We start from the raw sequence: 71,513 nt of genomic DNA, 5'->3' as shown, positions 1-71,513 counted from the left end.
CCCCATTTCGTTGACACCCCATCTCCGATCCAACCCAGCAACTACCGAGATTACCTTCATCGATTCCGGCAATTTTGCCGGAATCCGACCGTTTCCTCTCCTCTGATCTTGGATCTTTCATCATCGTCATCGCTGGTCTTGCATTCAACCCAAGAGAGGTTCTGTACATGCATTGCGTCCTCGCGGCGCGGGGTTCGTCTCCGGATCGGCAACTTTGTGCGGCACCGGCAATGGAAAATTAAAGAGTAACTAGCCCAACTCAGGTAATTTCTCATCCTCTTAGGCATTTTGGTCTGAATTCGAAGTAGGGATTAGTTGTCTGGTTACGTTTTGAAGTTTATTATGATCTCTGGAAATTCTTTTGGCTTATTTCTTGAAATTCAGTTCTCAGGTTTTCTCTTTGTCACATCTATTCTCAGTGCTTTATGATCCAATGCACCTTGATTCATAAGCTTGAGCTTATAGTAGTCATCTTCAGATGGTGATTTTCTTTATTTTAGTTGGAAATCTATCAAATGGCTCATCTCAGGGCATTCCTTTTCTCTGCATTCCTGATGATCAACCTTTATCTTCATGTTTCCTATCTAATGAATTTCAGCATTTTAGTAGTCTTCGCGACTCAGTTGAATATTTTGATTAAGCCCAAACAGGTTCTGTTCGTGGTTCAGATCGCACATTAACAAAGGTCTCAATTGAATTGTTATGTTTTGTTTTATTGCAAAAGAGAAAATTCCTTGTACAGTGGCAGCATGAATCAGTCTTTTTCGGGGGTTTTAGAACTCTTCGCCTCAGGGAATTTGTCTTTTTCGGGCGCAGGCTATGACGGAATGTATCTTGAGCCAACCCTTTCCCTTCCTGCCTTAGAGTCTTCGCAGGTTAAGGGATTTCTTCCTCTTTAGAGTCAGTCCTAGAGAGTTTAGGAGTCAGTTTTACCACCCTAGGGTTTAGGTGTCTGTCCTACCCCTGTAGAGTTTAGGATTCTGTCCTATCCCTTCATAAAATTTAGGATTCCGTCCTTCCATCTTTCAGAGTCAGTCTTCAGCATAGGAGTCAGTCCTTCAGTCTTTCAGGGGTCTGTCCTATCATCATAGGGGTTAGGATTCTGTCCACCCTCTCATCAAGTCGTGCATTTTTTCTATCCACTCCTGCAAGGTATAGGATGCTGTCCAACCCTTGCAGAGTTGTTATTCTGTTCATTCCGTGTTTTTTCTATCCACTCCTGCAAGGTATAGGATGCTGTCCAACCCTTGCAGAGTCGTGATTCTGTTCATTCCCCCCGCAAAGCATAGGATGCTGTCCAACCTTTGCGGGATATCAGGAGTCTGTCCTCCCCTTGTGATGATAGGATTCTGTCCTCTTGTGTCGAAAAAATCAAAAACATCTGAAAAATAAAAAATCTCAAAAATCTCGAGTCATTAGAGTGTAGTTAGGAAAATCTGGTCCGAACTACGGATGGCTTGATCCTTAGCTGAGGGGTACGTAGGCAGCTCAGGCGTGCTGCTGGCATCCTGAGTGCAGTCATCATTTTTGTAAATATTTCTCACCTTTCCGTCCGAACTACGGATGGCTTGATCCCTAGCTGAGGGGTACGTAGGCAGCTCAGGCGTGCTGCTGGCATCCTGAGTCCAGTCACCCTTTCTTTTTACACTATTTTCACACACCATTTTGCAAATATTTCCCACAACTTCATAACTTTCACAACTTCAAAACCTTCCAAAACTACAAAAATTCTTCAAAATAACTTTACCAACAATTTTCAAAAGATCCTCCCATAGAGTTAGGAGTCAGTCCTAGGCGTTTGGGGGTGTCGTAGAGTGGGGAGTCTGTCCTGATTGTGTTGCTTTGTCATGTCCGGTCGTATGAGTGTCCCTAGAGTTAGGAGGCCTCATGTCGTGGTCGGTTAGACACTTAGTCGAGCCGATGGCTAGACTAGAACGCGCTTAGATAGCCCACGGTTTTCCTTAGGACACACAGCCTAGTCACACCTAGGGTGTAGGGTTCACTGGCATTAGTTAGGGCATACAGGGAGTCCTAAAAATCACCATTCACTTGAACTTAAGTAATGTCGCAAGAAGCTTTAAAAACTAGTCGTGTCTAGTTAATCGAGTCTAGGATAGCGGTTCTAGACTCGATTCTTCCCGAGGCCGGGATACGTAGTGCAGCTAAGATGGATGGCCATCTTGGTCCGAGTCAATTATCGCATTAGAGTCTAGGGTTTGTCATATTGTATGTTTTTGCTGTGTTTTCTTACTTTCCTGTACAGATCCTATACCTTTAGCTGTAGCATGCATGCGTTTGCCCATCAGAACATAGACACCAATTAGGCATGACACTCATAACCTAGCTATTCTTAGGTGTCATATCTTTCATTTCTTTTTGTGTGTGCTTCTTATTCATCTCCGAGATATGCATGATTAGCTAGACGTTATCTCGGGGATATTCGTTCCCATTTCACATGATTTTCGCCCAAAACTCTTCAAAGTTAATAATAAATGGCATAAGAGACCAGGTGCTCGCACTTGGGCGAATCGGGGGCGCCTAATCCCTTCCCCATTCGTCATCAGGCACGGACCTTTTATATCTCTGGTTATCTGTTGCGACAGAGCACAGCATGGGATCCAGGGCCCACTTCCTTGGATGGCGACTCTTTCTTTGTTTAAGGTGCGTCTCGAATCCGGGCTAGTCCCCGAATCGAGAGGTATCTCACTTCGCATCGCCGCTCATGCTGTGAGGGGCACTCTTTCGAGAGTTCCTTGGCGGAGCTCTCCTTCACGTGGATGATCCTGAGACTCGCGTGGGGGCACGTCCCCCCGCCCCTCTCGGATAGGGTTCCACACCGTTCAGTAACCCCTGTGTCATTATAAAGCTGTTTCTCTTGAACATAAAGTCGACTTTATGTACTAGTTTATTTCTGTCAGCTGCAAACAGAACAACTAATCAAACCAACGAATGAAGAAGTTTGTTTTGATTTTTATATTTGGTTCAAGTTTCTATACTAACTCTTTCCCTTTCCCATGAACCAATATGTCAAGCATAAGCTAATGAAAATGAATAGGTTACCTGAGACAACTCCTACAACAAAGTCAGCTTATTTATTCTTTTATTTTTTTGAAAATTAAAAAAATAAATTATTTGTTTATGATCCTTTTGAAAATAGAATCGAGATTTGACTCCTAAGCAGATTTCAAATGACCAATTGAAAGCCTACTGCATCACCTAAAAAACAGAATAACTAGTTTTGTAACCACCAAAACCATGGCGAAACAAACTTCTCTACACTAATATAGGGGAGGAAGCCTCTCAATTATTAATTAGGACTCTATGACCTGATATGTACCCAGATACTTATAATAGGATAGATCTGTCCTTAATAACATCAAAAGGTCAAATACAAAGACAATCTATTTTTGAAATAAACTGTAAAGTAGCACAATTTCTTGTTCTGCTGTCCTATTGTTTACCACTGCATAAAAAACATCTGTAAGAAATCTAAATATCTACCAATATTCGAGGATTGTTGGGTGATTGAGAGTTTGAGATGTTCCGCTGATGAGAACAACTCCAAATAGTGGATGGTTGTGACAAAGCTTATTTAAAACTGTTATAGCAGATTTTATGCAAAGCTTCACTCAGGTCAAACAAAGATGTTACAAGGACCGATCAAAAAAAAAAAAAAAAGATGTTACAAGGCATGACAAAGACCTAACATAGTTCAGTGAGTTCAGCCCATAGCATATGGTTTCAGCATTTATTCAAACATGTTGTGCTATCTATGCATGTTATTAGCAACATCAAAAAATGACATTTTTTATGTGAATTTACGAAAATAAGTGACAGAACAGATCTATCGCTGTCCGTGCTTTGTTCTTTGGCAATTGCATTTTCTTTATGAGTTGTCTGCATGGTTCAATGAAAGTGATTTTTGTCATTAACCGAGTTGACTTTTTTCATAGGAGAATCTCGTGTGGCAAAGCATGTTCAAAGAAGCTCATCTCAGAACCTAAGCAGTAGCAGTGACAACCTTCTACCACAGTAACTGTTGACTCTAAAATCTGGAAACTGATATTGAGATAAGTTGAGCAGAATTAGGCTCTTTCTCCCCAATAGTCGAGCACCTAAATGATTCGCTTATAGCTGATCCTTGAGTAGAGCAACTTTGAAGGCATTTACTAGATTTGGGTAGTGATTGTTAAACCAAAGGGATTTGGGGGTAAATGTCATGAAGAATTGTCGACTTTAAGAGGTATCATTACATCCTAGAATGTGTTTGGTTCCCAACATTTATCGAATCCAACATTGAGTTATTTTTTAAACCAATGAGTGTTTTCCAAACCTAAGAGTTGATTGTGTTTCTTATTTTAATTTAGGGAAAAATACACTTAGACCCCCTGTGGTTTCATTGGGTTTTTTTTTAACTAGACGGAGCTGATGGCGTGAGGGAGAATACCAAAAGGCCCTCGTCTTCCCCAACTGAAAAATTAGGGTTTTCATACTTGAAAACTAAAAATCGGGGTTTGATTCAAACCCTTGTTGATTTATCAACATAAACCCTCCATTTAGGAGTTTTATTTGTCTTCATTCACATCATTATAATGATTTGCACAAAAACCCTAATGTTTTAGGGCTTTATTTTTTTGTTTTTATCAAAGTTTTTTTTTCTTGAAATGTGGGTTTGATGTAGCCATGGGGTGGGGTTCGATTGTCTGTAGTGGAAGTGACGGCGGTTGCCGGAGATGGCGACGGTGGCCGAAGGTGGCGACGAAGGCGGTGGGAAATGGTGTAACCCTAATCCCTCTGCAAATGAAGGTATTTATGTCCTCAAAATATTAATCACGGTTAGTTTTAGTCTTTCCGTCAGGTTAAACTGATGGACAGTTGACGGATAGGGTGTACTTGTCACGTTTTGAAACCACAGGAGGTCTACTTGTAACTTTTTAAACTTTTGGGGTTAAGTTGAATGTGTCAGAAACCACAGGGGGGTCTAAGTGTATTTTTCCCTTTAATCTATGCTTTGGATTATACATGTCTTCTTTGTCTTTTAAGATATTTTAGGCCCTTGTCCTTTGGATTTATCTAATAAAAGCATTGGGTCCTAGCCGGAGCCTCAGTACAAAATTCCGGTGCAAAAAAGGTTATAATTAACAACAATACCATTTGCATATACACTATGGAAGTCAAATAAACGGGGTTACTAATACCGATAGAAATCAAATAAATGGGAAAAGTTGGGTTTGTGCCCAGTTGGGTTTTTTAGCATTTTATTATGAATGATTACAGTTTTAATTGTCTCTGGATTGTTGATTAGTGCTGTTTAAGTGGCTGTTAGGTTATAGATATTGTTAATGTGCCCAAGAGATTTATATGAGAATAAGGTTTATTCATCCCAGAGACATGAATCATAAACAATCAAACATCAGAACAGTTTCTAAATCATCTTTTCACTCTGTCTACAACTTCTTTAAAAGTTTTTTTCTAGAGAAACCTCCAATTTATAATGATATTCCACTTAGTAAGTCATAAGCATTAAAGGGAAAAAAAATTAAAACAAAATAAACTGCACATAGAACAAACATAAACAAACAGATGAAAAACGAAAAAAAAAAAAAAAAAAACCTTCTTCTTCTTCTTCTAAATGGGTATCAACATCACATTCCAATACAAGAAACAAAAATAAAATCCATCAACAAGGCTCATAGAAAGAAGAACCATATATATTACGGTATCCAGATTGATTAAATCCTTCAAAACCTTAACCATCCCCGTGATTTTCATCTCACATGGAGGCTCTGCGAGGCGAAGGGGACCTGCAGATATTCTAGGGTTTGCCCTGGGTTGAAACTTGGGTCGGGTTTTACCCGAACCGGATCGAGCAGGCCCGAAAATAACCCGGGTTGGGTTTAGAAATCATGGGTCAGGGGTTGAGTAGGGTTTGAGGTTGAAAACAACCTGGGTTGGGTACAGAAATCATGGGTCTTGGGTTGGGTAGGGTTTTAGGTTGAAAACAACCCGGGTTGGGTATAGAGCAAAAAGAAACCCAAAACCGAAAACCAACCCAACTCTTACAGGTCTACCAATTTAGGGGTGCAACTTGGGCGGGTCGGGTTCGGGTTGAGGCCAACCCGAGCACCATTTACTCAACCTGAACCCGACCCGACCTGAGTTCTAACCCAATGAGGTTGAACCCGACCCAGCCCAAGTAGCCCTTTTTGCCAACCTGAACTCAAGTTCAACTCGACCCAACCTGAGATTTTAAGCTTAAAAACTAAAAAAATTATTAAAAATTTTGGGTTGAACTCAAGTCGGATTACCCAAGCCCTCAACCCGACCCAGACTCAACCCGGATTGAGAAAACCCAACCTGAACCCGAATCCGACTTGAACTCAACCCAACCCAAGTTTTTTCTGGGTTGAACTCGTCGGGTTCAGGTTGAGCCCGCCCGAGTTGCACCCCTATGTACCATGACTCTGAAATATCTCTTGAATAACATGGCAAATTATTTTCTAGGGAATTGCTAGCGTCCATCGCACAAGGGTTTTCACGACTGGTTGTCGCACATTAGACCAGCCACCTCGTTAATGAAGACAACAACTTTTGTCTCCATTCACGACGTGGCTGGTCTAACGTGTAACAGACCAGCCGCGAAAAGCCTTTTGCGATGGAGCTTAGTAAATCCCTATTTTCTAATATATTAAAATAATTGTTTTTAAAGAAAAGTGTTCCTGCGCAGCTGCTCAGATAGGTTATCTGAGCAGCTGCTTCAAAAACTCATGTGGCCCCACATTTTTGGGGCGATCCAAAGCATTCAATTGGAAAGCCCTTCCATAGATAGGGTGTGTACAAAAAATCAGCCCTTTAGGATCATCCTACCTGCCATTTGTGGAGGGAAAAAAAGGTCAGAAACAGTGTCTGTCCATTTTCCACTCCACCTTTGATTGGGTTAGGATGATCCTATAGGGCTGATTTTTTGTACACACCCTATCCATGGAAGGGCCTTTCAAATGAATGCTTTGGATCACCTCAAAAATGTGGGCCACATGAGTTTTTGAAGCAGTTGCTCAGATAAGCTATCTGAGCAGCTGCTTATCTGAGCAGCTGCGCAGGAATACTATTCTCTTGTTTTTATTGGGTTAATCATGTTTGTGATGTGAAAAAAGTAGTTTCTTTCTTAAATTTGCACGCTTGATGATATAAACAGAGAGATTTTTTGCGTGAAAAACTGTCGCGTTCTACAATCTTTAAAATTGGCCACTATCCTATGTTAAATAATAAAAACCCGACTCGACTTGAACCAACCCAAGAAATTATCTTGGGTAGGGTCGGGTTTATGAATCTAGGGTTTTCAAAAAGAAAACCCTACCCAACCCGACCTGAGTTGCAACCCTAGTTTGCATGATATTTAGTGGGAAGTGAGAAGTCACGGTAAAACAAGAAATAGGCACGGTAATGGGGGGGCTTGGCGGTTGTTGATATGGTGAGAGAAATTTTTGTTTTTAAACCGATCTTAGCCGAGGGCAAAATAAAGGTGCGAAATTTAAAGTGTGTTCAGTTGTTTTTTGCTTTTGGGTGGCGACCCGATAAAAAACATGGAGACATGTAAGCCGGGAAAAAAATGTTTTTCTCGTAGTGCTAAGACGATGTGAATATGATCCTCTTACTTGCTAAAATTCGTCCCTCTCAAATTCTCAATTTCAAGTTAGTAGTTAGAGACATAACTCAGACTCAATGCTGTATAACAAGATAGACAGTTACAATTTTGCTCATTATCTAAGGAATCATTTAAACCCACAAAAAGGAGTTTATTTAGTTCAATCCACAATTGAAACCAACCCAATCTTTGTGCACTCTTTCCCTTATCTTTTCATTTCTTCTGTGCATTTGATTTATCTTCATTGTACATATTGCTTGTCTTTGATTCTAATTCATGGATCAATATCTAAAAAGAGCAACAGTTTTCAAAAACCCAATTCACCCCCCTCCCCCGCCCCCAAACCCCCACCTCGGGTTGCCTAATCGGAATTTCATTCACATTACTAAATCAATTTTGGATTTTAAACCGTGCTACTTTATTTTGAAACATGACATAATTTTGGTAGATTAAGCCCTAAAATATCAGTTTTTATAGAAAAATAATATGAGGATAAAAAATCAAGTCATTAGTTGCCTAATTTCCACAATCAAAATGATGTTTGAAATCTACAAAGAAACCTATAATAACCCACCGAGGCATTGGCTCTTCGGCATAAAGTCATGGGTTTGCTCCCTGTTGACGAGTGTTCGAATCCCGCCCCCGACTTACCTGATACACGTGGTGAGTGGGTCGTTGCGTGTATCCGTAGGGACTAGTCCTACTCCCGAAGGGGACGTCATAAAAAAAAAGAAAAAAGAAAAAAAGAAACCTATAATCATGGTTGTATTTCAACGTATAAAAACCTTTGATCGAGGTTGTGTTTCAGCCTTACTTAATAGCTTCGAAACATGATAGTCACTATTAATAAATCAATATATAGCAACAATTTTTTTTTTTGGGAAATGTCACAAGCACTACTGTATTTTGATGATCACACTCCTCACTTTATTAAAAGTACGTTATGGCCTGCACCATAGGATGTTCCAAACCGTCCATTAGATGGGCCAAAGCCTAAATAGGTTGTGCCCCAAAAATCATTTCTCTCAACAGATCTTACAAAATAGAGGCCGGAAAATGGGAAAAAATATAAAATATAAAGAAGCCCTCACATCAAATCTTACTAGGGGTGGCAACGGGGCGGGTCGGGGCCGGATGTTGGGGTCCCCTTCCCCTTCCCCTCTGCGGGGAATTTTCCCCCTCCCCTTCCCCTTCCCCTCTACGGGGATGGTGGGGAATCCCCCTCCCCTCCCCGCGGGGAATATCTAATCCCCTTCCCCTTCCCCTTCCCCTCCCCGCATCTTTCGGGGACAAAATCCCCGCCCCCTCTTTGGAACCCAATCAAACCAGCAAACAGAGCTTCTTTCTTCTACGTCCATTACAGACAATATTGTGATGAATGCTATGATTCTATTCATGTGATCAACAAACAGATGGACAAAATCAGAAATGCATGGATGAGACAACAAACATAAATAACAACAGGACCTCATCTTTCAGCAATTTTCTGCATAAATTATGGAATGATAAATAGGAAATGAGCACCAGGATTACCTTCATTAACAGACAGCCAATGTGCAAAAAGTAACTATTTCAGTAGTCACAATGAACTTTAAAAGTCCATAAGTGGGCGCTCACACACGCAAAATAATGTTCATTAGTTCATTCTGTATAGCATGTTAACCCCCAGATGAGCATGAGAAATGAGAATGGAGAAGAGAACAAAATCAACAAATGACTTATTTCTTTAACTGCAATTCAGTCTAGTGCTGACATGAAACAAATTTCTAGTAGCTAAATTTTTCTTATTGAAAATTAAAACCTGCAATCCAACCCTAAAATTTTGTTGGCACTACGATTTTTTGATAATTGCATACACTCAGCGTCTCAGGCTCTCAGCTTGTCTTTATTATTTCAACATCTGTGAAAAGGTTATTATAGTTCCCAAAATGCTCTCAGAAGCTAATTAAAAGGAAAAGACAAGCTAAGTTTATGTTTGGGGGAATCTTGTAGCCGATCCACAGAGTTTCTAGTAGTTTTCCTTAAAAAAAACACTTAAAAATTTACAAAAAAATGGCATTGATTAGCGGGGCGTAGCGGGGCGGGGCGGGGACAACTCCATCCCCTTCCCCTTCCCCTTTCAAATCGGGGAATCCCCTCCCCAAACGGGGCGGGGCGGGGCGGGGCGGATCCCCGCTTTTTCGGGTGAAATTGCCAGCCCTAAATCTTACAGAAAATGCAAAAAATCTATAAGAAACCCTAACATCAGAGCTTACAAAATGGAGGCCTGGAAAGATTGCCAGAAGATGGAGGCCGGAAAATGGAGACTGAACAAGGTCGCCGGAAGATGGGTTACATGAAAATGGGAAAGCAAAAGGGGGTAGGGAAAACAAAAGCTGGAAGGGGAGAATACGACTTCACAGGTTTGAGGCGCTATAAAATGTTTTGACGGGTCTACTTTTCGACGCCTTAGCAAATATTTGCACCAGCCCTCGTTAAAATGAACGCCGGTAATTTATCATATTTAAGGGCGTTTTAACTGAATGCCGATAAAAATATGCCGGTAAAAATGAACTTTCTTGTGGTGTTTTTTGACTTCTTATTGGATAAAAATCAAGGGTGGGGTTCTCTCTCTCCACTCTTGTTTCTACACGGTCGGCCACCATATAATTTCTTATATACCACTACTCTACGAAGAGAGTAATTCACTACTATTACATATGTTGACTACTTCCCTTCTAATTCACTTCTACTCTACAAGGCTGCAAAGTAGAAACATAAATCTCAGCCCATGCTTGTTTTTTATTAACGTAATTTTGGGTCCAATAATTAGTTTTGAACTCTCAAATTGGTTCTAAAAATCCAAAACAAACTGGGGTTCTACCAAGAACAATTCAACCAGATTGGTTTTTGTAATCCTTCAATCATCGTACCCATGGGATGTCCAAATGAGACCAAGACCATGTGGGTCGTCTCATGATTTCCTACAAGATCAATAGTTTCACATGCATGTCCTCTTGTAGGACCCCAATATGCCTATTACCATTGATCGTGAGAGTGACTGTGTGTCTGCCTACTCGTTCTCTTTCAGATAATTCCAACAAGTCATGGGGCCCAGATGTGCGCGCACGCGCATGTGTGTCTGTGTGTGTGTGTGTGTGTGTGTGAGAGAGAGAGAGAGAGAGAGAGAGAGGCAATATCATTTCCCATACTAGAAATTTTGAGTAGAGCAAGAGGTAGATTCTGAAGAGACATCAAAATCTAAGATGCTTATGTCCAACTTCTTGAATGAAATATCAGATTAGAAATTAACCTTCTCCTTTTTCTTGTTTGTGACAATATGTAGTAAAATAAAAAAAAGAAGAAAGAGGAAAGACTAATTTTGGTAATTTGGTCAGTGTCTGGAGAGATTTCATGAGGTGGTGAGCTACATGTGGGAGGGGTGCTTCAGAGGATTATTTCTATGTCTCTGCAACCCACTAAGCAAAATATAAAATACTTTTACCTTTAATGGCATCTGGGTTTTCAAGTTTTGAATCATCTCTCCCATTTTTAGAAATTGGCTTGCTTTCTTTTTCCTTTCCTTCATGTGCCTCCAACTCCAAGAAAATCTATGAATGGTGGTGCATTAAAACTGTTGTTTACTCTGTTCTCTGCAACTGTTGATGATTCGGAGACTGAAACTTGAGATGTTGATGCCATGGAGTCTGAGAAATAACATGGAATGTTTAACTGTCCCATTGTCATTATCAAAGGCGGGTGGTAATAACCTGGGATGTTATCATCTATTGGCCTATCCCAATTCTTACTGTTGTTGAAAAAGCTTCTCTGCTCAACATTTTTAGAACCTGCGAACAATTCTCAGCAAATATGCAGATATGAGAAGAAAAGGTAGACCTGTTTAAGCTACATTTTAAACTTAAAACAACTGGCTTTGTGGGTTTTCTTTCTTTTTTCATATACACAACTAACACAAGTATGGTTTCTTAAAATATCCATCTCTGGGTTTCCTCTTGGGGGGGGTTGAAATGATAAACTTGTTGTATGAACTGGCTTCTGGGTTTGAAGTAATCAGGGGTCTATAAAGGAAGGAAGTGAACAAAGCACATTTTGCAAGTACTTGAAGAGATAAAATAGAAATGCTATTTCAAATGATTTTAGTACAATTGTGCATATTAAGGACAAGGCATAAATGCATAAATCTTTACGATGATCAAAAGCAAGAACAGCAACACACAGACCATGAAGAGTAAAAGAAATTGGTAGACCCCAAAGAAGGAAACCAATGAGAAGTAAGCACAGAAACCCAAGTTCAAAACTACAAAAGAGATTAGGATCAAAGGACTCACCAGAAAAGAGATCAAAAGGTGTCTCCTCTGCACAAGACCCACTGTAAGAGAGTTTGTTGCTTGCTGAACCAAGCAAGAGTTCCCTATAGCTTGAAATTGAATTTTCTACACCATTTTCTTTATGGGAAAAACCATTTGAGCCATCAATGGAACCAGAGAATGGAAAGGGAGATGGGTTTCTAAAATTAGAGAGGTCAAGGCAGATGGGTTCTGTTCTTTTTGTTGTATCTTTGTAGCCATAGTTTGCAGCCTCTTCCAACCTTTTTTGAACAACTTGGCATAGTTTCCTCCTCCTACAAGCACTGGACTGCTCTCTGTATTTCCTTGCCATGATAACATGCCAATGGTTTTTTACTGCATTATCAGTTCTACCAGGGAAAAGCCTAGCAATCATAGCCCATTTATTACCATATAATCTATGGGCAGCCATTAGCCTCTCTTCTTCTTCTTCACTAAAAGCTCTTCTATTGATCCTTGGGTCTAATTGGTTAAACCATCTCAACCTGCAGCTCTTACCTTCAAACCCACCAACCCAAAAACAAAGTAAATAAATAAATGGAGAAACATGAAAAAAAAAGTTTTTTTTCAAACTCAACAAGAATATGTAGAAAAACAAGAAAAAGATTTCTAGAGTTTTTCTTTTACCTGATCTTCCCTCAAGCTTTTCTGCTATAAGATTCCAATTCTGAGGGCCATAGAGAGCAACAAGTTCCTTGAGTTTGGTATCCTCTACAGGCCTCCAATGGCCTCTAGCACAAAGCTTTGACTGTCCACCATCTGGTTCCTTCCCTCCTACAGAATTATCATTTGGGTTTTCTTCATTTGGGTTGTTCTCATTCATGGAATTATTTTCTCCAAACCCATCACTAGAATCAGACACTTTGTCATCAGCCACCTCATTGTCATGTCCCATTAAAGGAAATGCCAAAGAAACTCTATCATCCTTCTCAGAGCTCTTACAATAATAGCTCTCTACTGAAGAGGCTGATGAAGAACCATACCTTGGACTGATGGATAGTGAAGCAATATCTGAAAAAATCCCCATTGGAGAGTTAGTTTTAAGGGCATGGGAATTATATGGGTGATAAATATATTTGCTGGTCATGCTGTCATTGTCCTGGTGACTTAAGGTGGGAGTGTTGAACTGTTGGAAAGTCATCTTCAGTGGCAGAGAAATGAAGGAAAATTTTAAGAGGAGATTGACAAAGATTGAGGGGAAGGTGATGGGGTCTGAGAAGTTGCAGAAATATACAAACACAGACAAGAGGCTTAAAAAATAAACGACTTGAAACAGCAAAAGTGTTTTAACAGAAACCCACACGGCTTTTCTTCTCCTTTAACAAACACCCATCACTCACACGTGTGGATGTCAACTCAGCACACGTGTGAGAGGTGAAAGTGAAGACTTTTAGCTCTCTCACTCTCTCTCTTCTCTTCATTTGTCTGTCTCTCCCTCCCATGACAAAAACCTCTTCTGTGCTGTCTGCTACCTTGAGGATGCACAGGCCTACATAGCTTTCTTTTCAGGGCAGGAAAATGAAGTATTGACACAACACTTTGTGTAAATTAAGAGTAAATTAATAACCCATCTCCTCATCTTCATCTGTCCTTTTTTTCAACTCCAGAGTTAACCTGGGTTTCATTTAACACACCTGAAGGAGACCCTACACCAAAGCCATAACGAGAATGACATTAAGACACTAAAGAAAACAATCCAAATGGGCATTCAATTCATAGCAGTTAACCTCACCCACATCAACTTTTGTTCCTTTCTTTTTTTGAGGCTTTTCACTAACACCAACTTCCCAAAACCCCTACTTACTCCACTAAAATAGATGGTTTTTTTGCCTCTTTAGGCTTCTCAACCACAAGCTCTCGAACCCAACAAAAGCCTTTGTTCCTGCCTCTAAGCCTAACCCAACAAGGAGTCAAAAAGCTTAAGTCATTGAGAAAAATAAGAAAGCTAACTCCAAATGCAAGCCAGACCCAATAAGCCTATTAAAGGGAAGAAATTGTATGTTTCCACATGTTCATTTCCTGAAACTCCAACCATGTAAAAAATAAAGTTTTAATAATTTTTCACCCTGGAAAACCTAGTGGCAGACGTTTCAATTAATAATGACAGCAACAGGAGTGTACTATCATGACAGAGAAGAAACTGGGTTGTTTCAGTCAAAAACTTTGAAAAAGACTAGTTATAGAAAACAACCTAACTAAACGGCTCAACAAATAAGAAAAATTATGGCAGGGAAACCACAAGGGACCGGACTAACTTACCTTCAAAGTCCAAGAGCTATACTTAGACAATAATAAGGCCCACCCAAAATGTAGCATGAGGTTTCTGATCAAAACCTACTCTTTGAAGAATTTCATTGACAACTCTCTTGTTGCAGATCATGGTTGCACGGATGCATGTCTCCACATGATCATGGCAATCTTTGGGTGTACATGGAAAATATGGCATGGACTCATCTCTTTCCAAATCACAAAGGATATGCATGGACCCATCCTTCCCTCTATAATATTAATTCTTTGGCATTCAAAAAAAAAATAATGATACTCCAAGGGCATGTTTGGCAACTATGAAAAATTATTCCATGGAATATTAGAGGGGCCAGTTGTGAGAGATGGACAGACAGAGAGAGGGTTGAGAGGGTGGGTTGAGCTGAGCATGAAAAGCCCCTAAAAAACAAGGAAAAAAAACCCAATTTAAAGTAGTGTATTTATTCACTGTTTCTTAGGGATTTGTCATGCTCTCTCCACGCATGCCTTCTCCACCCATGCCCTCTAAAGCCTCTCCCCATCTCTCCTTGCTCCTATTTTACAGTGGGCCCATGAATATTCCATGAAATAATTTTTCATGATTGCCAAACATGCCCTTGGAGAAATATTTTTACAACTTACTCCTTAACAAACCCATAAGATCTAGGTAAAAACACACACACACACAGTAATGTAGATATGTTCCGTGGATTGAAAAAAGTTGTGAAGGACTTCCATAAAATCTTCATGTAAATCTGGTAAATGCAGAAGACTAACTCAGTTTTTTCTAGTATAGACTATAGACATGCCTAGCTAAAAAAAACTAAATACCTTGATATATAAAATTAAGAAAAGTATTTAATACTTAACTTCTCTGTTTTTTATTGGTGAAGGAAAATGGGTGTATCTTTGTTAAGCTCAATAAATTTATATTTTGATTGATAGAATTCTTCAACTAATTCTTGCATTGCTCATCATAACATAGTATTGAAGAATGTGTGTCAAATAGTCGATGTCATTGGTTATTTTTTCATCTTTTTTTATGGGTAGGTAAGCTGGCTTGTACCCAAAATTTCATGCTAGAAAGAGAAAGCACCTTCCAACTAAGACATGAGCCTAATCGACATGGTCAGTAAGAAAAGATCAATTGCTTGGTAAGGTTATTAATTGGTCACTATTATTCTCCTTTTTGACATATCTTTGAAGCCTTGAGCCATCAAAAGGATACTAGATGTGGGTTTTTAGTTTTGAGAGGGTTAGGGTTTTTTTTTTTTTTTTTCAATGGAACACAAAAAAAGATGATGTGGATTAGTTATGCTATTGTAGGGAATAGAGTGGGAGGTGAAAGAGAGGCCTCCAACGACCCCAGCGTTTTTCCAGACAAAGACAAGAGATGGTTCAGTCTCCAACTTTTCAGACCACCCAAAGAAAGGAATGGGTGGAGATTGTGTGTTGACAGGCAATTGAAAAGGAGAATATCTTGCTTTCATCATAAAATCTCCACCTCAGGCCAAATCAAGGAAGTTTGTTTTGCTCTCTCTCTCTCTCTCTCTCTCTCTCTCTCACCCCCTACTCCCCATCACTGGCACGTGGGGCTAGCAGTTGCAACTGGTTGCTGCAAGGCCCTCATGGGTTGATTGGTTCAAACCTTCTCCTCTTTGTCATGATGTTCAGTCTCCATTAAATGCAAACACCCTCCCCACATAACAGTTTCACACGTGTGGAAAGTGAATCTGAAAAGACCTGATTTTTTCATGGATGCATTTTCACTTGTAACAAAAAATAGCTACTGAAATACCAACATTTTTTTCTCCAGCATGGTCATGTGAATCACAAATCTGATATGAGTTTGGGGCATAACCACTTCATTCCTAGTTTCCTACAAAGTCTTATAAATAATAATTATAAAGACATAGATGCTCATATATGAAAAGGAAATAGATGCTTATCCAGGCTAAAAAAATTCAGCTACTCCTAATGGATTTGAATAATGAAAAAAACATTTCCAGATTATGTGGATATACATGTATTAATGTATACATGCATTATTTGTGAGCATAACCACCTCATTCCTACTAAAGCTCAATAGCTCATAATGAAGAGGAAGTATATGCCTTAGGCTAAAAAAGAATTCAGCTACAGCCAATGGATTTGGATAATGAAAAAACATTTCTAAAAAATTTCAGCTACTCCTAATGGATTTGAATAGTTAAAAACCATGTCCAGATGATATGCACATACATGTATGAATGTATTATTTGTACATAAGCAGATATGTATTTAAGATGGTTTTCTGTCTATACTCTTATAAAAAACAAGAGACATGGGCAGTTTGAGGGAAACTTGTCATCTGATGTGATAACTGTTGAAATGATATTGTTTTTTGTTTTACCAGACCAAACAAGAATATTGGTGAGAAAGAGACTGGGAAATGGGGTTAATGGAAATGGTGTGAGAGGTTCCTGGTTGAAAAAGACATCCCAAACTTGTGTGTACTAGGGGTCAAATTAAAAATGGATGAAGAAACATGCCTTTGGGGTGACCTAGTAAGAAAGAGAGAGGAGGATCTTGAGGCAATCAAATTATATGAAAGCCACATATGCAATGTAATAAAAGGTAGGAAAAGATAAAATAAAAAAGTGTCAAAATCTGAGACATGGCCCACAATATAAAGAGAAGGGTTGTTCCATAAGATTCTGTTGGGTTTGTCCCCTTGGAATTACATGAAAACTATGGTGGTGCACCATCAAAGTAGATTACTCCCTGACTTTACTGCTGGTATTGGGAACCCAGACTACCAATAAAAGACAAACTCCCACCTCAGAAATGGGGTTGGAAGGCAAAATCAGAAACTTTTAGAGGGGAAGGATAATTGGAAACACCTACTGTGTTCAGATATAAACGTTAAAAATCAATTGCTTTGGCCCTTCAATCTAATCTATACATGTGACACTTCATTTTTTTATTTTTATTTTTCTGAAAATTAGCCTTTTATTTTTATCTTTATTTTGTGAAAAACCGAAAGGCTGAAAAACAAGCAATGGAGGCCCTTGATCTATCGAACCTCATTCCACCACGAAAAGCTAAACCATTGATTTTTGTGGTCCTTTTTCTTACGGATGAGATGCCCATTCATAATGGGACCAAGACCATGTGGGTTACCTCATGATTTTCTACAAAATCGTTGGCTTTTATTTTACATGCATCTCCCTTTATAAGACTCCGAAATTGTCTTTTACCATTAAGGCTCTGCTTTCTTCTTTTTTTTCCTTTAGACATGGTAATGCTTTCTTAATGAGAAAAAACTCTCACAACCGAGGAGGTTGAGAGCGCAAGGAGAACATAAAGGAATTAAATAAAAAAAGAACAACCAAAGTCATGGAAGCAAGAAGTCGAATGTGTCCAACGCTTGGTTATCGATCTAGAACAAGCCTATCCGCTTCCCTATTGGCCGCCTTAGGGTGTGCTGAAACCGAACAAAGTCACCCTTCACAGTATCCAATTATGTTAAGAGAGTCTCCTCTAGCCAAAACTTTGATGCCTTAGAGAGCATACCTCACTTCCGCTTTGTTGGAGTCCAAGAAACCAATAGGCCTAGAGAAGGCCCACTTGGTATCACCATTGTCGTCTCTAACAAGGCCCCCAATATCGGTCGGGCCCGGATTGCCCAAGCTAGAGCTAGTCATTTTAATTTAGCACCCAACCAGAATCAGGACTCCTTTTGGGAGCTACCACCACCTCTTGATCCCTACTAAAAAATATAGGGCAAATTATGAAAAAAAATGCAAAGTTTACGTTATATTGTGAATGAAGGGTTGGGTTCAAATTCATGAGAAAAGGGCTGGCAGGTACGGTAGGGAATGGAAAATGACTAAAATACCCTCCCATCACTTTAACCAGTTGTTTTACCCTTTCTCCCCTTTTTACCTTTTTCACTCGTTTTCTCTGTTTTTTCACTCGTTCTTCCCCTTTTACCTCGCCGACGGTGACTATTCTTGCCGGAAAGCTTCGGTCGGCGTCGGAAAGCTTCGGTCCTCGCCGGAAAGTGTAGTCACTCGTTCTCCCCCTTTTACCTCGCCGACGGTGACTATTCTTGCCGGAAAGCTTCAGTCGGCGTCGGAAAGCTTCGCTCCTCGCCGGAAAGTGTAGCTCCTCTTGCAAAAACCACTACTTCAACTCTCCCAAGGTTATTTTTAAACCATTTAATCCCACTACTTCAACTCTCCCAAGGTTATTTTTAAACCATTTAATCCCACTACTTCAACTCTCCCAAGGTTATTTTTAAACCATTTAATCCCACTACCTCAACTCTCCCAAGGTTATTTTTAAACCATTTAATCTAGGGTTCATTTTTTGGGTTTTCTTGTTGGGGGGTTGGATATGAAATAGTTGGAACCATTATTGAAATTGTATAAAGCTATAATTAGTTCATGTGTTAGGGTTTCAAAGGGTTTCAGTTGATTTGTAGGTTATCAATGGTTTGAAATGGTTTGGAAAGTGTTTGATTTTGTTGATTTTTATTTTTTAAGGGTTTGGATGGAATGAAAGAAATATATTTTAGAAACCAAAAATTTTCTTAGTTTTCATGTATTTGACTATGGTTTCGAAGGATTTAATTTAGGGTTTCTATGTTTTCAAGGGTTTCATTTAGGGTTCCATTTGTTATGAAAGGTGTAATTGTGGTTTGTTAGGATTTCATTCAGGATTTTTAGGTTTTTAAGGGTTTCATTTTTGTGGCCAAGGGTTTTATTTTTGTTTTCAAATTGTGTCATTTGATTTTGTTGGCAGAAGGACCGTTATCGATTTTGTTTTGCACTCTTTTGACAGAAGGGAAAGAGGCAGAACCATTATTTTTGGGATTTTTGAAACTTTAGAACCCTTGAAACCAGTCAGTATGGTTCCAAGGATCCTTGTAAGCAGTGATTTTGATTCCAACTGTCTAATACTGTGTTTGAAGTGGTTCGAAGTCTGAAAAAGTGGTTCCTGTTGTTCCTTCTGTGGAAATAATTATCTCAATTGTCAATTTTGGTTCAATTGTGGTTCTAACTATGTAACTTCTGGTTCGAACCCTCATATTTGTGGTTCGAAGGATTGTTACGTTCTTTCTCTTAGATTTTCCTATGGTGAAAAATGGCTACTTCGAGGGAGCCAACCTCCAGGAAAGAGTATATTTTTTCGGAGAAGAAAGTTGTATGTCTTTCATTCATGAGAAAAGAGTTTAAGTACAATTCAATTCTCCAAATGACAACTACCAAAACTGACTCCACGTACTAGTAACAGGACTCCATAACTGACACCACAATGAGTCAAAACCAACTCCATTACATACATGGGACTGACCCTACAGACACATAACTGAAAAGAAAATAACTAAATAACTGCTATAGATTGTGCACGTAACACTCCCCTCCACTTCAAGCAACCTTGTCCTCAAGGTTTGAATCTGGAAACCTCTTCAATAGATCATGGTAGCGCTCCCAGGTTGCATCTTCAACTTCAGCTCCTTGCCATTTCAGTAGCACTTCAGTCATGGTTCGATTCCTACGCTTCAGAACTCGACGATCTAAGATGATTTCAGGTTGAGGTTGGATTAATCCCTCATCAGTAACTGGTGGCAGCGAGGTCTGGGTTGGAATGCTCTCTCCCAACTTCTTCTTGAGCAAAGAGACATGAAAAGAAAATACTGGGTTGACTGAAGAAGGCCAATGACCTCCCTTCTTGCATGAGGACACCACCGACCCCTTTTCTTGAGGCATCACACTCAATGGTGAAAGGTTTGGAAAAGTTGGATAGAGCCAACACTGGGGGTTCAGCCATTGCCTTTTTGAGGTCTTCAAAAGCTTCCCTTGCTACATCGGACCATTTGAAAGAATCCTTCTTTAGCATAGCCGTCAAAGGTGCTGCGATTTTACCATAATCCCTTATAAATTTCCGATAATACCCGCTTAACCCCAAAAACCCGCGTAATGCTTTAGTTGAAGTAGGTAAAGGCCAACTAAGTATGCAAGAAATCTTGCTTGGGTCAGCAGGTACTCCTTCTCTTGATATTACATGACCAAGGTACTCCACTTTCTCACAACCGAACCTACATTTAGACTCCTTTGCATAGAGCTTGTGAGATCTTAATAACTCCAAGGTAAAAGGTGTGCATCCCATGATTAGCTTTACACAAGTATGTCGTCAAAGAAAACGAGAATAAACTTGCGTAGGTAGGGTTTGAATACCTCGTTCATCAAACCTTGAAAAGTTGATGGTGCATTGGTGAGCCCAAAGGGCATTACAAGGAACTCGTAGTGGCCTTCATGAGTCCTGAAGGCTGTCTTAGAAATGTCGTTCGGATGCACTCGAATCTGATAGTAGCCTGAACGAAGGTCAAGCTTGGAGAAGATTGTGGCACCATGCAACTCATCCAACAATTCTTCGACTACAGGGATTGGGAACTTGTCTTTGACAGTAGCCTGATTGAGAGAATGATAATCCACGCACATACGCTAGCTTCCGTCACTTTTTCTCACTAGCAAGACAGGTGAGGAAAAGGGGCTTTCGCTTAGTCGAACTATACCATGCTGTATCATCTCTCTTACTAACTTCTCAATTTCTAATTTCTGACGATGAGGGTAGATATCTATATGGCCTAACACTGATTGGCTGAGTTCCATTATGCAAAGAAAATCTGTGGTCATTTGGCGTTGAGGTGGTAGTCCTTTTGGTTCTCCAAAGACATCTTGGAATTCAGCCAGCAATGTCTTGAGATATGAGTTGGGATTTACTTGCGGCAGACTCCCCTCCACACTAAATAATTGGAGAAGTACTGCTCTTGTTTCAGTTTTAGAAGCCTTCTTGATGCCATCCCCACTGGTGACAGTTAGCTCTTTTGTCACCTCACCCTTAAATTGGTGACTCTTCCCATCAATTGTAAATTGCATAGAGAGATTAGCAAAATCCCACAAGATTGGACCAAGGGTCCTCAACCAATGGGCTCCAAGAATCATATGACAACCTCGTAATTGTAATAAATAAAAATCAGTGGTTATGGGAAAACCTTGTATGATTATAGTAACTCCCAAACAACAGCCTTCACTTGCAAGCTTTTCTCCATTCACCACCATCACCCTGAACTGGCCACTCAAACTAATTAGTAGTCCCACCTTACGAGCAATACTCGGATCAAGAAAGTTATGTGTACTGCTGGAGTCAATCAAAACCACCATTTGATGTTGACCAATAACACCCTTCAGTCTCATAGTTTGAGGCGTTGGTGCACCCGCAATGGCATGTAGTAAAATTTCGGGGGTGGGATCTCCTTCAACATTTGCTGCATCAATGGCTTCGAAATTGGCATCTCCTTCCACTTCTTCCAGTAAAGGTTCCTCCGGATCAGCACCATCAAGTAGAAAAAGTTTTTGAGTTTTACATCGATGTCCGGGTGAGTTTTTCTAATCACAATTATAGCAAAGTCCCCAATCACGTCGATCCTTCAGCTCAGCTTGGGTAAGCCGTTTAATTGGTGGCGAAGAAGGTTTAAGGAGCAATGCACCGGTTGACAAAGAGCCTCTGCTTCCTTCAATTTGGGCTCGCAGGCGACGGGCTATCATCTTTTCTTCTTGTAATCGAGCCAATCCAAAGGCAGCTGAGAGGGAGAGTGGTCGAAACATCTGGACGTCCAAGCGAATTTCATCCTTAAGGCCACCAATGAAGTAACTTATCATAAATGACTCGTTCAAACCTTTGGTGCGGTTCGCGAGCGCTTCAAATTCTGTTTCGTACTCAGATACGCTTGTGGTCTGAAGCAATTTAGCAAGCGCTGTTGTAGGATCTTCATACTCTATCGGCCCAAATCGAACCTCAAGAGCTTTGGAGAAAGAGTCCCAATCTGTAAGAGCTCCAATTTTTTCCATCCATCGGAAGCATTGTAGCCCCTTTCCTTCTAAATGGAAAGAAGCTAGTTGCAACTTTTGATTGGGGGGTGTTTGATTATAACAGAAGAATTGTTCCGCATGATAAACCCACCCTGATGGATCCGCGCCTTCGAACCGAGGAAAGTCCAGCCTGGTAGACCGCGTTTGGATCCCCCCACTCCCATCAGTTGGTGAACTCGTGGTTTGCCTATTCACGGATTGGCGGTTTGAATCCTCCGCTCTATCTTGAAAAGGCTCTCATGTAAGTTGTTCGTACTTGGAGTCTAGTGTAGAAAATCTTTGAAGGAAATCATTCATCAGTTGAAGCTGTAGAGTCGCCCTGTATTTTCATAGTGGTATCCTTCAATTGTGTGACTGGCTCATCCAATTTCGTTAAGCGGGTTCCGTCCACCATACCAGAACCGTTTAGCTCTGATACCAAATCTATTACGTTCTTTCTGTTGGATTTTCCTATCGTGAAAAATGGCTACTTCGAGGGAGCCAACCTGCAGGAAAGAGTATACTTTTTAGGAGAAGAAAGTTGTCTGCCTTTCATTCATGTCAAAAGAGTTTAAGTACAATACAATTCTCCAAATGACAACTACCACAACTCCACAACTGACTCCACGTACTAGTAACAGGACTCTATAACTGACACCACAATGACTCAAAACCAACTCCATTACATACATGGGACTGACCCTACATACACTTAACAGAAAAGAAAATAACTAAATAACTGCTACAGATTCTGCACGTAACAAGGATCCTCTATTTCGGCATTTTTCAATGGGTTCATCTTTGGTTTCCTTTTTGTATATAGTTGGAACCATTTTTGGTTCCAAAGGATTTCAATAGTTTAATTTTTGGTTTCAAAGGGTTTCAATGGTTTAGGGTCGCATTTATGGTTTCAATGGTTTGGCTGGTTTCATTTAAGGTTTTAATGGTTGCATTTAGGTTTTCAATGGTTTGAAGGGTTTCATTTGGGGTTTCCATGGTTTTCAATGCTTTTCAATTGTTGCAATGTTTTGAATGTGTTTGAAGGGTTTCAATTAGGGGTTTGAAAGTTAGAACCGTTATTCCATGGAAGTTGGATCCAAGAAACCACATATTCTGCCCAAGTTGGAACCAGTATTCCATGGACCCTGTATCCAGTAATACTGGTTGAAACTGTCTATTTTGTGGTTCCGTAGTTCCTCTATCCAGTTATTGTGGTTTGAACTTTCTAATATGTGGTTCCAATTATCGTATTTGTGAACTTTCTAATATGTGGTTCCGTAGTTCCTCTATCCTAACATTGGTTTGAAGTGGTTCGAAGTCTTTAAATAGTGGGTTTTGTACAAACTATGTGAAACATGGTTTTCTTCGAAGTATCTTTATTTTCAACTTTTCAACTATCTTCTACTTGAAGTATCTTTCCCTCCAAGTTTATTCTCCTGCTTTCTGCAGATAAGGACCGGAAGCATGTCCCTTTTTACTTTGTGAGCCCCACTAAGCACCTAAGCCAAAACCCCTATAGTCATGCGGCGCGCGAAGCAAAGAAAGAAGAATGTGAATGTAGAAGAAGGGTCTTCCACCCGCAAACGGCGTGGGAAGGCTATCCGTGAGCCCTCCCCTAGTCCTCCTGCCTTTGAAGAGGAAATGGGCAATGAGGATGAAGATGTAGAGGTCGGGTCCCTCGGTCGTATAGAAACGAAGGGCATACTCCGAGGTAGGAAAGTCATTTTTAAAGATGTCAAAGTTTTTAATGTAAAACCCTTATTTCTGGCCTTTGGATGGGTCAATTTTCTCGAAATTCACTGTGACTCGTACCCGACTCTCGTGAAGCAATTCTATGCCAATTACAGATTCGACAGAGATTTGAAGGTGTTCCAATCCAGAGTAAACAATAAAACCATCCATATGACATTTGAAAAGTTTTGTGAAGTTGTCTCTCTTCCCACCACAGGCGACGAAATCTACTTTTGGCCTGGTAATATGGATGACATTAGTGCCTGTATACATGATCTGGTCGCCGCCTATGGGGAGCTTGGTTGCGAAGGCCCACCTACTGACGAGTCAACCAACGTATCGTACAATTCCCTCAGCCCTATGTGCAAAGTCCTACACAAGATTCTGACGAGCAATATCACGCCTCGCGGAGGCAATGCTGACATCGTCAGTACCTTGACGGGCAGTTTACCGCGGTTCATCAGCTTCTAGAATCCCATCATCAGGAGCAATTGGCGACTCAGCAAGCTTTGACTGGGCTACGCATCGAGGTCTCCACCCTCCGCCAGGACTACGCCACAGCAGTGACCTCCCTCCGCCAGGACTACGGCACAGCGGTCACCTCAGTCACGGAGCAGGTTTCTTCACTCACCAACTTGGTCCGCCGTCTGTTGCCCCCAGATCATTAGACCGTTGCTGTGCAATTTTGTTTTATTTTTACTGTTTTTGGCATGTATATGGATCATATGTTATTATGGTTGTTGTGGTTGATATTATGGATTGATGGATGTTATGTTATATATGGGTTTCATATGTTATTATGGATGGATGGATGATATGTTAGTATGGTTCTATTTCTGTGTCTTGCTTGCATGGATGCATTTTCACTTGTAACAAAAAATAGCTACTGAAATACCAACATTTTTTTCTCCAGCATGGTCATGTGAATCACAAATCTGATATGAGTTTGGGGCATAACCACTTCATTCCTAGTTTCCTACAAAGTCTTATAAATAATAATTATAAAGACATAGATGCTTATCCAGGCTAAAAAAATTCAGCTACTCCTAATGGATTTGAATAATGAAAAAAACATTTCCAGATTATGTGGATATACATGTATTAATGTATACATGCATTATTTGTGAGCATAACCACCTCATTCCTACTAAAGCTCAATAGCTCATAATGAAGAGGAAGTATATGCCTTAGGCTAAAAAAGAATTCAGCTACAGCCAATGGATTTGGATAATGAAAAAACATTTCTAAAAAACTTCAGCTACTCCTAATGGATTTGAATAGTGAAAAACCATGTCCAGATGATATGCACATACATGTATGAATGTATTATTTGTATATAATCAGATATGTATTTAAGATGGTTTTCTGTCTATGCTCTTATAAAAAACAAGAGACATGGGCAGTTTGAGGGAAACTTGTCATATGATGTGCTAAGTGTTGAAATGATATTGTTTTTTGTTTTACCAGACCAAACAACAATATTGGTGAGAAAGAGACTGGGAAATGAGGTTAATGGAAATGGTGTGAGAGGTTCCTTATGAAAAGAAAAGAATGGTTGAAAAAGACATCCCAAACTTGTGTGTACTAGGGGTCAAATTAAAAATGGATGAAGAAACATGCCTTTGGGGTGACCTAGTAAGAAAGAGAGAGGAGGATCTTGAGGCAATCAAATTATATGAAAGCCACATATGCAATGTAATAAAAGGTAGGAAAAGATAAAATAAAAAAGTGTCAAAATCTGAGACATGGCCCACAATATAAAGAGAAGGGTTGTTCCATAAGATTCTGTTGGGTTTGTCCCCTTGGAATTACATGAAAACTATGGTGGTGCACCATCAAAGTAGATTACTCCCTGACTTTACTGCTGGTATTGGGAACCCAGACTACCAATAAAAGACAAACTCCCACCTCAGAAATGGGGTTGGAAGGCAAAATCAGAAACTTTAGTATAATTGGAAACACCTACTGTGTTCAGATATAAACGTTAAAAATCAATTGCTTTGGCCCTTCAATCTAATCTATACATGTGACACTTATATTTTTTATTTTATTTTTTGTGAAAATTAGCCTTTTATTTTTATTTTTATTTCGTGAAAAACCGAAAGGCTGAAAAAAAACAAAACAAAACAAAACAAACGTTTTGGAGATATTGACCTCAGTCCCTCACAAAAAAGCGAAAGGCTGAATTTTGGGCAGTGCAATTAGTAATGCAGCTAGTCGCAAGAGGTGAAACAACCTTTGAAGTATACAGTCCCTTGATTAACTAGTGATTATTGGAACAGGAAAGCAATGGAGGCCCTTGATCTATCGAACCTCATTCCACCACGCAAAAGCTAAACCATTGATTTTTGTAGTCCTTTTTCTCACGGATGAGATGCCCATTCATAATGGGCCCAAGACCATGTGGGTTACCTCATGATTTTCTACAAAATCGTTGGCTTTTATTTTACATGCATCTCCCTTTATAAGACTCAGAAATGGTCTTTTACCATTAAGGCTCTGCTTTCTTAATGAGAAAAAACGCTCACAACCGAGGAGGTTGAGAGCGCAAGGAGAACATAAAGGAAGCAAATAAAAAAAGAACAACCAAAGTCATGGAAGCAAGAAGTCGAATGTGTCCAACGCTTGGTGATCGATCTAGAACAAGCCTATCCGCTTCCCTATTGGCCGCCTCAGGGTGTGCTGAAACCGAACAAAGTCACCCTTCACAGCATCCAATTATGTTAAGAGAGTCTCCTTCCACAATAATATTATCAAAACTTTGATGCCTTAGAGAGCATACCTCACTTCCGCTTTGTTGGAGTCCAAGAAACTAATAGGCCTAGAGAAGGCCCACTTGGTATCACCATTCTCGTCTCTAACAAGGCCCCCAATATCGGTCGGGCCCGGATTGCCCAAGCTAGAGCTAGCCATTTTAATTTAGCACCCAACCAGAATCAGGACTCCGTTTGGGAGCTACCACCACCTCTTGATCCCTACTAAAAAAATATATCCTTCCAAACAACGCCTAATAAAACAAGGGAAATGACATCGACACCCAAACGTTTTAATAACGTTGTCATGATATTACAGTTTTCAAAAAGCTCTTCCAAGCCCTTTAAATACTAAAAGACAAGAGAGTTGAGCGCATGTTATTAAAACATTTGGGTGTTGATATCATTTTTCAGTTAAAAAATGGGCGTAAAAATTGTTTTGGGCTCATTCTACATCAAAAAAACAAAGCCCAAGTGTAACTTTTCCTCAATCTTTATCCTTACGTGTGTCCATGTTTGAATACTTGACCTAGGATGAGAACTTGGCTTAGGTAGAAACTAGTGGCTCTATTGAAACATTCAACATTTTTCTAACTCGGATGAATCAAATAGGGGTGTTCGTTCGGTTATAACCGAACCGAATAGACCGAAATTTGATAACCGAAATAATTTCGGTTATCAAATATCGATAACTGAAACCGAACCGATTAAAAATTATAACCGAATACTGGGAGAAAAAGAGGGAAAAGCAAAATCTTGGTTTGGATCGGAGGGCTAGGATCATCCTATCGAAATGATTTTTTGAGCACAACCTAATTAAGTTGTGATCAATCAAATGGACGGTTTTGATCATCCTACGGAGTGCCCATATGACACCTTTTTTTTTGGAAAAATAATATTTTTTATCATAAATTCGGTTATTCGGTTAACCGGTTTTTTTTTTTAGATAACCGAATAACCGAATTTCCAAAAAAAATTAACCGAAACCGAACCGAAAAGGAAAAAATCCGAACCGAACCGTTATAACCGAATAATGAACACCCCTAGAATCAGAGGAGACTCCTTTCGATGGAATGCTAGATTCACAGGCGCCCCCATTGGTCAATTGCAATCATAACCGTCTTCAACGGTTTTTGACCAATAGGGGCGCCCTTTGCCCCTTATTTTGCAAGGGTGCCTATGAATCTAGCATTCCTCTTTTTTTTAATTTATTAATGTAGTAAGACAAAAGTCGAACTAGAGTGATAATTTGGAAGGTAGATGATTCACTCGGAGTTATTAAACGGTGATATATACATAGACTACACTTATGTGCGTATAGATAGATGGTAGAATGGGATTTGCTAGGCAATTTTGTGAAAAGCAATTTGAGCGAACAACCACCTCATATGAAGTAAATGAATAAGACAAAATCTGCTAAAATGTCAACCCTTGTGGCTGTTGTCTCGTGCAAAAGTGAGCTGCGTAATGGCATTCCGCAAAATTGCCTATCAAATATGATTTATAGATATTTTTCAGTTGAAAGAAATTTTCACCTTGTGCAAAAGTTAAAAAAATCAATCTCTCCAAACTTGTCACTTGACACTTGTGGAGTGGGGTCCTATAGCACTCAACTACTCATGCCTCACCACGACATTCACAACAACCTAAGACCCACAACTTTGTTAACGGATTCCTCTTGTAAGTTTTCAATGTTCCCTCCAATTGTCCAATGATATTTGTAGATTTTGTCTTCGAATTGCTAAAAACCCCAACACCCAACCTCACTCCCTATTTATGATCATGCACATTTATGATATCACCACCACCTCCCAACCACCTATTAAAAAATAGTGGGAAGATGTTGATAAATTTGCTCTTTCTTTATATGGTGATCTAGGTCACTGATGTCTGTAGTTCATTTATGTTTATATAATGTGTTTTATGTATGGTAGTGATTGTAGGATACACATCACATGTGCCTTCTCTTCATGCATTCTAGAGTAAGATTGAGCAAGAACTAAAGTACAAAACTATGAAGGTCCAAACACAACAAAGAGAAAGGGATGAATTTATTGAGTTTTAATGCTGGACGTAGGGAAGTGATATTGCCATCCTTTTTCCAGCATTTCCACCCAATGTGTTTGTCTTTTCCTTAAAATGACTTCATTTTAGGTGAAGACGAACAAAAGGAGTGGAAATACTGGGAAAGTTGTGGAAATTATATGATATTTCCTCCACTCTTTTTTTGTGGTGGGTTTTCACTGTTTTTACGAGTTGCCCGTACATATGATGCACATGACATATAGCTAAGATCCCATATAAAGGGAGCTGAATTCATTTATTTTAATTCTACATATAGAAATACAGGTGGGTTTCTGCTCTTTTCCTTACAAACGATGTAAACAACACCTCACAGAAAAATAAAGAAGAAAAAAACAAAAGGGAAGACAAAAGGACTTAGCCCTCTCTCTCTCTCTCTCTCTCTCTCTCTCTCTCTCTCACTCACTCACACACACACACACACACACAAAACACACGCAAGCACTGTTTCTCATGTAAATAAGAGAAGGAATAAACCCAAGAAGGATTTTTCTACAAGAATATGAGGAAAACCCAAAAAGGAAAAAGACTCGAGTCTTCAAACACCCATCTTCTCTCATTGATGTAAACCACACGAAACAAAAAAAGCTAAAACAGGAAAGCATAAAGAAAGTGATTTTGAGTATAATGATTTTTTACACAAATTCAAGATATACAGATGGGTGGGAAGAGACTAAGAGAGGGTAAATGGAAGAAAAAGAACAGTTTTTTATTTTGTTGAGATTTCCCTGCATTGATAGAGGAAGAGACAAGAGCCTTGCTAACACAGAGGGAATTTGTCTGCATTCCAATTTTTTCTCTTTGTATGATATACATGTCCACGTGTGTGACCCCACTCATTAGCCTTTGTCATGTTTGGAACAAACAAAGCTTGCTCAACGGTTCACGACTTTGAAAAATACAGTACATGGATTACGCAGAAGGCCCTCTTTTCTTTCCCAAAGCCAAACGAATCCTATGTATTTTGATGATGCAATTGCACGTAATATGTATAAGGACTTAGTGGGCAATTTTGCATAAATCCATTTCTCCCTGATGAATTAAACCAATACGACAAAATCTGCTAGGAGGTTGATGTTCTATTGTTCTCTCATGCTTTATGGGAAATTGCCTAGCAAATCCCATCATGGGCACTGACCCACTGACAAATTCGCTCCCTACATGTCCTCAGTCGCCCCTCTTTTAGCTTTTTACCCCTTGTACCTTTTTACAAAGGTGCACTCACTACCTTCTCTCTCTCCTCTATCTATGAACATAAACTCTTTGTAGGTCCCAATAACTTAATGGTTTAGATCTTTAGGCAAGGTAGGTGCCAATGTATTTTAAAAAGGAAAATGATATGGAGACCGAGAGTACCACCCAGCAAGGGACATGCAATGAGAATGTGCCATGTGTGCACAAAAAAATCTGTTTTTTTTTTCCTAAATAAAGGCTGGCACACGTAACTTATTATATTGTGGCGAAAACCCATTTGTTCCTGTCCCCTTTCGGTGGTACTCTAGGTTTCCCTAGCATTACTCGGCAGCCCCCTATAGTGTATTAATTATGACTACTCTGTTACACTAAAGGGGGCTGTCCTGAGTAATAAAAAGGGGGGAATATATAATTTCCCTTTCTAAAAACATCACTTGGGCCTACCTTGTTCATTATAAATTACAGGTCTTACAAATAAAATTTGAAATCTCGTGGTTCAAGTTGACTCCTTTTTTTTATTCTATAATCAAACAGCGGAAAATCATGAAAATTTGAAAAAAAAAGTTCTTTTCTAAAAGGTTCCTGCAACCCGAACACGACTATACTAATTAGTTATCATGTACTCATGTTACACCATTTAAACAACATATCTCTCTATACATACGACTCTAGATAACCCACCTGACATGGAAATTAAACTGATAAATTGGAGGGATATCATTATAAACTAGAGATCCTGCAAATAAAATTTGAACTCTGGTGATTCAAGCTACTTTTGTGTGTGTGTGTGTGTGTGTTATCAAACAATGAAAAATCATGAAATTTTGAAAAAAAAAAATCTTTTCAGAAAAATTCATGTCGTGTTACTGTTAGTTACCATGTTACACCTTTTAAACAAGAGATCTCTCCATACACAGAGCTCTAGACAACCCACATGACATGGCATCCCATGCATTCCAAAATAAACACGAGTACCAAACATATCTGATTTACTGAAATGAGTGGTGAAAAGAATATAATTTTTCTGATTTCTTCTCCATCACCTGCTGCTGATTTTTTGTTTGTTTGTTCATTCACCAAACAACAAGAGGACAGTATACAGAAGCAAACGTGACTTGTTTGTCCAATCAATACCCTTTTAATAGATTCAAGTAATCCCCCATTGGCCATTTCCAAGATAACTCACTACTATCATTTAATTTTCTTTTACTTGTATATGATATCTGCACCCATATTTAATTCTGAAGTCATTGATATTTAAATGAGGTAGTCCTCACTATGTCAGATTTAGGGTGACTTACAATCCACCACGACAGACAGATTCATTTCACCTTCCGCAACTGGTTCTTGAGCACCCATTTCCCCATACCATCAAATCTTATGTCAGTATGTTTCTCATTTGATGCATATCTCCTGAGAAATTTAAAAGGAAGGTGGCTGTTATTCTCACCCTTAAAATTGTGGGCTTCCACCTATGTCAGTTTGTCCATTCTGATATATTTCTACTTCTTTCAGATATTGAACAAACTTAGATAAGTGACAAAAATTATGGGGTGTTAATACCAGCTCCTATTTTAAAATTGTCTATTCAAGTGTAGGAAAAGTTAGAGAGGTAAGCCGGGGTAGGTAACAAGGGTAAGCTCTTTTAGGGTAAATCGCTTTAAAGGGTATTATTCACCCTACTGTAGTTGACCCTCAATATGATTTTCATAGGTTCAAAGTGTAGGGTAAACTAAGGAGGGTCAATATAGAGCGTTCGGGTGATCATATGCTATAGAGGGTAAATGTATTACTTTTTGAACTGCAACAGATAGCTTATCTATATATATATATATATATATATATATATAGAGAGAGAGAGAGAGAAAAAAAACGGCTCCTACACATATGTGTAGATAAGTTATCTACACACTAGCTTAAAATACAGTGGGGGCCACATTATTTGGGTGATCCAAACCATTCATTTTTAAGGCCCTCACATAGATAGGGTGTCCACAAAAAATCAGATCCATAGGATTATCCTAACCATTCGAATTGTGGAGGCAAAAAATGGACTAATTTGTGAAGGTTTAAAGACATCCATTTTACCTCCACAAATCGTAGGGTTGGGATGATCCTATGGCTTGGATCACCCTATATATATATATATATATATATATATATATATATATATATATATATATATGAGAAAACGGTTCCTACACATATGTGTAGAGAGTTCTCTACACAGTAGCTTAAAATACAGTGAGGGCCCACATTGTTTGGGTGATCCAAGCCATCCATTTTAAAGGCCATCACATAGATAGGGTGTCTACAAAAAATCAGATCCATAGGATCATCCCAACCCTACGATTTGTGGAGATAAAATGGACCAAAAAGTGCGAGTGATTTTATTGAAAAGATGGGAGTCACACGCATTAGGAGATTGGGTGACAACCCCAGAAGATTATTTCAAATGGTATGATATGGACGATGATCGTTGGATCGGATTTGAGAAGGTGAAGCTCAAGGGGACATGCCCATGTTTGGTGGAGGGGCATTGAGAATTGTATATACAAACCAGGACAACCACCTATCACTCTTTGCAAAGAGATGAAACTAAAAGTTTAAAGAAAAGCATCTTCCTCCTGATTATGAAGAAATGAAGTTAGGGCAGTTGCTTATGGTTTGGCAAAACAGTTTGGCAGCATAAGAGTCGAGTGACATGGATCCAATGCAGGCCCCTTGTAGCAGGTTTTAGCAAGGGAACCCTTCGTTTAGCATTCCTCTTATAAATTTTACCCAAGTCCTGTCAGACTATAAGTCAGAAGATTTTTTTGCAAGGGCGCCCTTCAATTTAGCATTCCTCTTATAAATTTTGTCAGACTAGAAGTTAGAAGTAAAGGCTCTGCCCTTACTATCATGTAAATATAGGCGGTGCCATCATGTAATAAGAAACCTCATGAATTAATTTGAATCAATTGAATTTTATTTTTCACTTAGCTTGTATGTGACTCTCAAATAACCTTTGGTGTGATTCCAATGGTGGTGCCTGATGGAGTATTGGTGTTGCTTACATGATTCTAAGCTAATATTATGGCAAATATCCTCCTCCTTTCAATTTTTTTAGTTAATTCAGATTTGTCACATACATAGCCAAGTCTTATACCAATAATCCTAATCCTAATCCTATTTCCTCTACCATTCTTATCTTTTTTCAGACATATTGCTGTTTTTTACACCAAAACTGTTGTAAGAAACTAGCAAACAAGAAGGCCACGAAAGGAGACTTATTTATAGTATAAAAATGGACAACTATAAGTTGGAAGTCACTTACAATTTGCAAACACCTTTCTAATTTGTGATTCTTGAATCGTGTAAAAAGGAATGTTATCTGTTGGTGAAAGAATTGCTTTGATTAAATCTGATCTTGCTAGCTTACCCATAAACTAGATCTCTTTTTTTTGTCATAGCATTTTTACTGATGGAATGGATAAGCATTCGAAAAAAAAAGGATTTTGTTGGAATGATGAAGAGCATAATTGCAAATGTAACTTATTAGTAGGGTTGCAACTCGGGTCGGGCTTTTCCAAACCCTACGCTGCCCAAGAAATTATCTCGGGTCGGGTGTTTTTTACAACAACCCAAGATTCATAAACCCGGCCCTACTCATGAAAGTTTCTCGGGTCGGGTTTTTTCACATTTACGCGGAAGTATATGCCTTCAAGCCGAGGAGAATGATGGGGCCATAAACCAAAGAGAAAGTCTAAGGGGTTCACGACCATAAGAGGGGTCCATAGTCTCTTTTTTTTTTTTGTTCTATTTTTAGTTATAGGATTTTAGTTGGGGATTTTAAGTGGCTTTAAGTTTGTAGGAGTAGTAGAGCCTTTTCCCATGACCATAAGAGGGTGTTTTAAATATGCCCCATATTTGTATTACGAAATTACAAAAGGGAGTATAGTTTTCATGGGTTTACTACTTAAAAAAATGTTGATTTTAGTTAGGAGACTTGAAGTTTCACAACTCTAAGTTCTCATAGGATTACAGTCGTAGTTATTGTAGGATTCTTTTAGGGGCTGTTCGGATACATGGATTTTAGAATCCATGTTTTAGTCTTAAATCCATGTTTTAGTTTGAAAGCGATGTAAAATTCTGAATTTTACAATCCATTTTCCTGGATTTTAAGTAAAAAATCCAGATTTTAGAATCTCTCCCCACATCCTGAGATTTCTAAAACCTGGAAACATGGGACGATCTCTTACTCTCTCGCTCAACAGAAATAAGGGCGGGAAATCAGAAAACGATGGACGCTCCGCTCTCCTTCTCTCGTCTCCCATCCAGGATTTTGAGAAAATCCAAGATTCTAAAATCCGCGTATCCAAATGGCCCCTTAGTTAGTTATTAGCTTGGAACATAGTTTGCAAACCTAAGCTAGAGAGCGGATTAGGTGTAAGCATATTGAAGGAAACGAACCAAGCACTCTTACGCAAACAGCTTTGGAGATTTGGAGTCGAGATGGTTTACTCGACTGTCTTCTAGGAGAAATTTCTAAGATTGGGAAATAGATATAGCAACAATATCTCTGGAGGTTTTAAGTAAGAATTTAATATGACAGAACAGCACAGCACAGATAGGATGATATAGGCTAAACTAGCAAATGAACAGTGTGTCAGAATCAAATCTTTACCATTGATCACCTCAATAATACGGACCGATGGATTCAAGATATCTGCAATCTGTGATCAGTCTAAGAAGAATCTGTTAATCATCTCCTCATCCATTGTCTTGATAGCAGAAAAAATTAAAATTTCATTTGCTCAATGTTTGGGTGCAGCCGAGGTATAGGTTGGGGGCCTTGGGACATGGTCAGCACGGGTTACATTACTATGAAGTCTTTGCCTTCAATTGATGGTATGGAAGGAGAGGAAGAAGTGAGTTTCGAAAGAAAAATAAGGACGTGTTCAAAAGATCAATGGAATGGGTGATGACAATGAATCTATTTATGTGCAAGCGTCTGAGATTATAAGTGGAGATACTTTATGCATTGTGCTGGCCCCAAACAGAAAGATTATTCCTAATACGTCTCCTATTCAGAGGAGAACCCATGCACGAATAGATCCATGCCTACACAACTCTTAACATGTCAAGTGGTGGCTCCCAATGCATGCACCAATCAAGATGATACAGGATGCTCTTTTACCCCTTGGATGAATGATACTAGTATGGATCAATAAGAAAGAATGATTTATTATCACTAAATCAGGGATATTTGGGCCAATCTCGACAGAAAACCAAATTTCCCTTGATTTTTCTTGCTTAGAGAGAAGATTAAAGAAGGCAAGAGCGAGCAACTCAAGAGCACAATGCACAAACCACAGCTGTCCAATGATCAAGCGAATAGCACCATAAGAAACTGACAGATGACTAAGGCATACTCCCGTGATCTCTTTCAAAAGCTGTCTTCTAAACATATTTTTTAGTTCAGTGAGCCAAAAATCAGGTTGCTTTAGACTGGTTTCACTTTTTAGTTATGTTAAAATATTGCTTTTATTGTGATACGTATACACTTTTTATTGCACAATATCTAATCCAAATGATTTTTGTAAAAATGAAGGTAGCACCAGTAACAATTGTGTAGTATCTCTAAAGTAGGAAGATGATTCTTTTGGAACAAAGAGATGACTTCAAGGTGGTATCAGTTCCTTATTTGGGCCTTTCAGGCTTCATGACCGACCTTACCAATGACAACAAAAGGAAGGGAAATGCTAAAAACCAAACCACAATAGCCACATTGTTGAAACAGGGATTTAGGTGATGGAAAGTTCTTGGAAGAACTGTATTCAAAACTAGTTGAATTCATTGATAAAAATTTAAACAGAAGGATATGGAAAGAACTGAGTAATGGCTCTTCAAGACCAGACAGAACTGAGAAGAAAACCACCCTTGAGGACACATCTTCACCGTCATTTGATGTTTAAGAGGGTGCCCTAATCTATTTTAACAAGTCCTTAAAAACAAATAAATAGAAGCTGAATGAAGCCAGTAATCTATTGTAACTTCAAACCCTCTACAAGATTCATGCTGCATATGCAAGATCCTTGCAAACAAATATATTACGATCTGAACGATTTAATCTCATTCAGCCAATAACGATCTGAACGATTTGGATAAAGTAATCTGGAGATCTGAACGATTTAATCTCATTCAGCCAATAACAACTACAATATATTACGCTTAAATGATTCAACTTGGAACTTAAATGAATTCCAACTGACCATCATAACCTGAGTCAAACAAAAGTGACACCATGAGGCATGGTTATGTGCTGAACCTCATAAACCGGGTGAGGAAGGTCCTGCAAGGCTCTTTGATCAAAAGCAAAAGCTATTTTGTGGTTCTTGTCGTAGAAATATCAAGAAGATTACTCAACAGCTCTTGCAGGCTCCAGCATCATACCTAGGGAATAATGCACCAAGATGATGTTGCAAAACATGAACTTTGAAGAACTTCCCCATAGTGAGGCACCTTTCTAGTATACAGTTACCTTTCATGACTCCAAATGGATCCTTTAAACTCAGTGAGACTATACCACATTATCCCAAGAAAGCCAGAAGCCACTGAATTATGAAATAGAGATGTAAGATCCAATATATGCCAGAAAAGAATACCACCAAAACAAACTTCAGAAAAATCAATGAGCCTGCTATGTAATAGAATTCTAAGATCCAATACATGCCAGAAAAGGGAAGCCTTGAAACAAACTTCAGAAAAATCAATCAAATGTCATCCCATGGGTGCAAAGCATCCAACTCTGACAGGAAGGATCTTGGAAAAAGCCTTAAATGTAGGGTTCACAAGACAGAGAAGTGTGGAACTTATATGATCGAACAACACTTCTGTTCAGCAAAGGCATGCATAATTACCTATCAACAGTGTGAGGCTGCTTCTTCTATGGGGGGCCTAGAGAAAATAGCAAAGATTGCAGCCATAGGGGTGGCTTTTTCTTGGGCAGTGGCAAGGAACATGATTTGATGGACCCCTAGTGGTGTAACCTTTCTTCACCATTACATAGGTTCAGTGGAGGAAAAGCAACTCAAGGAAATTTTATGCAGCTTAATCTGCTGCAATACTTCTCATTTAGTCAGATCAGTTGGGAGTTTAGCAAAAGAGCAACTAATTTACCCTGCTTTAGTGAAGACTCTACTATCGTCTCTAATATAAGATTGAACAAGGGCTTATAGGATTTCCTTGGGCAGCCATTAAGCCTGGAAATTAGGTTCCCCCAACCTTTTATAAAGTCAAACTCAAATAAATAAGATAAATGCAAAATTGAACTGAAGGCAGTGGCGGCATTTTTGGATTACATTATGTAGATTTTCGATGGACGCCAAGATGATATTAATAAATGGTAGGTCTAATAAAATGCGCATCTTCCTTTTAGTTTTTCCTTGTGTTCTTGTCTTTATTCTAATTTTTTTACTTATTGTTAGATTTTTTTTAACTTCTAAAAATTTCTTTCGCATCATTTCAGAAACGGAACAAGCATTGCATTCCAGAAGAATAACAGAAAGCCCATCAGAACAGAATTGACAACTAAATGCTTAAGTCATAAGACTAAGATAGGCCCATTCACAGATGCAGACTCAACAGGTACGCGGACCAATAGGCTATGGCTTCGAGATACATTCATGATTTGGATTTTGAAGTATGAAGTTGGTCGCTCCTCAATGTCACAACCATGGTTTTAAATTTCAGTTTCGGACCCCACCGAAATCGAAATTTCGGCCGAAATCCCGCGAAATGGTAAAAACAATATTTTATTCGATACGAAATTTCGGTAGAATATTAAATTAATTAAAATAAACAGGTTTTTTGGGTGAAATTTCGGGGAAAAACGAAATTCGACCGAAATTCCGAAATTTCAGCTGAAATAAAATACCATTTCGGGTTTCATTGATTTCGGTATCGTTCTCGACCGAAATCCGAAATTTCAGTCAGAAATTTCAGTGTCAGTCTCGACCGAAATCCGAAATTTCGGTCGAAATTTAAAACCATGGTCACAACACAGACATTCCATTTGTTTAGATGCTTGTGTCGCTACTCTGCACCTAATTTTCTCAACTGATAATTTGAAACAAAATTCCCAAGATTGTGTATCTACTCCACACCCTTTTTTTTGTTTTAAAACAAAGATCCCCTCCACAATGATTCATTTCTAGTTTCCTTGTTTAGATGCTCGAGCGCACAATCATTTCCCTATATATATATATATATATATATATATATATATATATATATATATATATATAGAGAGAGAGAGAGAGAGAGAGAGAGAAATTATATGGTGCAAGACCTTACAACAATAAGGCCCTTGTACGGTGGAAGTACCAACCTTGATATTTGATCCAACAGCAGCTCCTCAAAAAGTGAGCTGCTGTTGAATCAAATATCAAGGGTGGTACCCCTACCGTATTGTTGTAAGGCCTTACACCATATAAAAACTCATATATATATATATAGGGAAATGATTTCAGCGCTCCAACGTTTTAATAAACATGCGCTCGATATGTTTGTCGTGTAGTATTTAAGGGCTTTAAAAGCTTTTTGAGAACCGTAATATTCCTCTGACAGCCCTTTAAACACTACCCTTTATCAAAACATTGGAGCGCATAAATCATTTCCATATATATATATATATATATATGAGGAAACTGTTGGTGAGCTAGCTTGCCCAATCACATGGGTCCCACATTTTGGGGAGTGATCCAAACCATTCATTTGCAAGGCCTTATCATAGATAGGGGGTGTACCGAAAATCAGCTCCATAGGATCATCCTAACCCCTCCATTTGTGGAGGACAAAAATGGGGCAGATTTGTGTCTGTCCATTTTTGTCCTCCACAAATGGAGGGGTTAGGATGATCCTATGGAGCTGATTTTTGGTACACCCCCCATCTATGTAAGGGACTTTCAAATGAATGGTTTGGATCATCCTAACAAAGTGGGCCCCATATATATATATATATATATATATATATATATATAGAGAGAGAGAGAGAGAGAGAGAGGAAATGAAGTATGTGCAGCTGCACAGATAAGCAATTTGTGCATGGCTCACAAACCATAGTGGGGTCACATTTTTGGGGGGATCCAAAGCATTCATTTGGAAGGCCCTTCCATGGATAGGGTGTGCCAAAAATCAGCTCTTTAGGATCATCCTAACCCAATCAAAGTTAGAGGGGGAAATGGACAGACATTGTTTCTGCCCATTTTTTCCCTCCACAAATGGCAGGGTTAGGATGATCCTAAAGGGCTGATTTTTGGTACACACCCTATCCATGGAATGGCCTTCCAAATGAATGCTTTGGATCCCCCAAAAACTGTGCAGCCATGGTTTGCAATTTCGGTTTCGATACCGGTTTCGGACCCATGAAATTTCGAAATGACTATTTTATTCAATATTAAATTTCGGCTGAAATTACCGAAATTCCGAAATTTCGGCCGAAATAAAATACCGTTTCGGATAATGATGACTTCGGTGTCGGTCTCCACCGAAATCCGAAATTTCAACTCGGATTTTGGTCGAAATTTAAAACCATGTATGCAACCATACACAGATAGCTTATTTGTGCAGCTGCACATACTTCATTTCTTCATATATATATATATATATATATATATATATATATATATGAGAGAACGGTTCCTACACATATGTGTAGAGAGTTCTATACACACTAGCTTAAAATACAGTGGGGGCCCACATTTTTTGGGTGATCCAAGCCATCCATTTTAAAGGCCCTCACATAGATAGGGTGTCTACAAAAAATCAGATCCATAGGATCATCCCAACCCTACGATTTGTAGAGGTAAAATGGATGTCTTTAAACCTTCACAAATTAGTCCAATTTTTGCCTCCACAGTTCGAATGGTTAGGATGATCCTATGGATCTGATTTTTTGTGGACACCCTATCTATGTGAGGACCTTAAAAATGAATGGTTTGGATCACCCAAATAATGTGGCCCCCACTGTATTTTAAGCTAGTGTGTAGATAACTTATCTACACATGTGTGTAGGAACCGTTTTCTATATATATATATATATATATATATATATATATATATATGAGGATAGTGTTCCTGCGCAGCTTATCTGGGCAGCTGCTTCAAAAACTCATGTGGCCCACATTTTTTGGGTGATCCAAAGCATTCATTTGAAAGGCCCTTCCATGGATAGGGTGTGTACCAAAAATCAGCCCTATAGGATCATCCTAACCCAATCAAAGGTGGAGGGGAAAATGGACAAACACTGTTTCTGACCATTTTTTCCCTCCACAAATGGCAGGGTTAGGATGATCCTAAAGGCCTCATTTTTTGTACACACCCTATTCATGGAAGGGCCTTCCAAATGAATGCTTTGGATCACCCCAAAAATGTGGGGCCACATGAGTTTTTGAAGCAGCTGCTCATATAAGCTATCTGAGCAGCTACGCAGGAACACTTCTCTCTCTCTCTCTCTCTCTCTCTCTCTCTCTCTCTCTCTCTATATATATATATATATATATATATATATATATATATATATATATGAAGGCTTTCAATGTTTCCTATAATTTAGGCATTTGATTCTTCCTCCAAAACTTTAAACATAGAGTTATCCGCAAGACATCATCGAATTGTCCGGACAACTCTCGATTCAAATCTTCACACTCGGCATCATAAATCTTCTCCAACTTCTTATCCTATCCTTTCAATGCCTTAACCAGGCCTTGTTGAACAAGGATGTCCTTCACTCTTCTCAGTCAAAGACTGAAGCTCTACAACTCAACTAAGCCTTTGTCCCAAACTAGTTGGGGTTAGCTAATGCATCCTTTAGAAAATTTTCATGAAGAAGGTGAAAGGATCTACCCAGCTCAAATTGACTAAGTTTAATCCTGACACTAGTTGCGTTCGTCTACATGGATCATTTTCTTCCATTCTCTCCTATCCAAGGTCATGTTCTTTGTTATGTTCCTAGCCCTCAAGTCCTTCCTCACTGTTTCTACCCAAGTTGTTTTCAGTCTGCCCCTACCTTCTTTTACTCCATCAACTTGGCACGAGTCACTTCTTCTCACTGGAGCATCCAAAGGCCTACGTTGGATATGCCCAAACCATCTTAAGCGGTGCTCTCTCATCTTCTTATCAACTGGTTCCACCCCCACCTTTTTACGGATGTCTTCATTTTTTTCATTTTTATTAATTTATTAATTTCTCAATATCAAATTTTGAGGTTGAGCCATTTGCTACAGTTTCAGATCACTCACACCGCTAAACGATACTCTGTAAAGTCGGTCCACCTAGATAAAAGTAGGAAACCTGAGAAAGACAAGTAGAAACTTTCTTTCCATACACCAACCAATCTAAACAATCCTAGATCAATTCAACAACCTTCTGAAATCACAAAGAAAGATTTACATGATAAATACTTCATTATGAAACTTCACCTCCAATGAGAATTTTCCGACCAAGCTTTTTTACTTCGGTGTTCTTCTTTAATTAGATAAATCCAACAGCTCTGATACCACTTTGTAGAAAACACGACGAGAAAATTTTGATATGATCAAGCATGAAGTGCTAGAAAGATAATAAAGAAGTAAATACAGTCACAAAAGGAAGATATACGTGGTTTGACAAGAATGGCTATATAAACAAAGCTAGAACCGATTTCCACTATACAGAAAATGAATAAAGAGATTAGCCAAATCATGTATCCCATAATCGTCTCCTTCTCTCACTCTGTACTCAAGACCAACAGAAAATCTCTTTAATTTCTCATGAGATATTGCCTAAAGATTGTGTCATGTTGTTTCTCTCTTCTATTTATCATCTACATTTATAGATGATAAAATCAATAGAAGAAGTCGCTTTCTTCTAGTCAAACTACACAACCTACTTTTAATCTCTCCCTCCTAGTCATACTAGGAATCTACAAAAAGAGAAAACACAATTGCCATCATCTCTTTCTTTGTTTCCTATTTAAACAATGAAACTATAAGAGAATCCCACTCCTAGTCAAACTAGAGTGGGCCCACTCAATACTTGAGAAACAGACACAATCCCAACACTTGACAACCGAAAAAATTCATTACCTATCAAATAGTTATCTACACTTAGCAAATTTTGTCTCCCTTACAAAAGTTGTATATCAATTTATCTCGAACAACATATACAGGAGCTACTAAGCAGATTCAAGGAAAAATACAGATGAATATTTCTCTTTTCTATCAATAAACAGGCTATAAATGCAACAAACATAAACCATACTCACAAAGAGAATTCCCCATCAACACACCGCAGTCGCATCTCCACCAACCGATCATTAAACTCCCCATCACTGATCTTCAACATATCCGGCAACCGAAGAGAGAACCCATGCTCAACGAGAAGCCGGTGCCTCATCTTAATCTTCCCATCCAAGCTAAAAGAGAAATACTGTGGAAAATCCAACAACTCAGACAAATCCCCCTCCATCTCATTCAAGAAATACTCAACCTTTGGTCTAAAATTATTCTCAATACTAAACGTAAAAAGCCCAGGCGATCTCAAAACCATTCTAACCACCTCCTTATAAGAAAACCCTAAACTCTGAAGGTAATCAAGCTTAGGTAAAAGCGTAGTCTCCACACTCGAAACCAAAAGCAAAGTCGTCTGACACGAGATTGCGTGAGATCCAACAAACCCTAATCTACGCAGAAAATAGAGAGTTGGCCTTAGCTGATCTGAGACATTACAGATCAAGAGTCTAGGGCATCGAATTATGCATTTTCGAATATCTCGAGAGGGGATTTTAACATCATTGAGGAGGAATTCGAAAACGGGGTAAAGATCGGAGTAGGGATCGGCGGTGAGGAGTTGCGGGAGCATGCCGAAGATCCGGCCGAGGTCGGATTGTTCGATTCCCATTGAGTAGAGACATTTTATGACGGATTTGAGGGAATTGAGAGATGTTGATCTGAAATTAGGGTTTTTTTCTAGGGCTTTTGAGGAATCGATTTTGAGGTTTTCGAGATAGAGGAGCTTTTGGCGGAATCGGAGGCCGGGATCGGAGAGGTAGGGTTTTGAGAGGAGAGGGGAGGTAGGGGTTAGGGTTTTGAGAGGGATAAAGCCGTCGAGGTTTTGGGGGAGTTTTCTAGGGTTAGGGTTAGGGTTTTGAGGAGGTTTTGGGGCGGTGTGGAGTGAGAATTGCAGACGAATTATCATATTTTGAAAATTCTTAGCATTACGGAGAGAGAGGGAGAGAGAGAGAGAGAGAGAGAGAATGATTTTGGGTTTTAGGGCATCTTTGTGGGACTGGGTGGCGTGAAAAGGAAAACTTTTTCCAATATTTTACGACTTTCCCTTGTTTGGTTGTGCAAGAAAGGATTTTCAAAGTGGAAAGGCCTTTCTTCGTGGGCCTGATTAGATTGTTAGAATCATGAATTGAAATGGGCATCCGATTCAAGGCAAAAGAATTAGTATTTTAAATGAAATTTTAATTCAAAAAAATTCTAATAAAGTTTTTATTCCTATTGGGAGGTGATGCATAACCTGCCGCGTGTAACGTGTCTTTTATTTTTTATCTTTTATTTTCATCATTTTATTTTCATCATTTTATTTAGGGGAGCGATAAATCGACCCCCATATATCTTAAATACCTCCTATGTGCATTTCTCTCTCCTCTTTCTCTCTCTAACCCAGAGGAGATAGAAAGACACATAGGGGGTCGATTTAAGATATTTGGAGGTCGATTTATCACTGGCCTTTATTTATAGCCTATTTTCAGGCATCAACACTCTCTGCATTGGAAAAAAATCAGAATACAAGTTCTTGGAGGAGAAAACATATCTTGCCATCTTTCCTTTTTTAATTCTGGCCTGGTGTCAATTCTGTCCCTTTTTTGAGCCAAACATGGGATTCGGCAAAAATAGAATAGGATATCGCTTCCCACATCTGATTCCAGTAATCCAAACACACACTAGGCCTTGTTTGGATTAAGCTAAAACATTTTTTGACTGAAAAAGATATCTTGAGAATAAGAAAATTGTTTCCACATTTTAAAGGGAATTGATAAGATTGTGGTTAATTTAGAGGGATGCCATCGTACATAGACGGGTCCCTCTAAATAAAAATTGAATAAGGTGTATTCTAATTATCCTTTTCGCGTGTAAAAAATGTACAGTAACTTTTTTAAAAAAAATTCCTTTTCAATTTTTTTTTAAATTCCAAAAAGGGCTTAAGAGTGTGTTTGGATTGCCGGAATCATGAATCATTATATTCCTATTCTGATTCTCCTATAAAACGGAATGTTGTTTTGAATGCAAGAATCAAGAGTTGGATTTATCATTCCATTTCATTCCTATAATGATTCTCCTATAAAATGGAATGCCAATTCCGATTCCAGTGTTTGGGTATAAGCACAAAGAGAGACAATCATCTCCCCCTCCTCTTCAACTGCAGCAATTCATCCCCCCCCACCTCAACCACCACCCACCATAGAAACCCTTTCTCTCACCACTCTTTCATTCTACAAAAAATAAAAAGGAAAGTGATGAATCGACCCCCAAATATCTTAAATCGACCCCCTATGTCCAGGAGAGAAAAAGAGACATAGGAGGGTCAATTTATCACTTAACAATTAAAACTAGAGAAGTATTTCCTTCACATGAGGAGGTTTGAGCAGTTGTGAAATCCTAAAAAAGGGCGGCCCAATGCACGAGGCTCCCACAGGGTATAGGACTCTAGGGAGGGCTAGATTTGCTTTGTAGAGAGGCTGTCTCCATGACTCGAACTTGTGACCACCAAAGTCAAATGGAGCAGTTGTGAAATCCTCACACCTAAAAACTCAACATGACAAAAAAAATCAGAACTAAAAATTTATCGAGAAACAAAGCAAAACAAACAACTTGTTAAAGCAAATTAAGAAAAACAAAGCAAAACAAAAAAAAAATGTTAAAGCAAATTAAGAAAATGATGATCAAAATGTTACAATTTAAATTAAATTTTTTGGTTCATTGAAACCAGGTGGGAGAGTTTTTTTTTTATTAAACTAAAAACACATTACTTTAGATATCCCCATTTGTTGAAGAAAGGGTGCTAACGACAAATTGTTTATTTTTCCCTTTTTGGCTTACACCGATTTCACCTACAGTAAAGAGAAGTGGCACATCAATGGGTTGTATGTTTATGCACTAGTTAACGACAGAAGGAAATAAAAAAATAGACATACACCTTAGTTAGTGGCAGAAAAAATAATGAAGCAGAGAGAGAGAGAGACGTATAAACCCTATAAAACGAAGGTTTTTATGCAGACAACATAGAGAGAGGGAGAGAGAGAAACGTATAAAATGAAGGTTTTATGTCATAGAGAGAACCATTTCGAAAATCAGAATACCACTCGATGGGTTAACAAATTTTGCCATTATTTCCACCAAAAACTCCCCATTCCACTAACTGAGTTCTAACCAAACACAGGAATCAGTCTAAACAAAATAGGATCCTGATTCTGGTAATCCAAACACGCCCTTATAGTTTTCATCACTCCGAGATGGTTGGGTATTTAAATTAGAATAACATCGATAGTGTCCCGATGGATGGTGATCTTAGATCCGCTGATGGTTATATCTTTATGACATCTAGATGAGCTATTTTATGAAAGAGTGTGGAAGCAGACTCTTACAGCTTCTTCCACTATGCATGTAGAGTTTGGAGCATGTTTATGAGAACACAATTCAGGCTACACGGTTATGAAATTTCATTCAAGACTTAAAGAATTATTGACTCTATTTCCAATTTATTGACCACATTTTGTGATAACTCCTTCACCGTTTTCTACTTTAAAAATAATGTCTCTAATGCTTCAATACATACCCTGACAAAAGTATTGGTAGTTAGAAAGAAAGTAAAACGAGAGTAGTACTAGGATGGGTGACCTCCTGGGAAGTCCTCGTGTCTCACTCCTGTCACTTTTTTAAAACCCAACAAAAAACACACATTTTCATAGGTGATTAACTCCCTCTCTTCAGTACGACATCATTGGAGTGCTAGACTATGTTTGGTTACAGTGGGTACAAAATAGGTGTCTACAAGGGTGTTTGCTCGACATGGGGTCAAGCTCACTTAGATCGCCTCGTGATGTTCTATTGGATCATTAGTCTCAATTGCACATATGTGGCTCGAAAATTGTTTGTTAGCGTCGATATCTACGACACTCATGTTAAATATAAGAGGTAGTAGGATGCCAAACTACTTGCACACAGTCTCATCATTCTTTTCCTAAATATAAAAGAGGAATGATCTAGATTCCTAGCTTCGATATGAGCATGGACCCATCAATCTAATGGTTGGGATCATTCCATGAGTATAGCTCTGCGCCAACTGCATCTCTATGTGACCTGTCAAAGCCATTACATTCCCAAAAAGCTGTCACAAGCCCATTAGAAAAAAAAAGAGACAAGCTGGGTTTGTGCAGCTATAAAAAAACATGGTTGTGTTGATATCAATTCTGTAGATAAAATTATACCCAATTCGAACTTCGGGAATTTTCGAGCCCACCCTACGAAAAAGGAGCTCTCTTGGTCGAGAGGCTTTTAAATGAAGTTTGAAGAACCCGAGCTCGAGTCCGTTGGAATCTCTTGGCTCCGAAAAATATACCTTGGCTCTCTTTTTTTTCTCCTCTTTTTTGTTCCCATTGTTCGTTAGTTATGGGATTTCAGACTTCTCCCGATTCTCCCGCGCGATTTAAAGACCGATTTTGCAGCTCTACCGATCATGCAATATAAGCTCTACCCTCTCTCTCTCTCTCTCTCTCTCTCTCTCTCTCTCTCTCTCTCTCCTTTCATTGTTTTTATTTTTCCTCTTCCTTTGGATTGATTGATTACTTTTTTGGGGATTTTGTGTTGCATAGGTTTATTTGTTGTAGATTTTCTGAATTGGGTTTTTCCCCCATCTTTGTGCATATGTTTTTTCGGTGTTTTGGTCTTCTTTGATATGAGTTTCCCATTTTTTTTAGTATTTGGATTAGGGTTTTATAGATGGGACTGAGTCTCTTGGCGAGTGTTGCTCGATTCTTTTTTGTTGTGAAATTTGATGTTTTGGCTATCTGGGTTTCGAAGATTTTGGTTTAAGTTGCAGTGAATTGTGAGTTTTTTTTTTTTCATAGAGTGGCGGTACTTTTAGGCAATTGTGTTCTGTTATGATTACAGAAGAAATCCTGTGAAGTATTCCAATGGTTCTTATCCAAATTTGAGGTCTTGATGTTGATTGCGTTCAGATTTTATATGTGGGTTCCATAGATTTTGGTTTGGTTTGTATTTTTTATATTTCATTTTAGCATTCCTTTTTTCTTTTTTTTTCCGTTTGGTTTAATTTTTGGTGGTTGTTATCTGTTTCAGTTACTCAAGATATCTTGTATGCTGTTGTCAACTATAGAGGTGTTTGGGATTCAATGTTTTAATTGGCTTTTGATTTTTCTGAATATTCGTATGAGAATTGATTGGTTGTGAGAAGTATGAGGAAAATGATGGATTATAGCTGGAATTTTGAAACTTTTTTGTGACAGAGGAAGGTTGGACTTGGGGAGGATTAAAAAGGGATAGGAAATAAGGGGTTCGTCGAAAAGTTTGCAAGATGGGAAGGGTTAAGCTAAAGATAAAGAGATTGGAGAATACGAGTGGCCGGCAAGTGACATACTCAAAAAGGAGGGCAGGGATTCTGAAGAAAGCCAAGGAGTTATCGATATTGTGTGACATAGACATTGCCCTTCTCATGTTTTCACCAACCGGCAAACCCACATTATGCCTTGGAGAGCGCAGGTATTTGATTCCTTTGCTCTTATCAACCTACTCAATTTGAAACAAATTCCTTGTTAGTTGCGAAGAAAAAAAAAGTTGTGACTGATTATCGCTCATGGCCATCATTCACATTAACACGTCACATGTTAGTGTGAATGCTGGCTGACGAGGTATACCCAGGACAGGTAAGAAACAACAGAAGCTGGCAGGGGTTCATTCATTTGCAAGAAGGGAAAGTGTTTGAAACTCAACCATACAGTCGATTATAATTAAAAATAGTTTTTTTTATTGTGAAGCTAGCTGTTTTCACTGTCTATCTTGAAGATTATTATGATCTTATCAATACTTGTTTCTTATGATGCATTGAAATTTCCACTTTGTTTTCTTTTAATCATTGAAGCGAAATGTTGGGAATACTTTAAGATTCTCCTGAATCAACAAAAATTGAATAACAAACCAGAAGTTTCAAACTTAACCCCGCCAAACCCCCAGCTTACCTATAAAAAAAAAGTTTCAAACTTCAAACCCAAAACACAATCAAGCACATACCTTAAGAAAAAACAACAAGGAGAGCAGAATATGGTGTAGCCTCAAAGAGAAAAGAATAGATAAAAGAGTAAAATTCCTTCCATAAACTACAATCTCTTTACTTAATCGAAGACTCCTCAAAGTGAGTATTTACATTCATATAAATACACATAAATACACTCTTTCCAGCTCCAAAACACTTTCCTTCTAGTTGCAAGTATCTTACACCTTTCTTACACACTCTCTAACTTTAAAACACTTCTAAGTTAGTCTTAAACAAGCTAGAATTCTTTCATAACAAACATATAAACTCTTCAAAGAAAACTAAATAATATCTCTGCTACAATTATAACTTTCTATAATAAATAATTCCTAAATATAAACCAGTCCTTTGTTAACCTTCCTAGTTCAACTTAAACCTCTTCAATTCATAATAGAAACTATAAAAACTCCAAACAATTCTATTTTCTCCCAAAACATCGACTTTATAATATTATGAAAATTTAAATTAGATTACCAAAATTTGGAAAAGTTTCTTTCTTCCAAAGTCATCATTCCTTCTATAATTCTTGGTTGGAAGAACCTGTGGATTTGTATTGCATCAATTCCCACCCAGTTGGAGAAAATTTGACTCACAAATTTTTAACACTACAAGATTGTCTTCAATTGTTGGATGAAAATATTGTGGGGATCCCCTTCCACTGGGTGAGCTATTTGGAGTAGAGCTCCATACCTATCCAAATCCTTCATACATATGCTTCAAATATTTATTTTTGACATATTTTTCAAAAGTGGATATCATTTTCTTGATGGAAGTTCAAGGGATCATTGTGAACAAAACTAATAATGACACTCCTCTTGGCTAAAATTTGGGGCTCAATTGCTCCTGGAAAGTTGAATACATACAAAACACTCAAGTGGAAAAGGTTTTGTTTAGCAAGCATGTGCATGCTATGTAAAAAGAGGAAGCAACTAACTACTTACTACTACATTGTTCCGTCCCGTTCAAAATTTGAGGAGCAATACTAGATTTTTTTGGATTAGAATGGGTGATCCCAAAGTTGGTTGGTCACACGTTGTTGTCTTCGATTGCCAAGTCCTTTGGTCAGAATTGAAGGATGCTTTGGAAGATACACGGCCACTTGGCATTTGCAGGAAGGAACAAATGAATTTTTGAAATGTGGTTTAGCCATAAATGATATCGTTAGACATTGGACGAAGATTGCTTTAACTATAAGGCCGCTGTTGATAGCAACCCCAAAATGGTTATCTCGTTCCCAAAATGTAATCAAGTTGAACTTTGATAAGAGTTCACATGGTACCATTTTTTTTAAAAAAAGATAAGAGTTCACATGGTAATCCTGGTTTGCGGGTGTGCGGGTGTATATTTAGGAATTTGTTGGGTGAGGTGATAAAAGTCTTCTCCAGTCCGGTGGGCACAGAGGACTCAAACAAAGCGGAAGTGCAAGCTCCTCCTACATACTTGGGTTATTCAAGCTAGATCTATTTGAACTTCTTTTTATAGAGGGTTACTCAAGAAAAGTAATTTTACAGGCATCTAGGCAATCTCCAAACCATGGAGAATGGCTAGGTAATCTTCAGGATATTTTATTTATGTAGGGAGATTTCACCAATGTTTAAGCATGCTCTAAGATCAGAAAACGCCAATGCTAGCGGGCTTGCAAGAGGAGGAGTAGATATGTAAGAACTGGTTGTGTTGGGACTACTCTTTGTGCTTCACCTTCAAATGTGTTGGTTTTAATGTGTTCCGTTTTTTATCAATACAATTTACTGTTATTACTATATTGCACGGAGATCTTGGCCCTTTTATATCCAATACATTGGCATTTGGACCTTGATTTTAGGTGGGTATCTAGTTCTACTTTATATTTTTAGTACAGCAGTTCTCTTTCATTTCTCCTAAGAAAAAAATGGATGAAAGCTTGGATTTCTGGGATTAGCAATGAAAATATTGCTCAGTTCTCCCTGAAGTTACAATGCAGGCTGATGAATGTGCTTTTGTGTGCTTACTGTATGCTGTTTTATTCATGAGAATTGGGAATTTGACTTTAAAAATGGGTCAGCCAGAATATTTTCAGTTGTATGATATGAGAATGGTATGCCTCCTCAAGAAATATTGATAATTTCACTAGTTTAATCTCATTCTCAATAGTTGGAGTCATTTTGATCTCTAGAGCCTGTTGTATTTATAAGTGATTTGTTTTATTTTATGTTCTGTATCCTTTTTTCTACTTTTCTAATAATCAATGCTTTGTTATTCAGCAATATTGAAGAGGTAATTGCGAAGTTTGCGCAATTGACACCACAAGAGAGAGCGAAAAGGTGCAGACAAACTCATTTTGAACTGTGACCTGTGATCAATTTTCTTTTGTTTGGAAATGTGGCTGTCTTTATAGACAACAGTTTTTTAACTCAATTCTTTGATTGGAGCAGGAAGCTGGAGAGCCTCGAAGTATGTTCCATTGTGATCTTATTGCCTTCTTCAAATTCCATTGACACATAATTTAAATTTAGGTCTCTGCATTATATGTTAATGAACTACTTTAATGTATTTTTTTGAGAATACAGGCCCTAAAAAAGACATTCAAGAAGTTGGACCATGATGTCAATATTCAAGACTTTTTGGGTACAGGGTATGTGCTAATTTTGGTTGAAGTTACTTTTCCATCTTAATCAGCCGAAATTTCTGATATATGCATTTCTTGTTTTTTTGTTGCAGCACCCAAACTGTTGAGGTATGTATCACAACATATGATTCCTACCAATGTACTTTGTCTCTTTAAGCAATACTTTCCATTTCTTTACTTTCAGTCAGTATATTACATTTTGCCTATAATTATTTGGACAGGAATTGAGTAACCAGTCAGGACTATTGCAATCCCAACTATCAGAATTATACAAGAGATTGAGGTGCTTCTTTGTAACCTAAACATTATTGAGATGTCTTTTTTCCATATTGTGGAACATGACCATGTGAATGACTGCATGAGAGCTACTTTATTCATTTTATAACTGTTAACACTTCATTGTGAAAAATTATCTGTTACTTTTGATTCTTTTTTCGAAAGCCACATTTGATCTATCGTTTGCTAACTTAGTGGTTGGCATATATCAGCAAACTTTTTTTATTCTTATGCTCAAGTAGTTTCCCCCAACTAGTTTGGGACAAAAGCTTAGTTGAGTTGAGTTGAGTTATGTTCAAGTAGTTTCTATTGGCTTGTGTGAAACCATGTGAAACGACCGATTACTCCAAAAGCTTAAGCTATTAGAGATGGTGTTATTTAATCTTTTATACTTTTAACACCCCCTCATATGTGGCCCCTCTTTTTAGGGTTGGCCTACACGTGGCACATGTGACCCCTCTTTTTGGTTGGCCATTACATGTGGGTTTTTACTATGAACTGAGAACCTAGGCTCTGATACCATGTTAAACTGATACCATGTGAAACGACCAATTACTCCAAAAGCTTAAGCTATTAGAGATGGCATTATTCAATCTGTTATACTTTATCAGCTTGAATTAATCTGTAGATGAGCTGAACTGGGTTTTATAGTCAATTCTGCAGTTTGATTTTTAGGAAAATCCTAAATGTAACTGTGAAGATATCATCATGCCACGTGTGGTGTCTTTCTTTTTCTTTTTCTAATGGGTTGGCTTTATTTGTCTTTCAATGCTCTTCTTATTTCTATGCATATTATTTAGGATGCCAACATTTATGAACACAACTGGCTTTGACTTGGCTTTGGGAGCACATCCTTAATTATTGCATTTTATATTTTAGAATTACTCAGATGACAGTCATACATTTATATTGGCACTGGTAGTGCCCTTTTACTTAATCTTCATTATTAAATAATTTCACACTGTCTGTTCTTGTGATGTTCTTTCAGCTATTGGACTGATCCAGATAAGATCAATAATATAGACCATATTAGGACAATGGAAGAATCTCTCAAGGAATCAGTTAGTCAAATCCGAGCACAGAAGGTAGTTTTCACCATGTGAAGTTCTATATTCTATTTAATATATACTTTTTCCTCCAAATATGATGTGTTTTTATTTGACATGTCTACTGTGTACATTTGGTTACCCTGTAACATGGCTGGGCGTCAACTCCTTGAATCTTAAGCTGACACATTACTTTTAATTATTTTGATACATATATTCTAAATAAAGTTTTGATTTTTTCTATATGTGCATTCTACGCTTGTCCTCTTATGCATTTTCATCCATACTTGATGTAAGTAGGTTACACGATGCAATTGGGGGTCAACCCTAGTAATCGTGCTTGCATAAGTAACATATGAAGGACACTTTAAAGTTCCACCCAGATGCCTTGATCTCTTAAAAGCCATCTTAGTAAAAAAATGGAGTTACTCCATGCAACTTTCAAGGACTAATGTGAATCATGTGCCACACCCAAGGTCTTTGATATTTTCAATCTATCGTGATATTGATGTGTAATTATTTGAAATAGTATTGGGATTGAGCCTCTAGCTCAATGGTCAAGGCTCTGTTCTTTGACCTAGAGGTCAGGGGTTCAATCCCAACTTACCTATCAAAAAAAATTATTTGAAATAGTATTATCTGGCATGGTTTAGAATTTCGGTTTCGGTACCGGTTTCGGGACCCTGAATTTCCGAAATTTCGACCGAAATTTGGTAATAAATTAAAAAAGAGTATTTAATAAATTTCGAAATTTCGGACTGAAATTTTGTAACAGGTTTTTTTTTTATAATTACATTAAATCGAAATTTCGGACCGAAATTCCGAAATTTCAGTCGAAATTTGGTAAAGGGCGAAATCCGAAATTTTGCCAAATTTCGGTTTCTGTCTCCACCGAAATCGGCCGAAATTTAAAACCATGTTATCTGGCAACTTACCTATCAAAAAAATAAAAAAATAAAAAAAATTTGAAATATTATCATCTGGATTACATTTGTTTTCCTTACTGTCTGTTTTTTAAGTTTCAGTTGCAACACCTTTACCCTGTACATCTTGGAGTGGGGTAGGCCTAGTAGCGTTGGTCGTACTAGGTGGTGTCCTAGCTGTCCAATTTGCACCGGTAAACCTCCTAGTTGCTCATTCCTTAGTTTGAGAATGAAGCTCCTAAGAGGTAGTTGCTTCATGTTCTATTCTAGCCACAATGCCATGTGGAAAGCATAATCTATATCATAAACCCGCTTGGTGGCTAATTCATGACGGATTTCAGATCTTAGTCCACTTTTGAATCAAGAAAGAGTCTGACTATCATCTTCTGACACATGATAGAGTCAACTTCTGAAATTTCTGCATATGCTCCACAATTGATCACATCAGATTGTTGACTTCTCAAAATTCTACATATGCTTAACAATTAACATGTTTTCTTGCCTGAAGGTGCCCATCTGGTCATAAAGTTTCTCCTATGAGGCAAGTATTTGTCTTTCAACTAGCTCTTCTTCTTTTCCCAATGAGTGTAGGTCGCTGCCCCAACTTCTGATATCTTTGTTCAACATTCCTCCACCACACTTTAGCATGGCCCACTAGTTTCATCCTAGAAAATGTCACCATTTGGTCATCTATCATGTCATACCAAATCAAAAAATCCTCTATCACAGCTAGCCAATCAACAAATACTTGTGCGTTCATGTTAAAACTAAAATCAGGAACATCTACTTAACCTTCTTGGTTATATATGCCATGGGTTCAGATCTTTCCTGTTCAAATATCTCACGAATCAGCTCACTTGAAGGAGCCCGTGGTATGTTATTCATCTCTCATAGCTTATCAATTTTGAACCCCTCAACCAAGAAATGTGGGTATAGATAAACAAGTGTAGTGAGCATGGGGGATCGACCTGCGAGGATATTTTTTTTTTTCAAAGATAACATTTAAAAAAAAAAACCAGAAATGATTACAGTAGTACAATAGGGGACAAGATGTCCCTCTCATAAAGCATACATCGTACCAATCCCTACCTATCTTTACAGATCAGCCCCATCTACCTCTGTATGAAACACAATAGTCTGCACTTTATCCTTTCCCACTCCACCCTTTGCTAGCTTGTCCACTTTGTCATTGGATGATCTCAGTGTATGGTGGAATTTTGGTTTGACTATCTTAGACCAATCTCCAATTTCAGATATAATACTTGCTAGCTTCCCGGGACCATTTACTTTATTTGAAACCAATGCCAAGACGTTGGACATTTCTCCTTCAATGATTAAGGGTCTTCCTTCATATGCCATATAAGTCCCCAAAATAAAGCTCTTGCCTCAGCTTCATTGGAGTCCACACATTCCTGTTGGTCCTGAAAATGTCATCAACAATCTTCCATTGGAGTCACGAAGGATGCCCCGGGTTCACTCTCGAGCTACAGTCAAAATTTAATTTCAGCTAACATGGAGGTGGGGGTTCTATCTTGGTGCCACTTTTTCCTTCCCTTTTTCTATCACTCATAATTGTTTTTCATTTCCTTAAAATATTGCCTGTAGTATAACTTGCAGCCATCATCTCTTCCCCAAAATAGAAGATCTATTTTGATATCTAAAGATATTCTTCCACATCTCCTCTCTTTCTCTTTGAATATTTTGTTTTTTTCTCTCCTTCCATAAATGCCAAATCGGTTAGGAAGCACTTTTTGGTCTCTACTGTTTAGTAGGACTGAAATTGGCTCTTTATACTTTATATCTCCATGAAGACGAAATAAGTTTGACAACCTAGTTTATGGTAGAGGAATTAGGAACGATCTTGTGCACTATGCCATGAGGCCCATGAAACCATCCTACTTCCCAAATGTCATTGTTCGATCAAAATGGAACACTATTGGATGACGGGCAAGCAAGAGGTGTACGACTTTTTACGCATCAGGTGTTATATGGGCCTGTTGGGTAATCAGTACACTGACAGATGGATGCTCCGCCTCCACTGACGTCAACCATCTGGTTGTGGTTCGGTGCAGTCAGATTGTGGGGCTTGGGTTGTAGCACTGATTGGTGCTACACGGATTCCTGTTTTTCCATTCTACCCCAACAAAGTGTTTTGACTGGGAGCTAATAAAAACAAGCAATGGCAATGGGTTTAGTCTTCTGCAACAGCATAATCATCTCATCTGAGTAGCATTCGTATTCTCCGAAAGGATAATGTGTGCCGCAGTTGATTCAACTCTATAAAATGTTCAATATATAAGCTCAAGCCACACCACCAATCAACCAAGTGACTGACCATATCATCGCATGAGAGGTGAGATATTTTTAGTTGAGTGAGGAGGAGATTAGAAACTTCAAGTTGGCAGTGATCAACTTGATTAACTCCTATTGGCCTGTTCTTTGGGGGGATTAATTTACCCCAGATGGGGCAGCTAGGGTTTGGGTGTTGGGGGCAATAAAAGGGAGATTTAGAGATGATTTAGGTGATTGTGAGAGGCTGAACAATTTAATCCTGAAAATCAGGGATATTGAAATCTCGTATCCCATCCACCGGCATTAAAATAATGCATTCTCCTCCCCTAACTCTGCCCTTTCCGTCCCTTCTTCTGTCCTTCCTCTCTCCTTTATCCGGGGTAAATTAACCCCCCCAAGAGGGTCCTATATACATACATATACATATACATATACATATACATACACATGCGCTACTGTCATTGTTTTGGTCTATTTTAGTACTGAAATTTTTCTCATTTATTCGTTGACCCTAAAAAGGAAGCCAGGTGGGCTCTGTGGTCTTTCTGTACTATATGTTGATACCACCTACTTCTGCTTCACAGGGACACTTTGGGAAGCAGCAACTCATGTCACTAGAATGCCCGGGTCAGGTAGAAACCCTATTAATGTAACCATCTCCTACAAATTGGTTATGGCTGTGGATTTGTGAAAAGTCTTATATTTTAAAAAACTCAGTGATTGATCCTGTCCTGATTTCATAGTTCCAGAATGGCATCCAGTTACCATTAGGAATGGGTGGTGAGCAACAAGCCCTGCCCATATCTTGGCTTCCGAGCAATGATACGCATATGATGTTATCTGAGGATCCGAGCTTGCTGCCTCAGAGGTAAATGGACTATTAAATTGGTTCATTATGCTAACATTATGTTTTTTTCTCCCTTTCGGTTCTAGTTCTTTTTACGCTATGATATATCACCCCTGATGATGGTTGATTTGCAAAAAAAAAAAAAAAATCTAATATAGATAAAGGCTATTTAAGCTATCTTTCTTTGAGAGTAAGAGCATTATATTTATTGTTAACATGATTTATGTGACTGCAATGTGTTATAGAGATATTGGGTGTTCATCTAGCGCATCCATTCCAAGTTATTCAAGTTATTTCAGCACCGGAAAGCAAACAGAGATCAATAGATCAGGGCAAGAAGTGTTCAATGAGGTAAGCCCAAATGCATGCTTGGGGTTACAGCTAGGAGGACAGTATCCATACCAGTCACTCAATCTTAATTTACTTGGCGAAAAGAAACTCAAGGAAGTGACAGAAATGAACTTACAAGAATCAGCTGTAGATTATCAAGTTATTGGTTTTGAACCACCCAGGCCTGGATATGATACTAGCCGTCGTAATTGGGCTTCCACATCGGGACCTTCTGTGGTTACCATGTTTGACGAGCATTCGTATCCCCAGGTGAGTCCTCTCACAATCTTTTTTTTTTTTTAATCTTGGAAATAAGATTTAAATCATATCTATGTCACATAGACATCCACTTCTCAAAAAATTGCTCTTTTGGATATTCATGTTTTTCACATTGTGATATGGCTATTCAAGCAGAACTTTAACATATCGTTCTTCTTGTTCTGGGTATTATTTACTATATTTTTGGTGTTTCTATTTGAATGATACATTTTTCTCTATTTTATTCTTTTATAAACCATCCCTTCTGAAATTCTATAATGTTACTGGAGTGCCAATATGTTGCACTAATGCACTTTCCAGGGTCACCCTCCATGAAGTGTCGCGGTCTTATCCACTCGAGTTGCATGCCCATATTCAGGTAATATAGGCCGTTTGTTGCTATGAAAATATCTTAAATGCTTCTCCCACTTTTGAAAACCAAGCATGGTTTCGAAGTTATTAGTATTTGGGCCTTCTTTGCAGTTTTCATGGCCATTATTCTGACTGCCCTGTTTCTTTCAGCAACCAAACTGAATTTCATGGGATGGCACCGTTTATTTGCTCATCGAGTTTCCCATGAATTCGGTGACCTTCATCACTCAAAGGTTCTTTCTGTAATCTACAATCAATGTGGATTGACCTGTTAATTGAGATGGCCTTCACTCCTCTGCATAATTATTGGATTCCTGATACAACCACAGTGCGATAATTATACATGTACAAAAGGACCAAAAGAGGATCACAAAGATGGAAGCACTTTGGTTCTTTGATGCCATCTGATGGAGGCATTGACCTACAAAACTTGTAATATTGGGGCTACAAAACTTGTACCATCAAATTGTGTGTATTGTAAATCAGATTTAATGTGGGTCCTTCAGCACTTTGCCTGTATAGTTATGTTACTTGCTACAGGAGGATTTCCTTTATTCAATCATCAATGGAATGAACTGTAAATTGAATTCAAATATAAGTAACTCAAGATTGCCCTGTTAATAAGATGTTTTACCTATGCAAGATCCAGTGTGTTCTTATTTTTCTGTTTTCTTTCTCTTTCCGTTCTGATGATCTATAATTTTAGGCAGATATAATTACAGGCATAGAAAACCCGTGCCCATTAATGTTGCTAAACAAGAACAGTTATACTTTAGAGAGAATCAATGGCTACTTACAGAATAGAAAGTTGAGGCGTGGCATTGCACTACTGTTCTAGTCCCCTGTGCACTGATTGCAGTGTAAATTTTACATTGAAGCTTTCATGTCACTCAAAACCCAAATATCCATTGTTACAAGGAAAAATAATACATCCGCATACCTTGCTTTTAAAAACCACTGAATGTTTGGTCAATGGGTGTTGTGCATTAGTGTGGCCCATGTGAGAGAGAACGATTTAGAAAAAACCAGAGACGCGTGGGAGGGGGCACGGAAGATATTTTTGGATTTCCAATGGTAGTGATTAATAGAAACGCGAAGTTCTGAGAATTTTACACGTTGGAAAAGGAAGATGGTGTTTTTCGCCCCTCATGTAGGATAATATACCCCCTTCTAACGTGAATTGTGCACGCTACAAGGGGGTGTATTATTCTCCATCGGGGGGCGAAAATATTATCTCACATTCGAAAATCCAAAAATTCAAAAAAATTACCAGCCTTTTCTGTCTTGGACTTTCGAGTACTTGTTCAAAAGGCCCTTCATCAAATAATTTCTCACAGACTAGACTAGTATTCTCAGTCCATGCTATGCATGGGTGTAAAATGATAGGCCCACACAGTCAAAACATGAGGTATAGATGGTGGGCCCATCTAATGCATAAGTTAGGTAGGGCCGTAGAGATGGTAGGCCCCACCTGATGTAAAATGGTAGCCCCATCCCATGAAAGACATGAGGTGTAAGACTTTGGACCCCACCTATGCATGGGTTAGGCGGGGGACGGTGGTCCCACCACATCAAAGCAGGTGAAAAAATGGTGGGCCCAACCCATGCTAAGGCCTAAGGGAGAGTTATAAAATGTTCCGCCCACAAAAGGGGAATTGCTCATTTCGTTGGTTTGTGTCATGTCAGACCACCCCTCGTGAATGAAGACAAAAGATGTTGTCTCCATTCACGAGGTGGCTGGTCTGGCATGCGGCAGACCAACTGCGAAATGCCTTTTGTGATGGACCCTAGCAAATCCCCAAAACAAAACATAAGGTATGGTGGAAAAGCTTTTCCAATAAAAAAAAAAATTTCTTTGGGAAAAGGCGAATGACAGATAAAAAGTTACATGCTTAGTATATATTATTAATAGATAGATAGACATGACAAACCAAGATCTTAATGTAATCTCTCTATGATATTATTTTCTTTTATATTAAAAAAAATAGTAACAAGGCATCGTATAAGAGATATGGGACCATTAAAAAAAGAAGTGTACAGGAGATACGGGCTTAGGAGATTAGTCCATATATCCTTTCTATCGGTGTCCTATGTATATTAGAGATCTGACCATGGTTTGAAATTTCGGTTTCGGCATAAATTTTGGACCTAACCGAAACATAAATTTCAGCCGAAATTTGGTAAAGATGCATGAAATGTAGATTTTTTGGGCCAAAATTTCTGAAAGGAATACAAAATTAATATTTTTATTCAAATTTCGCTGAAATTAACGAAATTTCCGTCCGAAATTTGGTACATTTCGCCAATTTCGGTTTTGGTCGAAATTTAAAACCATGGATCTGACCTTATTTTAATCTTTGTATGATATAATTGAGAACTTATATGATGCCCGACTGTGAGATTATAAAGGGCGGAGAGGGAAAACCATCTCTCCCTTGATTTTTAATCCAAGAGAAAATCCTTTTTTCTGACTTTTCCTTAGTTCAAAAACTAAGGCTGCAGGTTTTGTCTCTACCCGCCCTTTACATTCTCACTGTCGGGCATCATATAATTTCTCGATATAATTTTATGGGGTTTGCTAGGCAATATAGCTGAAATTTTGCAGCCGACTTTTGCATGACAGAACAGCTACCTCAGATGAATTTAAAAAATAAGACAAAATCTGCTAAAAGGTGAGCCTGTGTGGGGGTGTTCTCTCATGCAAAAGTCAGCCGCGATATGGCTTTCTGCAGATATTTAATGATCATTTCCGCTGTATTTGGAATCTTTATCTTCAACTGGATGCTCTCATCTTTGAGAAATTGATCTTTTCTACTTCTTTCTTAGTATTAGCGAAATTTTCGCAGTGCCCATTGCATGGCTAGTTATTACCAACTTCAATTATAGATTTAAAAATAGGTCTATAATATGATTTGGAGTTAAGAATCGGTTTGGGGTAAGGCCTGGTTCGTTTTAGATAGTTTTGGAGTCTAATAATCAGTTTGGGTCCCACAATCAGTTGCAACAATCTAACACCCTGTTCGTTTCAGATTGCGGCAGCCGATGGTGAGGGCCCCTACCCATTCTTGGCCCAAAATAATCTGTTGGGGCCCTCTCCATCAGTTGTCACAATCTGAAACGAACAAGGCTTGGAGTCCAATAATCGGTCTGGGCCACAATCGGTTGCAACAAATTTTAATTCAACTTCAGGGCGCTCTTTGTTGTCTAAGCTGGATATTGAATTATGAAGATGGTGTGCATACTCCCTCTAATCTGCTTTATTAATTGTAATGAAGTCCATTTACTTTTGTTTGTGATATGCGGTTGTCATTAGTCATTCCACTGCCTTAATTCCACAATGTTAAGATAGTGCTCTTTAATCCACCTGCGGCTCTTTTGTTCCCTTTTTCTTTGCAGAGAATTTAAAAAAAAATGAAGAATGATGTTCACCAAATCCTACTCATTCTTCCAATTTCTCCAAATCCTGATTTTCAAACCGGCTAAAACCACTGAATTCTTAAAGTGGGGCAGAGTCGCTCCACGTTTTGTTAGCTCTAAATTAGAGCAGAGAATAAAAAGTGTTGAAGAACGCCACTTAAATTACGTCAAGGGATAACTCAAAGATGGAGCTAAACCATAGTTGCCAAAGTAATAAGAAGGTTCGAGAAGCAATACCAGAAGCAAGAGATTTAGAAAAGAAAAAATACAGGAAGTGAAAAGCTTAAAAAGAAAAAAAGTATGGGAAGCGTTATTGAAAGTCAACATTAAGCATGTAATAAGCCTCATTCGAAGGGAACAAGAAGTATATAGAAAGAAATTATTGGAGTAGGTTAGGGAGGAAGGATTAATATAGGTAATGATTAAAAGTAGAAAATAAGACTTCATGACTAATTAGAATTGCAAGTTTCAGAAATTTGAATAAAGGCCCACATAATTTTCATTTGATACTTAAGATGAGTTCTTAATTTTTAAATACACTCTTTTTTAAATGCGTTCCTTCAATACTATCAAAAGAAGAAAAAAATTCTTCAAGGAAAAAGTAACCAGATAAATAGGAAGCATACTCTTAATTAAAAGGAAACATAAGGAGCGTATGGGAATTGCGCTTTCCCAAAATCTGAAAAAAAGAGAAATTAGCTTCCGAAATGAGTTTCCGGGGAAGCGAGCTGCCCTTCCAACTAGAAAGTTTTTTGTTATAATAAGTATGAACTAAATCGTGGCAATCATTTTCTCACTATAAATTGTACAATATGATGTTACATATTGATTCTAAATTCCTTACTCCAGTCGCATAAAAATGCCAATTTACCCAAAAGAAATCTTGAAATTCATTTCAACCTATTGCTTCAACATCTAAATTAGGTATCATAGTTTTAGTTAATTTAATAAAAAGGGATTTGTCGGCGCCCATCACAAAAGGCATTTCGCAGATGGGCTGTTGCATGTGAGAGCAGCCACACAAGCTCACTTTTCAGCAGATCTTGTCTTCATTCATGATGTTGTTTCTCTCACATGCAACAGCCCATCCACGAAATGCCTTGTGCAATGGATGCTAGCAAATCCCTAATAAAAAAGAGCTAAATCCAAACTTTTCTACAACTTTTGATATAAAATTCATATTCATGCTGTCATAAGCCGTTTCCATATCTGATTTAAAAATAATGTTCCCACCTCTAACTTTGCGATTTATGTTTTGAGTTAGTTCTTGGGCGATATTAATATTTTCTATAATACTTCTGTCCTGAACAAAAGCTCCCTGCTCTTCATATATAATTTTAGGGAGAAACAGAGTAAGGCGTGTAGTTATAAGTTTTGCAATGATTTTATAGCAAAGTTACATAGGCTTATAAGTCTAAATCATTAATTTTCTCTGCTTTTTCTTTTGTGGGGATTAGGGGAATGAAAGTCGATTTATAATATTTGGACAAATTTTTGCCTTTGAAGAATTCCTCTATAGCCTCCCCTATATCCTTTTTAATAATGTCCCAGCAATGTGTATAGAAAATAATGTTGAAGCCATCAAGACAGGGGGCACTCTCTGGAGGAAGGCTAAATACAGCTTTTCTAATTTCTTCCTCCGTGAGAATTATAGATACAATGTTATTATCAACCTCATGTATTATCTTGGGAATGCTATCCAAATGGCTACTTAAACTAGTATTTTCTTTACTGGATAAAAGATTTTTATAATGATTACAAACAATATTAATTATTTCTTGAGGATCTTCCACCCGATTGTTCATATGAAAAAGTTTATGAATCCCACTATATTTTCTATTATTGGTCATAGCGGCATGAAAAGTTTTTGTATTTTTATCACCCTCTTTAAGCCACTCTTCTCTAAATTTCTGTCTACAGAAGACTTCTTCTTGAAGCAATTTTTCCTTTAAATCCTTTTGAGCCTCTAGAACTTTTTCAAGGTTAGTTTGAGAAGGATTTTCTTCATAAATTGCTTCCCTCATACTAATCTCATCCAATGCATCTTTAACATTTTGAAATACATTACCATAGACATCCTTATTCCAGTTCTTAAGTCTGATTTTAAGGTTTTTAAGTTTTCTTGTTAGTCTGTTAAAGGGTTTGTCATAAATTAGGGTATTCCATCAATCCTTAAGGCCGTGTTTGGATACCTCAGGTTTTTTTATTTGGATTTGAATTTGAGTTTTGGATACAAAATACATCAATCATCCTCATGCTCTTGTTGTGTGTGTGTGTGTGTGTGTGAGAGAGAGAGAGAGAGAGAGAGAGAGAGAGAGAGAGAGAGAAAGAGACGTCTCTTTACTGCTGCTGCAAGGTCAAGGAGCAGAGAGGGTGAAGGTAATTGCCACAAATATGGATTTCCAAATAATGTCTCACAGAAAAAATTTGAAAATCAAATATATTTTTTTCACTATTGTAGCTGATTTGGAAATCAAAGGATCCGATCCAGTTCCAAATTTCAACCGCAAATGTGAGAAATCCAAATTTAAATCTTGTGGATACCCTGACGCAGCCTAATAGTTTGGGTGAAATTTTCATTGTGGATCCACATTTTTCTGGAATTTAAAGGGTTTTATAGTAGGTAGAGGCCTGAAGGTAAACTTAAAAAGAAGGGGGCGGTTAGAGCAAGTTCTAGAAAGATGGTTCTACTTTAATATTATAGAATTTTTCAATCTAGTTAGAATTGACTAAAATTCTATCAAGTCTAGCTCTTATACTACCATCATCTGTAACTTTAAATACTTATTTACCATGAATAGCAAAATATCAAGTTGGAAGCTAAAAAAGGTCATGAAATGGCCCCTTGAAAAAGAAAGGCAAACCAACCATACGACAGCCATGTGCCTTCCTCTGTCAGGAATTCCCCCCCAACAAAAAGACACAAATAGAATTCAAAACACCCGTCACAATAGAATGTTAAAGCTGATATTTAAAAAACCCATCATATAAAGGAACAGAAAGAAATGTGAAGCTGATATTTCATTCTAAGGAACAGGAGATTTTAGTATTCATTTTAGTAATCTTCGTTCTTTTTCTCGTGAAACAACGCATCACTTAATTGGTTTGTCTGCTCTTTTAGAAAAGATATTGGTTCAGATCCAAATCTGAAGAACAGCAACATATGGGAAAAATATAAAAAAATCCTAGAAATTTTACAAAGAGATCAGAAAGGAAAATTACAATTTTTTGCGGGACCAATTCCTTAATTTCTCAGGTAGTTATCCATTTTAAAAGTATCAAGTAAAGGCTTTAAAAAGGAATGAAAACTTCATCTGAGGCAATTATTCAGTAATTTTACCTGTTATGCCTTCTTTGCGAGCCATGCTAGAACCCATTAACAAACAAGTCAAGAGGAGATATGGGAGAGGCATTGAAAAGAAAGAACAAATAGCAGAAAATTGTCTTGTTCTTTTAGGTAGATTAGTCTATTCAGGTTTGAGAAAAGCTCGAGTTCAGTATAGTTTGCCTCGGAATGAAAAAAAGAATTCAATTTCACTATAAATTTGATTCCTTCAAGAAATACCAACGTCAGTGAATTTGATTCAAGCAATACCCAGTTTAGTAAATTTGATTCAAGATATACCCAGTTCAATTAAACGAAACCTTGAACATTTCTCTTCTCGAGAACTAAACAGAGCTTTATTATACGAACATATTCTATAATCAACTCTAGCAAACATTGACAGAACATCACATGAAGAGAAATAGTAAGCAGACAAGTGTACCAAAGGTTGTAAGTTTTCAAGGGTTTCATTAAAGCAGCTGTTGGATTCTTCAAGGTTGTTGCAACAACTTTAACAGCATGTCCACATGTAGAGCCACATGAAGGAATATTTTCTTTTTTGGATTTATTCTCTACCAAAACAAAACTAGCTACAAGTGCTAATATTACATTAACCTTTTCTCTCTCTTTAACCAAATCACTGTTACTAGTGCAAATGGAGGCAGTAAATTTGACATAACTAATTCATATTCTATGTTCCACATGGGTAAATATCTTGTAGTTCTAAAATATCATCCACCAATTCTGCCAATTTTGCCAAATAAAAGCAGAATTTCTCTTCTTGTTGAGCGGTTTAGCTCCTATTTAATAGCTTTAGTAAAATCAAGATTTATAAGGCTTTAAATAATGAGAGAATAGGGAGGAAAACCCAAGTTTTTCCATTATATATCTATGGTGCCTTTAAAGGCAAAAGACTACCAGAATGGCATCTTTTTGTTACTAGGAAATTTTAAATGTGCATAATCTACAGCCCCTGTTATAGCTCAACATAAAGGTGAACTCAGCCAGCCTACTAATTTTCCTAAGGTTCAAATAGTAAAAAGCTTCTAAGTAAGAAAGATATCTCATAAGCCACCACCATAGAAATCTACTCTCAAATAAATCAATTCATGGTAAACAAGAAGAAATAAGTTATTCATTTGATATCACCAAGTTGGAATTTACATTTACAAGTGTCATGTTTATAGTTATTTCATACTTGGAGGGTTCAGCAAGACAAGTAGATGAATAAAATCACCTGGTCAGAGTATAAGCTTTGAAAAGGTAAGGACCACAGTGTAAGAGGCAACAGATCTTGGCGATTCAACAGATCTTGGCGCCTTTCAGTTCCCACATCACCAATTATTTTAATCATCAGTAGCATCAATTTAATAACTGCAACTATCACCAGATTATTAACACCCAAAACGAAAGTCTTCTTGGAAGGAACTGAGATGTACATACACCAATTAAAAAGGAGAAACAAAAGCAACCCACAAAACCAAACCTTTTAGTTATTAAATTTAAATCAATTTGAAGAGGGTAAAATTGACAAAATCATAGAAGCACATAAACACAAATATACTACTCTTCATTACTTAGTAATTGGAGACTTACATTTACACTCACTAAGTAGTCGCTACATATAACAAAAGGACAAATTCAGCAAGAAGCTGATTACAATGACATAAAGGCAAATAACTCCAAAAGAAGAGAAACAAAAAATAACTTTCCCAATCTACTAATGGCGGGTGGTAAATGTCCCACCTCTGCCAACTTCTGCCTTGAACAGATCATCACATTACTATTTTCTATCCCAAACTACCCTTACCAAAAAGGGGGGAACAGAAAATCACTACAACATTAAAATGGGAAGGGCCATCTTAAAATAAGCCCTTTTCATGTTAACCCAACACTGACCTATACTAATGACACACAAGTATTTACTATACCATACTAGTCTCAGTTAAATATAAAAGCACTCCCAGATTCGGTCAGGAATTCAGCGGAATTGACCCCCAGAGAAGGTCTGACCAAAGGACCAGCCAGCAGGGGCAGCATTGTAGGAAACTACACTAATCCCATCACTTGTTGTGACTTTGAAAGAGAGGCTTTGGCCATTGAGGTAGGTGTTGCTTTGCCAGTTCTGGCCCCAGTTCCTTGACAGAGCCTGCCATCCAGTCCTTGAACCCTTGATGGACACAGAATGAACATCTCCAGCACCTCCAACATTAGTTATAAGGACCAAGTTGAAGTATGAATGGCCATTGATGGTAAACCTGATGCCTCCCCTCTTCCTGCAAGGTACCCTACAAAAGCCCCCAAAGTAAAACGGTTTTAAGCACCCTAGAAAAGAAGAAAAAGAAAATATGAATCACCAACAAGGTAAAAATGAAAATACCAAGAGAAAACAAGATAACCAAGAAGCATATTCATTTACAAGGACTAGAAAACCCAAATACTTAAAACACTTATATATGGTCTAGTGGTCCACAAAAATACTCAGTATAAGCTACTCTTCTTGGGTAATGTATGAAATTTAATGAGACTCTAGTTTGAAGCAGAGCAAAGAGAATACAGCGTCTAAAGAACCACAAACATGAGAAGAATTAATTAACCTACAGCCATAAGAAAAGGGTGTTAGGCCTAAACGACCACGCAAAAACTAGAAAGGGAAAAAAGGTTTTAGCACCATAAACATAGCAAAAAGGATAAAAACTAGAACACCCAAAACAAAGAAAGTTTCAGGCCAGTAGTCCACAAAAATACTCAGTATAAGCTAGTCTTCTTGGGTCACATATGAGAACATTTAAGTAACCAACAACCACAAAAAAAGGGTTTTAGGCCTAAAGAAGGAGGAGCCAAAACTATGAAGAGAAACAAAAAAAGGTTTTAGCACCATAAACCTAGCAAGATAAGATAAAAAGTTGAGCTTGAGAACCCAAAACAAAGAACGTTTCAGGCTAGTCAAAGAAAAGGTATACCTTCTGTAAGATACAGGGACAATCCCAGCCCTGTACTGAGCAATGTGTTGGAAAACAGGCTGAGCTAGGTCAAAATGTTGCTGAGGAGGGTTACACCAACCCCCTGCATTGTTTGGGAGAGCATTATTTGGTGGGCAGAAATTGGTGGCAGTGACCACAATAGAGCCAGGAAGGCACCATTTAGGGTCATTCACACACCTAATCTCATAACAAGACCCACAACTCAACCCATTATTAAAGAGAGCAGTGCTCAAAGCTGCTGTGTTAGTCCCGTATCCTTGGCTATAGAGGTTTCCATAACCACAAGCCCCACCTGCAAAACAAAGACAAGATGGGTTTGCATCAAATGCTCATTCTAACCATAACAAAAGCTACAAATGCCCATTTGTTTACATACCCATTGTCCCAGAGGCATCACCCCCTCCATAGAAAGTGGCATGAGCATTAGTCCAACCCCCACCATACCCATAAACAGATTTGAAGATTGAGAGAAAACCCACCACAAAGAACACAACAAGAGCCATTTTCCTGCAAAATAGAGGTGGGTTTTTCAGCATTTAGAAATAACTAAAAGCCCATTTGAGATAACAATCATGAGACTATCTTATCATGAAAAAGAACTAAAACTGAGAACTAAGTGGTTACAACTTACAATAAAGAGATGAAGGAAGAATAGAGAAGGTGGGACTTGTGAGGAGAAAATTGGGGAGTGAGGGGGAGAATAAATAGATGTTTGGTAGTGTGGGATTTGCATCCAACTAACTGATACTTTTGAGATGTAGGGACCAAAAACCGCTAAGTGGAAGGTGGTTTTGAGATTTGAAAACAACGCAAATTTTTTACTCATTCTGGTGAAAAAAGTTTGGTAGTTAGAAACCGCGTGGTTTTGGACTTGCTCTTGTGGGAAGAGGACAAAACCCAAGTGGGTGAATCGGTTTTGATTAGTGGCTAAAGAACAAGAACCTATTCTAATTTTCTAACCACAATTCGAGTTTGAAATTTAAGTTCCAGGTTAGGGGTGCAACTTGGGCCAGGCTCAAACCACAACCCGATGGGTTCAACCTGATTTTGGCTCGAGTTTGGCTGGCAACCCGATTTAATTTCATATTGGGTTAGGATTGAGGCCTTGTGCAACCCAACCCGGCCCGAACCTAAACCATCCATTGATTTTATTATGATTTTCAATTCTTAAGGTTTGAAAAAAACTGGACAAAAGAAGGCACTTCTAGTGAAGCAATCAAAAAATTAGTGCTATTTCTAACAAAGAAAATAAATAAATAAACAAAACCTCACTCTAAATTGCTGAGTGGAAATTAAAGCACAATATCCAAATGGCTCTAGCTTTGGATATGTAAAGAGTAACAACTACAACAGCAACAACTACAACAGCTTCTTTCAATTAAATAAGAAGTTTATAAGGACTTGGAGAGTGTGGATTGAAATTCGATGGTCAAGCCGTTTATAAGGGGACTTGGAGAGTGTGGATTGAATTCAGTAGGAATTGACCCACATTTTCTTTTTCCTTTTCTTTCAAAACCCCCTCATTAAATGGAATCTCTGAGGTTGCAGAATGCTCTCCTGGATTTTTATTATATAAAAATAGTAATCTAATAACTCAACCTGCAATTCTGCATTTGGAAATACTGCAAAACTCATATGTGGTTACCCTGTCTTTCCATTGAATGATTTTCAACAACAGCTTAATTTGCTGCATATTTTCTGCATCCACGGCTGGTGTGTTCTGCAGCTATTCTGTTCTAGACTTTCATAACATTCTTCAATGTGATCCAAGTCCAACAAAACAAACAAACACAGTTCAGGGGATTTCCTTTTGGTTGCTCAAAAGCCATGCTTTCTTAGGTGTTTTCCTTGGGTTTTGGGTGCCATGTCTTCAAAATCCCTTGTTTGGTTGCCATTGGAAGAATAAAATCCCCAAAGACCACTAGAGATATCTCCTGGTTGTCTATTGTTTGTCTGTATGTGGCATGCCAACAAACTCTCAACAAAATCCAAGCAACAAAAACCACCAAAAATGTTGGTTTTTTGCTCTCTATCTCTCTCCAATTATTCCAAAAGCTTAAGCTGCTGGAGATGGCGTTGTTTAATCTTTTTTATACTTTAACACTCCCCCCTTACGTGTGGCTCCTCTTTTTAGATTCAGCCTGCACGTGACACTTGTGACCCCTCTTTTTGGATTACATGTGGATTTTTTTTAACATGAAGGAGTTTTGAACCCAGGCCAACTGCTCGGATACCATGTTAAGGTAATGAAAACAATGCAATATGGAATGAGAAATTTCATTCATTTCATTGACATTTCTTTGACGTACATTAACCGTGCTTATAAAGGCATGACCAAAAATCTTCTCCATATAATAGGCATACAACATTTTATATTCTCCATAAGTCATACTTTCTAAAGGCGTACAAATCTTCTTGATAAATGAAGGAGAACATTTCCCAATGGCTCTGTTAACTCGCCTTCTCGAGAAAGGAAAGGAGAAGAAAGTAAATAAAATTTTCTCGTGATTGGACATTTTCCGCTGTTCACTCGTTTTCTCAGGAAAGCGGATTTACACACGTGAAAAATATAAATAATTACGTGGAAAACCAACTTTCTCTCACTTTCCCTCTAAATTTTCTTACCAAAAGGATGAGAAAATCCATTTTCCTGAGAAAACCACTTTGCCTGCATACTTTCTTTTCCTTTCTCGGCCAAGTGAACAACGAGAAAAAAGAATTTTCTCACAGTTTCTTTTCCTTTTTTTTCCAATTTTCCACGTCAGATTCTTTTCCTTGAAGAACAGCAAGCAAAATGTACTACTACATCTACTTTTTCATGTCTTTATTTCCCTGTTATTATCCTTTTAAACTAGAGTGAAAATAGGTGAAATTCAGAGCCCCTTGTTTCAGCCGCTTCTTGTGAAAATAAACTGGATTTTGAATTGGGCTGTTCTGTTCTACAGATGCCTGGTGACGCCTCATACAACCCTTTTGTTTTTCTCACCCAGAAGTTTGACTAAGATTGTTTTGTTTTATTATCAGATGGGTGCCTCCCATTTACCTCTAGAAAATGATTTGCTACAGCTATTTAAACTCCAACGTATCTAGTGCACATGCCATATCTTCACCTTTGCAGATTCTTCCAAATAAATTAAATGAAAAAAAACAACCCAAACAAAACTGAATTCAAAACCCAATGAAACAACTCTCTTAAGGCCGAGACATTGCTTTCTTCTCGTGACATAAGGCATTTTTTTTTCTCTTTTTCTCCTTTTTTTTTTTTGTGCCTAAAGAAAATAAGGTAATGTTAAACTGAAAGGCGCCCTTCAAGAAACCCTGCAGCAAGAGCGCCCCATAGGATCCACGTCACCCAATTGCATTATAAGGGCATTAAAAATGCAAAATTAATGGAGATGTAAATGCCAAAGGATGACATGGTTCCAGGAGAGTACCCTTTCTGTTGGGTTTTTGCAAGTGTGTCCTTCAATTTAGCATCTGTCTTCAATTCTGAATAGGACCTAGCAGATGAACGTCTTAGATTTTGAAGAAAAAAGGGACCCACTTGTACTTTTGCTAGGAATATATAAATCCACAAAATGGCCGAAATTTTGAACAGAATATATAATACGTCAATAAATTAACCGCCGCTAACAACCTTGTCGTTTGTACTTTGCGTGTCCGCCACAACGTATCTTTTTTTTTTCTTTTATTTTACTTTTTTGTTTGATTGACCGTCCATCTTCTTTTCCTCCTAACCCGATCCGATTCTCCTGTCGTATGAGATTTTTTTTTCCTTTTTGTTTTTATTCTCTCTTTAAACAACCGTTGTGAGGGATTTTATTCTCCGTAAGCTTAAAGTCAAAAATCAAACATCATTCCGGTGTTGACTGTTGGAGTGCCAAAATTTAACCATGGTTATAAAATTATTCTTTGCTTTTTGGGATTAATCATCAGTTTATCTTACCTCATCTCTTAATCACTTGTAATCTGAACTTCATACTTTCTTGACAAAAAGAACATGCATATGCTCTGCAATTGAATTTTAGCTTTGGACTTTTGGAGATTTTTGTATGGTAGACAGTCATGCATGCACGGGCAACCCAAAAACACCATGAGGCCCACATTGTTTGGGGGGATCCAAACTGTTGTGGCCAAAATCAGGGATCTATTGATGTGACACCGGAAGAGCTACGAACCACCTTTGTACGTAGCAAACGATTAGAAGGCCAACTTGGGGTTTTTAACCTTAAGATGACTCTCTGATGTTTAAGTCAGTGACTGCAACAGATAATAGAAAGATAGACTAGAATAGTAAGTTTTTTTTAGATCAGAACCCCTCTCTTTGAGTCTTACAAGGCTATTTATAGTAGTAGGCTAAAGAGGGGTTAGGTGTGAGATTACCTTAATGGCCCTGGACAAGTGTGATCTTGTGATTGAGCAAGGGCTTGGTCTAGAACTTTCCAAATTAGGTAAGATTACGCACATACCCTTTGCCACTTGGCGGCCTATGATTGGACCATTATTTTTACCCACATCACAAACCATTCATTTGACATAGATAGGAGTGCCCAGAAGATCTTCTCCATAGGATGATCTTGACCCTCCG

General features: G+C 38.2%; 4 protein-coding genes across 7 annotated transcripts; 1 reads left to right on the top strand and 3 right to left on the bottom strand.

The window, feature by feature from the left end:
- Positions 1-10,814: 10,814 nt before the first annotated feature.
- Positions 10,815-13,245, bottom strand: LOC143848443 (uncharacterized). The gene is made up of 3 exons (XM_077357388.1): positions 12,619-13,245; positions 11,974-12,489; positions 10,815-11,472 (listed from the first exon to the last, which is right to left on the bottom strand). Exons 1-3 carry the CDS (start codon positions 13,130-13,132, stop codon positions 11,210-11,212), a joined length of 1,293 nt encoding a protein of 430 aa, XP_077213503.1. The 5' UTR covers positions 13,133-13,245; the 3' UTR covers positions 10,815-11,209.
- Positions 13,246-36,024: 22,779 nt separating this feature from the next.
- Positions 36,025-43,178, bottom strand: EMB93 (Mitochondrial transcription termination factor family protein). 2 transcript variants are annotated; one of them, XM_077358091.1, is made up of 3 exons: positions 42,180-43,178; positions 36,417-36,489; positions 36,028-36,328 (listed from the first exon to the last, which is right to left on the bottom strand). In XM_077358091.1, the coding sequence occupies exons 1-2, from the start codon at positions 43,109-43,111 to the stop codon at positions 36,456-36,458; spliced, it is 966 nt and encodes a 321-aa protein (XP_077214206.1). In that variant the 5' UTR covers positions 43,112-43,178; the 3' UTR covers positions 36,028-36,328; positions 36,417-36,455. The 2 variants fall into 2 exon arrangements, with proteins under 2 accessions (XP_077214205.1, XP_077214206.1); XM_077358090.1 differs by having other exon boundaries at positions 36,025-36,489.
- Positions 43,179-46,441: 3,263 nt separating this feature from the next.
- LOC143848219 (agamous-like MADS-box protein AGL65) lies at positions 46,442-57,843 on the top strand. Of its 3 annotated transcripts, XM_077357105.1 has the most exons (14): positions 46,442-47,168; positions 47,281-47,319; positions 47,448-47,700; positions 50,491-50,550; positions 50,662-50,680; positions 50,797-50,861; positions 50,948-50,963; positions 51,077-51,138; positions 52,120-52,216; positions 55,977-56,024; positions 56,136-56,260; positions 56,485-56,839; positions 57,149-57,206; positions 57,350-57,843. In XM_077357105.1, the coding sequence occupies exons 3-13, from the start codon at positions 47,516-47,518 to the stop codon at positions 57,161-57,163; spliced, it is 1,047 nt and encodes a 348-aa protein (XP_077213220.1). In that variant the 5' UTR covers positions 46,442-47,168; positions 47,281-47,319; positions 47,448-47,515; the 3' UTR covers positions 57,164-57,206; positions 57,350-57,843. The 3 variants fall into 3 exon arrangements, with proteins under 3 accessions (XP_077213220.1, XP_077213219.1, XP_077213218.1); XM_077357104.1 differs by having other exon boundaries at positions 46,442-47,319; XM_077357103.1 differs by having other exon boundaries at positions 46,442-47,700.
- Positions 57,844-65,492: 7,649 nt separating this feature from the next.
- Positions 65,493-67,707, bottom strand: LOC143848398 (expansin-A10). Its single transcript, XM_077357341.1, has 4 exons — positions 67,557-67,707; positions 67,302-67,432; positions 66,905-67,217; positions 65,493-66,229 (listed from the first exon to the last, which is right to left on the bottom strand). Exons 2-4 carry the CDS (start codon positions 67,426-67,428, stop codon positions 65,923-65,925), a joined length of 747 nt encoding a protein of 248 aa, XP_077213456.1. The 5' UTR covers positions 67,429-67,432; positions 67,557-67,707; the 3' UTR covers positions 65,493-65,922.
- Positions 67,708-71,513: the final 3,806 nt, after the last annotated feature.

The sequence above is a fragment of the Tasmannia lanceolata genome, unplaced genomic scaffold (genome assembly GCF_043159265.1).
Source record: "Tasmannia lanceolata isolate RefF3 unplaced genomic scaffold, GAP_Taslan_0.1 ptg000016l, whole genome shotgun sequence".
In the NCBI taxonomy this organism is placed as follows: domain Eukaryota; kingdom Viridiplantae; phylum Streptophyta; class Magnoliopsida; order Canellales; family Winteraceae; genus Tasmannia; species Tasmannia lanceolata.
Note: the sequence above shows the minus strand (reverse complement) of the source record. Positions and strands in the feature narration are given on the sequence as shown.

What these genes read in the sequence shown, in the direction of transcription:
- LOC143848443 (XM_077357388.1), bottom strand. Translation starts at nt 13,132, where the DNA reads ATGACTTTCCAACAGTTCAACACTCCCACCTTAAGTCACCAGGACAAT. An exon ending in AAAGCTTGAGGGAAGATCAG is followed by an intron (nt 12,490 to 12,618) that starts GTAAAAGAAAAA and finishes GTGGGTTTGAAG; the next exon opens with GTAAGAGCTGCAGGTTGAGA. An exon ending in ACCTTTTGATCTCTTTTCTG is followed by an intron (nt 11,473 to 11,973) that starts GTGAGTCCTTTG and finishes AATTGTTCGCAG; the next exon opens with GTTCTAAAAATGTTGAGCAG.
- LOC143848398 (XM_077357341.1), bottom strand. Translation starts at nt 67,428, where the DNA reads ATGGCTCTTGTTGTGTTCTTTGTGGTGGGTTTTCTCTCAATCTTCAAA. An exon ending in TGATGCCTCTGGGACAATGG is followed by an intron (nt 67,218 to 67,301) that starts GTATGTAAACAA and finishes TTTGTTTTGCAG; the next exon opens with GTGGGGCTTGTGGTTATGGA. An exon ending in GTCCCTGTATCTTACAGAAG is followed by an intron (nt 66,230 to 66,904) that starts GTATACCTTTTC and finishes GGGCTTTTGTAG; the next exon opens with GGTACCTTGCAGGAAGAGGG.
- EMB93 (XM_077358090.1), bottom strand. Translation starts at nt 43,111, where the DNA reads ATGATAATTCGTCTGCAATTCTCACTCCACACCGCCCCAAAACCTCCT. An exon ending in GTTGATGGGGAATTCTCTTT is followed by an intron (nt 36,490 to 42,179) that starts GTGAGTATGGTT and finishes TTCATAATTCAG; the next exon opens with TGGCTTCTGGCTTTCTTGGG.
- LOC143848219 (XM_077357105.1), top strand. Translation starts at nt 47,516, where the DNA reads ATGGGAAGGGTTAAGCTAAAGATAAAGAGATTGGAGAATACGAGTGGC. An exon ending in GTCAAATCCGAGCACAGAAG is followed by an intron (nt 52,217 to 55,976) that starts GTAGTTTTCACC and finishes TCTGCTTCACAG; the next exon opens with GGACACTTTGGGAAGCAGCA. An exon ending in CACTAGAATGCCCGGGTCAG is followed by an intron (nt 56,025 to 56,135) that starts GTAGAAACCCTA and finishes CTGATTTCATAG; the next exon opens with TTCCAGAATGGCATCCAGTT.